A 72,089-nucleotide genomic window follows, 5' to 3' on the forward strand; every position below is an offset into this window, starting at 1 on the left:
ACAAAAACTAAAAAATTGTTTTTGAAAAAAAATGGATTTTCATAACGTTAATGTTTCGAACATAAATAAAAGTGCATCATAAGCCTCTAAAGGGTGGTTGGTATAAATATACATATTTCCAATTGTAATATATTGTATTTCATGTTCATGTAACCAGTTGAACTTTAAAATGAAAATATCTATCAATATATAACAATGTACATAAATAATAATATAATATGCTCCGATAACATTATGTTACAATAGCCAAACATCAAATGTAATGCTCTGGTGGGTTTATTTAGCAATGGTCAAAAGTGATCAAATAATATGTTCTGTAAGCTTCATGTAACATGGACCAGTATTATCAAAAGACGTTTTCTGATGGCTCTATGTAATAATGGCCAAAGAGAATCAAATGATATGGTCTGTTAGCTTTATGTAACAATGATGACTACATGCGGTATGGGCTTTGCTCATTGTTGAAGGCCGTACGGTGACCTATAATTGTTAATGTTTGTGTCATTTTGATCTTTTGTTGATAGTTGTCTCATTGGTAATCATACCACATCTTCTTTTTTATAAATATCATCAGATGATATATTCTTTTTTTTGTAAAATAATATCTTTATTGCACTTTTCTTTGCTGTTTTGACAAATTACTCGACCAACAGCAGTTGGCCGAGTATTCCTGTGAATTAGTCACTAGATAACCAGGGAATTGATTCAGTGAATTCATATCTATAGGTAGTTTGTTAGTTTTACAATTCATAGTTGTTGTGTTCATCTGTAAATGTTAAGAGAGCACCAAAAATTAAAATGGTCTACACAGAGTAGCACAATCTACCCTCAGTTCATATTTATCAGAGGGGGTAGCAAATTTTCAATCCTATGAGCAGAACCAGACAAAACTGTACACTTTCCGTAATCGTAAAACAATATATTTTTTGTAAAATGTATGTCTCAAATGATATATTCTGTTGGCTTTAAGTACACATTGACAAAATATTACCAAAAATACCATCTGCGCTACCGATGAAACAATCACCAAATCTGATCAAATTATAAAATGTTCTGTTTGCTTTAAGTACACAATGACAAAATATTACCAAACATACCATCGTCTACTGGATTTATGTAATGGTGATTAAGTGCCAGTTTGTCAAAGAATCAGGCAGTGGTGAAAACATGACCAAAAAAACCCACCCAGTTTGACATTGATCTCAGTTCATAATATGTAGTTGTGTACAAAAATAACATTCATTTCCATTTTCTGTTCTGGTAATAGAAGATACAAATTGGTTGAAATGCACTAGACATTAATGAATAAGGGGAGATAACTCTGTAATTTGCTATCATTTTTACCAATTTTCTAACCAAGTTTATTTGATATTACCAGACACACACAAACGAAAGACTAATACTTTTTAACTCATGATGATGGTTAGTATTAAATAGCATGATTAGCTTGGTGGGTTTTTTCTAAACATGTTTTAATTTTTTCCTAAATTGCCTGATTCTTATAAAGACTGGCACTTAAGTATGATCAAATGATATGTTCCATTGGCTATATGTAACAGTGACAAAATTATATGTTATGTTGGGCTTACGGATGTATAATCTGGAAGATTATTAGTTAAGCATAAAAATAACCTGAAAATATTGATAAGGTCATTTCCTTTTCGAGATATTTTATTTTTAAAATATGTCGGGAAAAGGCTGACTCAGACTTTATCCTTATATTCGCATTGGTATTATTAGGGTCTCAATTCAAAAGAATGAAAATCCAGAATTTGCTTAAATTTTGGCAAGTGACCTTTTATGAGCTATGAAATATTGTATGAAAAGATAAATGGGTGTTATGGGGCAAAATATTTTACATTGTATCATATGGAGAAAAAAATCAAGGAGTCTGAAAATCTGATACAAATTTCAAAACCCCACCTAAGTACATCATTAAGTAACAATACAAAAACAACATTTAATACATATATCGCGTAAGTCAACAAACCCGATCTTAGAAACTGTTTCTCTTCTTCTAAAAACAACTTTATTGCACTTTATGGCCCGATGATAAAAATATCTATGTCAAGAACTGAATATAGATTTTCACGTTTTTATTTCTAAGCTATGCTTTATCAGTTGGTGAAAGAAACATTTCTCTAAATTCTGTCTGGAAATAAACATACTGCGTTTCATTTAAAAACACCCACAGGAATGACTTGTATGGTATATTGGAATTGAAATTAAAACCCATCAACAGTCAGACACCGAAGCTATCGAAGTGAAATTCAAAAATTTTATTGAAATAGATATTATCAAATTAGCCATACAAAGCCTTATCGATGAATTGTAGACAGATGAAACGTAGAAGGAAGAAGTAATTAAAAACTAAATTTCGTAAATTACGTTTTTACAAGGGCATGTTTGATATTAGGCGGAAATCCTTTGTAACATGTACAATAAAGAGTAAAATCATAAAAAATACTGAACTGGGAAAAATAAAAAAAAAACGGAAAGTCCCTAATCAAATGGCAAAAACAAAAGCTCAAACACATTTAAAGGGACTATTTACATAAAGACGATGACGAGATCAGATAAAAGACTACATTGTATTTATAATAATTTGTTAACTTGTTTAACTCAGCTTTTGTTAGTTACCTTGATTTTTCTCATCCTAATCAATCTATGGGATTTGAACAGGGGTAAACTACTGCCATCTTAATTAAGCATATCTAGACGTTCAAGTTCATTAATTGAAAAAGGAATTCCTTCACGGAATCATAGAAAAGGCAGTGATATTAACAAATAACTCAAACCAAAGGTTTCTGTAAATGTCGGTATAAGAACAACAAAGCATGTTTCCATGATAAAACCCACATAGTACATCGATCTCTAGTATACCCGTCTGTCAAAACAGTTAGGAATAAATTGCATCATAGGAATAAACTCCTCTGGATAACCGATAAGAGTGCAACAGGATTGTAAACTGTGGAATGGTATGAAAGTTACAGCATTGCCTCAACCTGCGAAGACAAGGAGCGTTCTGGTCATTATGCAACTAATTGTACTTTTTCAATATTTCCAAACCAGTACAACTTGCCGACCCTTCAGTGAAATAAGAGACAGCTCATACAACACAACACTACAAGCCCCAAAAAAGACAAGAGTATACACAACCCCCCCCCCCCAAAAAAAAAAAACAGTTAACGAAAAACCAAATAAACAACAATAATTATAAGTAGTATTCATACTCTTATTTAAAATACTAGCTGATTATTAAATTTAAATTACTGTTACTAATTTTAGAGTAACCTTCTTGTTTGGTTTGATTCTAATATAAAAATAAATCAAAGTTGTGAATAAAAGCAACAGTAGTATACCATAAAACGATTGAGAGAAAACAAATCCGGGATACAACTAAAACCGAGGGAAACACATTCAAGGCTTTTTAGGAATAAATTGGAATTAAAGTCACGAACTAGAAGTTATTGTTTCCCATACTTATTTTGTATCGTGGGCGTGTACCGTGTCCTTTCTCTTTTATTAAAGTGAATTACAAAGGCTGAAACACAGCACCACGTGTATTCAAACATATCCCAAAAACCAGTTTCAATGTCGAAATATGACGATAGTAGTTTACCGATGTTCAAATCTCATTAATCGACTTCAAATCAGTAAACTTTGTACCGCTCACATTACTCTAAGAAACAACAAACTTAATTTCCTAAGTTTCTTTTACTTACAAAAATGTTTTAAAAATGTAAACAAATCTAATCACAAAACCAATTCCAGACAAATATGCACCTGCCCGATTAAAAAAACGAAACAAAAAATCCACTAACTAACAAATAATTCAGACAAAATTACCCCTGTCGATACATTTAGAACTGATGATAGAACAGTGTGAAGTATTATGATTAGAAGATTAAGAACATATTTGAATTATAATTTTATTTGCTTTTGATATGCTCTCATTTTGTGCAAATCATCATAACAAGATAATTTTCGATGTAATCATAAAATGCTGTTAAGTTGAGGGTTAATTTTGATTCTATGGACATCGAAGAAAGGGTCAACTTCGGTACTCTGTATTACTTTAAGGTGTTATGTGAGTATCACCATCTTGGGTTGTAAAATAGCAGAACATGATAAGTCTAGATGATAACTCAGAAATATATAATTTATAAAGAACTTTTTTTTTCAATTTCACATTATAGGAGGGAAACGAAATACTGTGACCTCCATTTTTTCTCTTGATAATATAAAAACATTTAATACAAGCTATCTTCTTACATTTCATGTTGGAATTGATCTATTAGATTTTTGTTTTCTTGTCTGCAGAATGGTTCTTTTTTGTATATAATCCAATACTAGTTTGTATTTTTTTTTATAAACCTGTAACCTTAAACCATGTTCGATAACCTATAGTTCTAATTATGTATTTGAACATATCACACTGGTTATATATGTAACAGTTTGGAAATTCTATTATTTTTCATTTATACAACTGAAAATGGAAATAGGGAATATGTCAAAGAGATGACAACACGACCAAAGAGCAGATAACACTCGAAGGCCACCAATATACATACTTATTAGCTAAATAACCTAGGTGATATCTCATTAAAACTATCTGATATCTTAAATTTATCTTTTAAAAAGTTAATCTGAAAACCTGTGTTTCCAGACAAGGAAGCAGTATCAATACCCAAGACAAATGTTCAAACAGAATTAATTCCAAACTAAAATACATTTTACTGTTAACGACAGTCACATGAACCTTTATAGAATAAGATATTAACCTGATTGTTTCATCTAAAAGTACAAGATATCAAAACCTGCATATAAAAATTATAAAGACTTTAATACTTTAAGCTTGTAGATTATAAAACTGTCTTTAAATAATGATTGCGTTTTAACAGTTCCTGTATTCAGCATAATTTTTTTTATGGTTGTTATTGAAAAGGGAATGAAGGACACAGTAATCTTGTCTAAAGAGAGATACGGAGTTAAAGTCAATAACAAACCAAGTGCATATAACAAGTTCACTGAAATGACCGACCACTCATCAGTTGTGGTAATGAAGACAACAATTTAGGACAATTACACACACTTATTATCAATGGAACACTACTACCGCATCATATTCAATATACCTACACAGACACCAAATTTAGAATTGTAAATTACTTACAATAAATTATCTGAACAATATTATTTCTATTTGTCAATGGACCACCACTAACACCAAAGTCTTGTTATACCACCGCTAATATATAAAATTTTAGAATATACTAGTATACAAAACAATCAGCAAAAAGAAAAATCACAAAAATTCTGAACTCCGGGAAAAATTTCAAACAAAAAGTCCTTAATCAAATACCAAAACCAAAAGCTCAAACACATCAAACGAATGAATTATCCAAAATACTAAGGATTTGCTTTATCCCAGGCATAGATTACCTTAGCCGTATTTGGCACAACTTTTGGGTATTTTGAGTCCTCAATGCACTTTAACTTTATACGTGTTTGGCTTTCTAATTTTTTTATCTGAGCGTCACTGATGAATCTTATGTAGCCGAAGCACGCGTCTGGCGTATCAAATTATCGCCTGGTACGTTTGATAACTATTTACACCACTAGGTCGATGCCGCTGCTGGTGGACGTTTCATTCATGAGGATATCATCAGCCAATTAGTTAGCACTTCGGTATCGACATGAATATCAATCATATGGTCATCTTTCCAGAAGTTAACTGTTTGCAAAAGTATTTTTTATGCCAGGTATAGATAACTTTAGCCGTACTTGACACAAGTTTCTTGAATTTTTGATCCACAATGCTTTTCAACTTTATACTTGTTTGACTTTTAACCATTTTGATCTGATCGTCACTGATGAGTCTTGTGTAGACGAAACGCGCGTCTGGCGTATTAAAGTATAAGTTTGGTACCTTTGATAACTATTCTTGACTTGGTACAGGCATTTATGTATTCTAAATTATTTTATTATTGCTCAAACTGTCAATAGACTACTCCTAACACAATTTCTAAAAGACTATTACTAACACCTAATTCCTAATATACTACTACAAACACCAAATTCCAAAATGTCCACAACTTACAACTAAAACAGGGACGAAAGATACCAAAGGGACAGTCAAACTCGTAAATCTAAAACAAACTGACAACGCCATGGCTAAAAATGAAAAAGACAAACAGAAGACAATAGTATACACATGACACAACATAGAAAACTAAAGAATAAACAACACGAACCCCACCAAAAACTAGGGGGGATCTTATTTTATCTGAGCGTCACTGATGAATCTTACGTAGCCGAAACACGCGTCTGGCGTATCAAATTATCGCCTGGTACGTTTGATAACTATTTACACCACTAGGGCGATGCCGCTGATTCATGTCAATACCGAACTAACTGTCTGAGCAACACCGAGACGTTTTGTAAATAGACCTTCACAACCAACAAATTGACTGTCATACAAGTGACAGGTTTGTCGCTATAAAACTAGGTTGGGTCCACCATGTTCTACAAACGAAAATGCCTGTATCAAGTCGGGAATATGACAGTTGTCTATTCGTTTGTTGTGTTTGTGCTTTTGATTTTGCCATTTGATTAGAAGTCAGTATTTTTGTTATTTAACTTTTTTGGTAAAGACCACTCTTACAGAATGGGTTTAAAATACAATCACAAAAATCCCGAACTTTGAGGAAAATTCAAAATGGACAGTCTTTTCCTGGTACCTTTGAATCAAATGGCAAAATTTCAACAATGAGTTAATCCATACCGCATAGTCAGCTATAGAGATCAAAAAACTACTACTCATCAGTTAAATACACAGCACACATACATCTTATGGAAAAACAGAGCTGTCATGATTTTATTGATAGAGGTTTGAATTTTACACGAGAAAGAGTGTAACAAATATACTGAATTCCAAGCCATTTTTTTAAAAACGTGAAGTTTATAAAAACGCTTATAAAAACGTCATTAAACACTTTCAAACAACGGAACATGTGAAAAACAACTGCTTTCTTCAGGCATTTTCCGAAAAAAAAATATTGGGTCATACCTGGTTTATAGCCAGGTAAACTCTCACTTGTTTGACAGTAGTTGATAGTTCTGTAATATATTCGTGTTTTGTTTTTGTCATGGTTTCGTCGGTTTTTCTCTGTTTTGTGAATTAGATTGACTTTTGGTACATGTAACTTCCGCCTCTTATTTTATTGAAATCTTTCAAATGTATATGTACCTATTCAATCGTGATTGCCGTCTTTTCTTTCAGACTTTTTTCTGGTTTTTGTTTTCTTTCACTTCGAAAACCAATTTATTTATTTTTCACATTTACTTCTTTTAAACCTATTTCATACATGCGAAATCTAGATTAGCTTTTTAACACCACTAAGTCGCAAGAAAATGTTAGCTATTGTATAAAAGCTAGATTTGTGTTAATTCTATATCAATTATAACGTTGATGTGACAGGATAAAGAATGAGTTGGACTCTTATCCTTCCTTCCTAATTGTATATTGTATAGAAGTCCATATTATTCAGATTAATATTCATGTATAGGTATTGATTGCCTTTCAACATCTACAGGACTTCAGAAGGCTTATAATGACAATCACAACAATCAGTGACAGCTTTACAAAGACCTGGTGTGTAAATCTTGATAGAAATTACTAGATCATTTCTTCTGGTGATTGAATACGGCTTTGATGTCTTGTCTAGCATAAAACTTATACCATTCATTACCTAGCTATAGCCATGGATATAATTGCTATTTTTTACAATATCAGGACGTTTTTGGACTCTTTGTTCGTTAAAACCGTAGGAAACGGAATGTCATATTCATTAAGATTGTTTTTGCAAAGTAAAATTAATGCAAGCCGTTTGATTTAAGTATGCTATCTGTCACGATTCGTTAATTTTAGCAACCTACTGCTAAGTTTTTAGACTTAATTAGATGAAAGAAAGAAAACTGTCACTATATTATAAACCATCCGTTCGTTAATGATCTTACTTTTTTATTGAAGTACGTGACATAAAATATATCTTGTCTCAACGCATCCTATCTCTACATCCATTCCAATCTTGATATAGCGTAATGAAAAAATATGTATATGTATGTATATATATATACTTTTTCCTTCATAAACTTCATAAAAAAGGGGTATATTTCGTTATTAAATTAAAATCTATAAGTAGATTGAAAATGTGAAAAACGATCTGAATCTGTATAGCAAAAAAACAGAGAAAGATAAAAAAAAATGAAGGACTTAATTTATTATTTTAGCATGTCTGAAAATTTAATTGCTGTAAAAAAGGAGTATTTTCTCAGCATTTCACCTAATTATCTTCATTGCACTGACCTTTTTTTCGCAGACATTCTCGATCAGTCGTAATAACAGATGCCTTTGTATTATTAAAGAAACATTAAAATTAAAGACGTCACCGAACTGGAATCATCACGTGCAGGAACAAAGCATATCGATGGAAACAAAGCTTGCGACGCTGTCATTTTTATGCCTGATGGGATTCAATGAAGTCTTAAACATATTTCGTCTCAATTTTCTTTTAATGCGCCAATGAACTTAAGAAGCTGGACTGAATTTGACGGAAGTATTTTGTCTAAACTACTCAAGACTTGCTAAAGTTGGCAGATCATTACTGTTATTAATTTAATTACAATGATAGTGGTTAGGAAACTGGACAAAAAATTCTAAAAAGAGTAATTTGAAGATTTAATAATCTTCAGAAGTTCGCGTTAGTACAGTTATTGCCTTCATTAAAACGTTATTGATTAGTGATAAATGAATACGGATGGTTTAACACGTCCAAAAGAACTTAGCAATACTTTAAGGTGCTTAACAATACTTTTTTTTTAAAGGAAAGTCAAATGTAAGACAAACTTTTCCAATATAATGGTTTCACAAGATGATATATTGAGCGTAATATGATCGATTTAGTATACGAATGATACCCAGAAACTTTTTTAACCTCCATAAGTATTCATTTAACATGAACATTTCAGTAATTTGATTTTTAAGAATTTTAATCTTACTAATTTTAATATCATATGAAAGAGGGGAAGGGTCGGATATAGTTTTATAGAAATTGTCATTATTTGCGATTTTTGACAAGTTTTCGACGCTTCAGACATTTACGCAGGGCAAGGTTTACGTCATTTTTTTTATATTTACAGAATCAAAATTTAGTGGAGCTATAAAAACTAAATTTGTTTAGGGAAAAAAAATGTCATAGCACGTATGCAAAGAAGTAAAATAATGAAGAGCCGAACTGCAAAGGAAATTCAATTAAAAATGTCTTATTAATTGGCAATTTCACAAGCTGAAACACATCAAACGAATGAAAAACAACTGTCATATTCCTCACTTGGTACAGGCATTTCCTTATGTAGAAAATTGTGGATTAAACCTGGTCTTAAACTAGCTTAACCTCTTTCTTGTATGACAGTCATAAGTACCGAGCCACGCCTTAATGATATAACAAAAACCAGTAAGGAGGTTAATAATTAAGAGCCCTTTGCGATCTGCGTCCAAATAAAGGCAACAGTAGTATACCGCTGTTCAAAATTCATTATTCGATTGAGAGAATACAATTCCGAGATACAAAATAAAACCGAAAGAAAAACATCCACTACAAGAGGGAAACAACGAAACAACAGAAAGACTGAAGTACAACAAAACACAAACGACAATACAACATACATACATAGAAACGATTTATTAGTTAAACATCTGCCAAATTCGTGACTTGGTACAGGACATTTTAAGAAAACATGGCCGCTAGCCAAACCTCGCGCTTTATGGCAATGTTAAAACATATAAATATCTACTTTCCATCTAATGTTTATTTTAAAACTATAGATTAAAGTAAATATACGTATATTATCGGATAATAAAACATGTATGTGCTTCAAATCTCGAACATAATAGGGTGTAAGAAGGAGTTGATATTAATGCATAAAGAGTTTTACTAAACTTGAAATAAAGTTAAACTGGTAATAATGTTTTGAGAATGCTTGATTTAACAAAAATAAAAGATAAATTGTTTGGTTGTACTAGTTTACACCTAAATTATGCTTCATTTAAATGTTAAGAGAGCTTCGTTAAAACTAACTTTAATATGTGATATATATATAATTTCAGACAAGGAATCGTCATTGCCATACATATTGTGGTATAACATTTTGGTTCATTTATATTTTCTGGAGTTTAGTGTGATGTCCATTTTTACTAAACTAGTATACAATTTTATTTATGGGCCAGCTGAGGACCACCTCAGGGTGAAAGATTTTCTCGCTGCGTTGAAGCCCAATGGTGGCCTTCGGTTGTTGTCTGCTCTTTGGTCGGGTTGTTGTCTCTTTTGCATATTCCCCATTTCCATTCCTTATTTTATTAATGGAAGCAAAATGTTGAATCGATAGTATTGAATAGAAAACATAAATAATAAAAAAAAAAATAGACAGTCGAAAAAGTAAAACAGAAGACAAGCATGTCTAAAGCATATGCAGGTCTTATTATTAATTGGTCTATTTTGTTACATTAGTGAGCTTTCAACCCCTGGGCTACGATTAACTAGCCAAAACGAAATAAACCTATAATATGAGCCGGAAAATTTCTCAACTATATTGAATCCCATCAAGAGATGTTGAAATAATTAATCCTTATACGGTGCTCTTAATATGTTTCTACATCAAGAAAGGAAAATCCCCTCCAGAAGTGGTTATGGATAGTTTATCAATTTTGACCAATTACTGTCCTCACTGACTCATATTTTGCCTAAGAGATCTAAAATAATCACCTGAATGGTTTCAATCCTTGGCTCTGTAAGGTTTCATAGTAATCGAAAATTTTAAGAGGTGTGCTTTTTAATATTAAATCTCTAAATTCTATTTGATTTAATAACCGTTAAAAGGTTTTTCTGAAAACGATGTGACAAAGACTTTGTTCTTCGGTGCAAAAACGACGCAGTAACCAAACAAGATTAACTGCAGTCTTGCTCTAAAGTAAAGCCTAAATGTTTAGATTTTACATTTTTTTTTTATAATTTTTGATTGGTGCGTCACCATGCTAATCATTGCGTATCGTTAAAAATAAAGTCCGTGAATTCTTTTATATAATATCATCAGCCCAGTAGTCACCACTTCTGTGTTGACTTGAGTTATCATTGACATGTTCATAACTATAAATTAACTGTTAACAAAATTTTTAATTTCTGAAATACTAAGGCTTTTCCACCTCAAAAATAGATTACCTTAGCTGTATTTTGCAATTTTTTTAGGAATTTTTGGTCCTTAATGCTCTTCAACTTCGTACTTATTTTGGCCTTTTATCATCTTTTGATTCGAGCGTCTTTGGAAGACGAAACGCCGTTTAGCGTAAATATAAAATTTCAATCTTGGTATCTATGATGAGTTTATGTATAATGGTTACATCGGAGTGTAACAATATAAATGTTTGAATAAATATACATTTTAACTCATAGTTAACATCCCTTTCAAAAGTTTATATCTATGAAAGGAAGTCAATTGAATTATTGTTCCATTATCGCTATTTTGTGCATTTTTCGTTTGATCTTTTTTGTGATAATTTTCATATCATGCTTCTCGCTTGAGATGGAAAAATTATCGCTAGAAACTAAGGAGGCCACGTGGCGTTGCTAACGAAATTGATATTGAAATTGACAACGTCGTCATAGGTAAAATAGCGATAAACAGATTATCATTGGTAATCTCAACTCGATTGCTTTTCTTACTTTCGCTGTACCAGCTCAAGCGAGAAAATCAATCTCGTTGAGATAATCAACGATAATCTATAATTATAGAGGTTTTAAATTACATTGCTTGCATTTTTTTCTAACTTATATCAAAAATGTTTAAGACAAAGATTGCGAAAGTACAAGGGCTTATGACAACTTGAATGCAGTAGGTTATTAAGTAAAATAACAAAATTCCAAACTCCAAGGAAAATTCAAAAAGAAAAGTCTGTAATCAAATGTCAAAATCAAAAGCTCAAACACACCAAACGAATTTATAAAAACTGTCATATTCCTGACTTGATATAGGCATTTTCTTATGTAGAAAATGGGGATTAAACCTGGTTTTATAGCTAGCTAAACCTCTCCCTTGTATGACAGTCACATTAAATTCCATTATATTTATAACGATGTGTAAACAAGACAAACAGACATATTTTTTTAAAATGTGAACAATTGAGGTACTGCATTCAACATTGTATTATATTTTGAATCACTATAAAAACAAATAAATATGTTATAAAGAAACACATAAAGGCTTATAGACAAAGCACATTGGCAAGATGACAGACAAAAATAAAAAAATACCATAGTACAATAACACAGTGACGGGATGTATTAGTACAGAGCCACGTCATGTGTTACAAAGAAACACAAAAAGACAAAGAACATTTATGATTAGCAAAAATGAAAGACAAGAATACAAAAATAAATTCCATAGCACAAAATACAATGACGTCTTATCAGGAAATTATGTTCAGCAAACTGGTATTACATTTATTTCTTTAAAGCCAATACTCTATAGTCGGCTTAATATTAAATGATATACTAGTATTAATGGCCTAAATTATAACACAACAATGTGCGAAAAATAAATATGACAGACTTCAAACAATGTCAACCAATGTTCTACAGAACCCCGACTTAGGACAGACACAAAATGTATCAGTTTTAAAAAAAAAATTGCTTTCTTTCGGATATATTTCAACCCTTGTGAGGTTTTCACTGTTAAGTCTATGGTTGTCGAATAGCAAAAGGACCAATTCAGATGAAAAGCTATCTGAGGTCGCTTTTATTACTCTTAAGATCGATTATTTTGTTGTCTACTATAACTGTTTTCCGTTAATTATTTTAATAACATAAATCAAGACGTTGATGTTCACTATTGAGTAATTTCAAATTATATCACCCCTGTGCCTCTTTTATCTAACAAAACGATATATGTGGTGCTCATTATTTGAAGGCGCCAGTGTTCAGTGGTATTTGGTGGGAATTTTTCTCAATACAAAATGCTTTTTTGGTACAGTTTCTGCCTTTTGAAGCTTCGTTTACTGAGTGAAGGTTTTTAATTTCAATCGCTATCTAATTTTCAGCATTCGGGTACTTACATTTTATTATAGATATTGTTGTCTGGTTATTTTGTTGGATAAAAAGAAACAGTTTTTAAAACAACTTATATTCTTAATCTTGTACATGTACTAAAACTCAGATTGCATTTTTCATTATTTAATTTCAAGATAGATCTATTTTGGAAACAGTTTTGCTTTTTGCATGGAATACAACATATTTGGTCGGTATATTTCGTAAGCCGAAATTGTTAAGGGTGTTTACAATGTATCTATGTTACACTAACAAGAATATTCCTCTTCAGTAGTTTATAAAAATCAGTTTTATATGTACATGTTTAAGGTAAAAAAAAATATTTTTCAACGTCGTGTTAAAGGTCACAAAGGAGTTTATATCCCTACTGTAGAATACAAACTAATTTCCATTGAAGACATTATTTGTTAATCATAAATCAATTATGAATCTATGAAAATCGACTTTTAAGATAGAATATAAAAATTCTTTGTTTCCAGTGTTTGTCATGTAGATAAAACGTATGACGTATGTGTAGCCTACTACGTAGATAAGCATGTGCTTCTTTCCCAAAATATTAAATAAATCTGAATACCATTGGTGAGATAAGTACAAGTAAGAGTTCATTTGAAAGAATAGTCTTATAGAGCAAAACAGCCATCTATAGATCAAGATTAGTATGGGGAGAAAATCCTGGAACAGCAAGCAGATAAAAGATGAGAATTACTGTAAATTTTCTTGACATTAACTTTAATACGTTGACACAAAAACACCATAAAGTCACGTGTAAATCTTCATTCACTTCTCGTTTATTCGACGAGAACAAATCAACAAGGCGACGATCTAAGCTGAAATCTCTAAAATTACTGGTTAATCATTAATTTCATGAATTTACAAATCAGGGCTCGCAATAAAATTAAGATTCAAATGCATTTCATTAATTAGTTAGCTTTTATCACCATAGAACAGGAAAGCAAGTTCATGATTAGAACGAATTATAGAAGTATTTTATACCACTGAATCGGATGCCGGATGTTTGAAGAAAATCCGAGGTATTAGTCGTCGACAACGTAAAATATAAAATGGAATTACGGAATAATTCTGGGTACAGCCATAATCGTCAAGATGTCATAGAACTCTGATTACTGTCTAATATTAGCAGTGACACAACATCTCCAGTAAATTAATTTCTGTGCTTTACCGCAATCAGATTTGAGAAATAAAAAACTAAATACCGCACGAATGTTGGACGTGCCCATCAGCGGATTGTCAGAATGTAACAAATCCCTCAATATCAAATTGACATCTTGGCTTTAGAGGGCTTGAAGAATCGATCAAACTTATTAGAGGGCCATATAGGACACTCATAAATGTTGTCAAATGTAAAGCTGGATAGTGATGGTTCTGACATGTTGACTAACATCCTTTATAGAAAAGATCAGTGAATGTAATAATTATTTGTAGGCTTTTTAAAATTTAAAAATATCATATATCGTATTTTTGGGAGTATATTTGTCCTTATGAAACCTATTTTATAAACTGGAGCTAATCTAGGATTTTAGGAAATGCTTAAATTTGCACGCGCGCGTGAAACAAATAAAAATATAAAGATTATTGAATCAATAAACAATTGGTTTAACAAAAGACCCACTTGCGTTTGACTGACAGAAGTGACATGGAACAAGGATGTGATCTGCATTACGACGTACTTCATCTGCATTTCGTTTGGTGATTTATTTTAGTCATCAGTTATTTCAATTTTGACCAAAAAAATGATTTCAGAGAATTAACTGTGAGTCATTTGGTTGAAGAGACAATATTTGTTTACTTTCAGTCTTTGTTTGGTTTTTTTTATCTTTCATCGCATGTAGTTATAAAAAAAAACCATGAACACAAATAAATTGTAAGAATTTGTTTAATTAAAGCGAAATATCAACAAATACATATACAGATTTATAAATATATAGATTCTACCACTGTCAATTACAAATAAGCAAAAGCTCAATATAAAGTGAACACTATTTAATTTGATCTTACAAATGCAAAATATTCAAATTTTTCTGCAGCTTCATTTTACAAATATGAACAATGCCGTACTGTTACCTATAGTTGTTAATGTTTGTGTCGTTTTGATCTTTTGTGGATAGTTGTCTCATTGGCATAATACCACATCTTCTTTTTTATAACGAAGGGATTTCGAGACTTGAAATGTTAATGAGACATCAACACAAATATATAAAGCACATACAAGTAATTGTCTTTTAAACATCAACATGCGGAATTCAACAGTCTAGATGAGTAATTTACCTTTAAATAGCTGTATTTGGCAAAAAAATTTAGGATTTTTTGGACCTCAATGCTCTTCATTTTCTTTGGCCTTTTATAACATTTTTTATTTGAGTGTCACTGATGAGTCTTTTTTAAACGAAACGCGCGTCAGACGTATGTATTAAATTTTATTCCTGGTATCTATGATGAGTTTATTTGATACAATATGGCATGCTTGAAATCACAACAGTCTAAGGTCTACCGTCATGCAAATATAATAAACTAAAGGACAACACAATAAGATCTATAACTCAGAACCTTTATTTTGGGATATCTAAAAGCTCACGAACATGTGAAAAACATAATTTTGAAATCACCATGTCAAATTGATCAGTGTATTAACAAAAGCATATGATAACGTACACTAATTTCTAATGTACTGATTGGTTGCCTATATATAATGTTCATAGGCATGTATATATAAAATTCATATTGAGAAAAAAAGGATTTAAAAAAGATATTGCCATAAATTGTATTTGCAACCGAGTACCCACTGGTCTCTACATTATTTGAAGATCGTGGCATTTTGTCTACAACAGGTATCGCATTGACGTCCTCATAATCTGCCGTGCCTACGTATTTATACATCCCGCATGGTAAAACATAGGCTCATCTTTAGAAAGTTATTTTTCTTTTCAATTGTAGATGTTCAGATGAATATGTTTTTTTTTATAACTAAATTAAAACCCTTATAGAAAATTTAATTCATCCGAACGACTTATATTGGCGGCATTACTTCGTCATAGATTTTAAAAAAAATATATAATTTGAAATTGCAGATACCCATTCAAAAGAGTTATATGTTCGATAAGGTCCTAAAATGGCCCCCTTTTTTAGCGTAAATTTCAAATTCGGATTTATCGACCAATATCACGATAAATTATAGCTAATACATTGACAAGCTAGGATATAAACCATTCTGTTGAAAATTTTACGTTTCTGCGTTTCATTATGACGTCACAAGTTGTACTTATATTGATTTTTCACGAAAAAATCAATGAAAATGGGTGAATTTCCATAGATTATTGGACAGGAAACATAGAGCGCATACGTCGACAACAAAGATCTTTTGAAATAATGTCTGTGAAGACATTTCACATGTCTTATTTGAATTTTAAGCTTGTCGACGCCTGCGCTCTATGTTTCCTGGTCCTTTATTTGGTGGAAATCTAGCTGATTTTGTCAAATTTCACCAAAATCCCTTATTTTGACCTTTTTTGGATGTAAAAATCAACGTGATAGAACTAAACTATGACAAAAACAGTTTTGTTTAACTTTCTAACACGTCTTTAAGGCAACTTAAAACATTTATTGTCTTGTTACTATGAACTTTATAATTGGGGCCAAATATGGCCCTTACCGAACCTACTCCTTTTACCAATACAAAAGCACTTGGTTCTGTAAGAATGTGCAACAATATACATAATTCCACAAACAGAGCAGTGAACCAGAATATCGTAAAACAGAATTTTATTAAAACGGTACGTGTTTTCTGGTTATTGTTAGTAGGAAAGCAGATAGAATGAAATTCAAAACAGTGTGGCTGTGGCTATTGATTGACAGATTAAATTCATCCATTGACTGGGACAATTTACGTGAACGTTTGTCTGTAACGACCACTGTTCACGGCGTACCTACGATAGACATTTAAACTATGTGGTCACCAAAGGTTTCTAACGCCTTTAATTATAAAATAATTCGAAAAATTAATCTGGAATAATCTTTATGTTTTGATTTTATATAATTGATATAAATCAAAACATCGTGTTATTTCTGATTAATTTTTCGAATTACTTTATTTAGGTGTTGAGAACCTTTGGTGACCCCATAGTTTAAGAGTATTTTAAAAGTGCATAGCGAGCAGTTGTCGTTACATACAAACGTTCACCTAAATTGTCCTAGTCAATGGATGAATTTAATGTGTCAATCAATGGCCACAGCCACACTGTTTTGAATTTCATTCTATTTGTAGAGAATTTCAAGAATACAAATTCTGATCAAAATGCCGAAAAAGACGACAAAGGACTTATCAAAAATGTTTTCTTAATTTCTTTCACAAGTTCCACGTAGTAATAGCGTATACATTGGTGTTGCCTAATATAGTTCATTACGATTCCCTCACACTCGCCTCCGTGCTGATCAAGAGGGCGACTTGTTCCGCAAATTGAAATTGTTTCTGCAACAGAAAAAAAAATTAGACGGTTAAAAAATAGAGTTTTGATTATCAAAATTCAGGAAGTTACAAGTCAAATCACATAATTACACGTTATTTTGAATCTAAAGTATCATCTCCCTCACTCACCCACAAGCCCGCAGGCTAAGTTGACCTTGAGGACTTTTCTTGTGTACTCTTTCGCCATATATGATACCTATATAGCTCCTAACGTGTCTTCAGATTAGGTGTGAGCGTTTCTGATGAAGGTCAATGCTGAAAAGACGTCAGACACAAGAAACGTATAAAGTTTTATCTTTAATTATTTGATTGATAAGGGTTTGATAGAATAATGAGCCTTTTGTCGTATAGACACCATCATAAAACAATGTTTATGAGTAAACATAGTCTGTTTGGTAAGTAATCCTATAATGGATAATTACAGGTTATGTACGTGATTCTATATTAAAAACATAAATCCTCATCTTCTATTTTTAGCGAATATAAGAATCTATTTCTTCTGTTAAACGTGGCATTAAAACTCTTATTTAGATATGTTCCAATTTTGGCGTCAGTCATAATTATAATGCTCACTACAATGACGTCAAACAAATCATTACGTCCTCGTGTTTCCGTTAGGCTTCACTCCCATGCAGAAGGATTTAAGAGATATTTGAGCATCTGTATTTTAGTGATACTCTTCAAATAGCTGAAGTGGATGTGGGTAAAGAAAGGGCGCAATTATCCCTTTTATAGTTTTCCCCTTCCCCGGTCGATATGATATATCAATGAAAAATTTATTTCATCAATCATAGATCTTGATATCCAATTGTGCTGTCGGATATCTGAAAATCCTTTCACCTATGTCCATAGAATGTCTTTTTAACAGAATATATATAGCATTAGTATATCATGATCTTAAACCTCATGATCTTAAACCTCTCCTGAATTTCAAATACTGGTATAATATAAAAAATAAAAAAAAAGAAGATGTGGTATGATTGCCAATGAGACAACTATCCACAAAAGAACAAAATGACATATAATACGACATAGCAAGAATTATAATACCAGTAAATTGATTAGTGGTAAGGTTTAGTCAATCTCACTTTTTATACTACACAAAAACGCCTTTTCCTTTAGTCTATATTTGTGTCTAAAACAACTGGTTTTCGGATGATAACTTGGGAGTATCCCTTGCTTGGTTAAAATGAAATGATATATTGAGAGGATGAAGCCAATGGAGTTTGATGCGAGCAAGGTCACTGATGATAACATTAACTGTATTATCACTCGGTTGGTATGAGCAAGGTAAAATAAAAAAAATACCGAAATCTAAAGGATATTCAAAACGGAAAGCCTTTTTAAAATAACAACATAAAAATCGAATCGAAAACAACTGTCATATTTCGTCTCTGTAGAAAATAATGGATTAAACCTGGTTGTACAGCTAGTTTAACCTCTTACTTGAAACTTTTACAAATGGAAGATGTATAGATTTAGATGAAAACTATTGATTTCAGGGTCAATAGGTTGAAGATCAAGGTCACTGTTCAATGTCAATGTTTCGGGGTAATTTCCTTGTGGTTATTTTAGTTTCAACTCTTTTGATGTTTTAATAGAACTTGTATAGATGGAATATACACAGAGGAGGGAGAGAATTGGTAACAGTTTGGTTTCTATATACCTGACTTTCTATATACCATGAAGCATTACTCAATCATTATAATAGTCATTTTGCTTAAATATTGACTCCTACTACGAAGTATAATACAAATGGTATCTCCTTTATAATAGACCTTCGGGCTAGAACCAATTCTAATATACAAATTTTTTTTTCAGTTTGAAGGACTGGTTCTTATTTTTCACGCTGAACGTCTTATTATTAGTAATGTCTAATGCCTGGGTAATTTCTTATCCGCAATATTATATTTCAATTTTGTCTATTTCTGTCTGACTGAGCAACATGTAATGCCAATATGTATGCTTGGTTAGATATGATTGAAGACTTTCATAATTCCTTCCAATAGATTTTTAAGGGAAAAGTATTAAGAAGTCTGAGATTGATGGCTGATATAAATATGTCTACCATGGAATAACCTCTATATACATAGGTTATTTATATTTTCAATAGATTGATTAAATTTCGATAGAGAATGAAGTCTGGTGATGGTAGGGATATGATGTAACTGAAAGTCTGACCCGTTCCATTTTTCATTTGTTGATTTAGACGGTGAAGGAAGAGACAAGAAAGTCAATTATGGTAATGCTAGTTTTCGTTTCATTTTTTGCCAAAAATGAGCTTGGTATACACACCATATTAATAAATCATATTCTCTAAACAAAACAAATATGAACCATATTACCATATTACTTTTGTATTTGTGTGTCTTCGATGAAGGAAAGTTAATGGGGTTTATTAACAAATGAAATAATGCATGTACTAGATTTATATGTAACATTTAGTTTTTATATTGATTCTACGACAGACGAAACCTTTACTATTACTTCATTAATTTCTTAAAGAAAAATTGGATGCTGGATTTAATTCAATATTTCACGAATAAAGGCGTAAAGCAGTGTAAGACTTCCCAAAGATAAGCTTTTAACAGGTTTTTATTTTATTATGTTACATATAGGAATTTATAAATATACATGTACAAGCATGTATTTTATTGCTTCGATCACACACTCTTTGCCTTTTTCATTTACCTGTACTTGCTTTCTGTATTACTGATATAAAAAAAAATAAGTGATTTCCAAATCATAATTTTAGAGTACGTTTTTCCTCTTTTTTATTCCGTTGAAAGAGGTTGGGTCATATGTCGTTGTCCGTGTTCTAGGCCAGTTGTTTTCTCGTCATGTTCTCAATACCTTTTGCCTTCTTTTTTTTTAATTTTGATGTTTGGGGCAAATAATTATACGCAACATTTCTGTTTATTTTATAATTTAAATATCTTCCCAACTAGGCGAACTATCGGCGATTTACAACCAGACATGTGATTGATTATGTTTAAAATATTAATACCAAACTTTTTAATAGAGTTTTGGTATCATTTTCACTAGTTTGGTTCGCAACGATATATATAAATTCTTTAATTTGAATTTGTCTTTAAAAAATCAATATCTTATTGAAAATCAGAGGAAAAAATCTATATTTATCAACTAATAATATTGATGTAATATCGCATTGACTTTTTTGGGGGACCGTTAGTTTTGTTATTTGAATTGTTTTACATTGTCATTTCGGGGCCTTTTATAGCTGGCTATGCGTTATTGGCTTTGCTCATTGTTTAAGGCCCTACGGTGACCTATAGTTGTTAATTTCTGTGTCATTTTGGTCTTTGGTGGACAGTTGTCTCATTAACAATCATACCACATCTTCTTTTTTATATTTGAAATAGTTTTCAGTAACTTTGAGTACTCTCAGATCTGTTATTTTCAACTATTTTGTTATCATGATTTACTAGTACACCACATTCCCATGTTATAGGATGTTTAGCGCCAGAACACATGTTTAACCTCTGCTCATTATACATGCACCTGTTCAAAGTCAGGAGCCTGTAATTTAGTAGTAGTTGTTTGTTGCTGTATACCATATTTGTTTTATCATTTTATTGTTTTGTTCATTCAGGGTATTATTTTCTCGTCTGAAACGTTTTACAATTTTCATGTTTTTTGCCTTTTATAACTTACTATGCGGTTGGGGATTTGCCCATTGTTGAAGGTAATACGGTGAACTTTATAGTAAAAATATATATTTTTTATGTCATTTGGTTTCTGGTGGATAGATATCACGTTGGCAATCATACCACATCTTCCTATTTATATATGGATTATTTCCAAAAAAAATAGATTGTTCAGTACATCTGTCGTGCAGGTAAACTCGACTCCAATCTTAATTGACTAGTATTGTCAGTGTTCCCATCGAAGGTAATTGGTTTTCTTCGGGCATTTTGTCACCCATAAATATTGACCGCCACGGGAGAGCCCAAAGGTGGCGTTAAAACACCAACAGCATATCAATCAATCAAAGATTTTTTCTAGATATTCTTGAAAGACATTGTGAAATTTGCATCCTTTTAAATGTTGTTTGATATGTACTGTTTGTTTTGATATGCTTATGCAGAGGTTGGTTTGCTTGCAAATTTTGTTCAATTTTGCAATTATAAGAGGGTGGTAAAGGGGGTGCGGGTACTTGCACGAAAAAAACGTGAAATAAGACGTAATTTCACGTTCAACGTGAAATAATTTCTGTAATGAACGTTGCACGAAAAATAAATACTTTTATGCGAACCTTTTGTGACTGAGTCACTATCTTCTTGTATATATAAACTCTTTATTTTACTTGATATTCCCGATTTAGTATATTACCAATGTTATTTCAACTGATCGGGCGGAGCTATGTTTTAATTTGCATAAGGACAGTCTATTTGAAGATGTGTGTGATAAGGATGATTGCCGTTATAGTTATTACTGATTTCTAATCACCTATCAGTGTCATCAAAGGAATTTACAAAATAGATACTGTACACTTCCTTGATGAGTTTATCCTAATATACCTATCTATAGATGGACTGGTTTATTATGAGCGAACCGGTCAAACTCCGCCCAGTCAAGTGAAATAAATCGAGTAATACACATTTATGATATAATTGGTTTACGGCTTTTAAAAAAGTATTTCTTGACGATCCCTGCCAAGTGTTTGAATTTTATTTGAAAAATACCGAGCACGCAAAATAAGACTTTGAAAATCACGATGCACGTAAAATTAAATAAGCAGAACACGTTGAACGAGGCACCCGTCTTGCACGACTGAACGACAAATAAAAAAGTAAAAACACGTTGAACGTGAAATAAAAACCGGCGATCACGTTGCACGAAAATAACCCTTCACCACTTCTTATAAAAATTCGACGTTTTTTTTGTTAGATGACCATATATTTATCAACATAAGCTTATGTAAAACGATAAACATGTTAAACACCACCACGAAGATATCATGTCTCAGTAAGGTAAAGAACATCATGAAGTTAGTCCTAAGACATTGGCATGGTCCCATGTTTCCTAGCCAAGATATACTTAGTAGTAAATCAAATTCGACGTTCTTGTATAAAGAAAGCTATTGAATCCAGGAATTACCGGTATACTATGAATAAACTGGATGAGTCCCGTTATGATTAATTTAGACTCTCCTATACGTTTCAGTTTTGTTCGCATCATAACGGGGAAGCATTGATTTATTCAATTAGTAATAAATTGATTAGTTACTGTATATATGTAATAAATGATAATTTCTGGAGTTAAGTGACATTATGGTATATATAAACGCTTTACATCTTTTGCATGCCCAAGTACTAAGACCAGCATTAGGTACATATGGCACATGCATTTTAAGAAAAAAGTCAAAATCAAGAGTTACTACATCAGTTACATAGCAAACATTGTACACTGAGGCAAGACAACATGTCTGTCAACGGTAACCAGCTGGTAAACGCGAATTATTCCAACCTCTGCACGTGCATGTCTATAATTACGTTTCAGACCTCAATGAACACAAAATCACGGATGTGTTATTGAAACAATCGGAGAAAGGGGAGAAAGGACGATATCGGTACCGATCATTAAATACAATAAAATATACTTCGACTGAATTTAGCCATCTTTTCACCAGTCTTTAATTATGTTTAATGGAAAAGTCGTTTTCTCGAACAATTGACAATGGTAGCTATAAAATATCCTTAAAAAACATTAAGAAGGGGCAATTCTGAAATGTTTTTGCTTTGTTGATAAAATTATCATCATATTTATAAATTCCTATACTTTATTTGGCTTTTTTTAACTGTTTTGGATTCGAGCGTCACTGATGAGTCTTTTGTAGACGAAACGCGCGTCTGGCGTAGACACAAACTTTAATTCTGGTATCTATGTTGAGTTTATTTACAAGTGGCCATCTGTGGTATTCGCTGCATTAACATGCTGTTTTAAATTTCATACTCATATGTGACGTATAACGCTTTAAAACATTTTTGTTACCACTTTTACTGCTTTTACCGCGTTGGTTGAATAATAAAACTAACGCGTTCATTCGTAATAGATACGGTAAAAATATCTAAGCATTAGTTTCGTAAACTACCGTTAATGTTTCCTTTTAACGGTATATTACGTTTTTGTTTTAACCAATCGAAATTGGTGACACTATCATGGTTTTATATTCAATACTTTTGGTGGCCTAGTTGTCTAAAAAATACAACTTCTGTATCGTAAGCCTTGCTGTCAAAGTGGAGGTTGTGAGTTTGAGTCCTTTACGTGGCAGGGGCGTTCGACAGATAGAGAGTATGATCAAACGCTTTGTCGTGCAATTAGCCTGGCAATTATGTACCCTTTGAACAGTATTGCAAGAAATCATAACACTCTGCCTTCATAAGACATCTAATTTGTCGTCTCTATATTTGATCGAATGTTACTTCGTATTTAAAAGCCAACACCTTATCTATGTTTAACTAATGTACGGAATACGCTCAATTTAACAAAGTGAGGTTTATTCAATTTCTTAAAAACATTTCTAAGTAAGCACATAATATCTAAACATGACTTGAATTTAAACACTTTTAATGTGTTTAAAAATGAAAGTGTTTAGAAATTAAAAACATATTTCTAAGCTAAACACAATTCTTAAAACTATGTACATAGGGTGTATTTCTTTCTTACACAAACGATGTAAACGGCTAAGCGCGCACATGTTTTGATCATTTCTTTCAAACATACGTAAAATTTTGTAAACGTTGTGTGGCGTTTGTTGCTAATTTCTAAACGCTACAATAGTAGAAACAAATACATCGCTTAATCTTTGTTTATTGGCCCTGTTTGAACTTTCAATAATGTATGCACATCTTGTTGGTAAACAGACGATTTACAAACGTAGAAATGAATACATCGTTTAATCAGGATGAATATAGAAACAAATGTAGCGTTTTTTCTAACAAACGACGAACGACAAACTAAAGATGCATTTTTAGCGTTTGCATAGCTTGACAACGTTTAGGTAAACTTTGCAAACTATGGGTGCATTTCTTTCTAACACAAACGATGCAAACGGCTAAGCGCGCACAAGCTTTGATCATTTCTTTCAAACATACGTAAAATTTTGTAAACGTTGTGTGGCGTTTGTTGCTAATTTCTAAACGCTACAAAAGTAGAAACAAATACATCGCTTAATCTTTGTTTACTGGCCCTGTTTGAACTTTCAATAATGCATGCACATGTTTTTGGTAAACAGACGATGTACAAACGTAGAAACGAATACATCGTTTAACAGGATGATTATAGAAACAAATGTAGCGTTTGTTCTAACAAACGACGAACGACAAACTAAAGACGCATTTTTAGCGTTTGCATAGTTTGACAAAGTTTAGGGAAACTTTGCAAACTGTGGGTGCATTTCTTTCTAATACAAACGATGCAAACGGCTAAGCGCGCACATATTTTGATCATTTCTTTTTAACATACGTTTGCAAAGTTTACATAAACTTTGACAACCTATGCAAACTGCAGTGTGTCGTTTGTTAGTACACACACTAAATTTGTTTTTTTACTTCAACCTGATTAAACGAAGTATTTGTTTCTACGTTTGTAAAAAGTCTGTTTACATACAACATGTGCATGCTTTATTGAAAGTTCAAACAGGTTCATTAAAGACTTATTAATGCCTGCGTCACACTGTCCCGATTTTTACGCCGATGGTAACACGATTATGGAAATTTTCAAAATCGGGACTGATCGTATCCAGATCGGTCTATTCGTAGTGCCATCTTTAACCATCGTAGAACCATCGGCCACTTTTTCTAGCCTTCGGGGACAACTTCGGGAAGGGTTCTAAATGTGTTAACATGTTAAAAAATCCCCGAAGGTGCGTCCGATGTTGAAGGTTCGTATTGAGTTCGTATCACCATCCTCACCATCGTAATGTCACCGGGAATGCATCTTTGAACATCGTATTGCAATCGTGTTTCCATCGTTTCCATCGGGCAGTTTTGACATTACGATGTTTACACGAATGAATCACGAAGCGACCCGAAGGTCGTACGATGGCAACACGACTTCGTGAAGACCTCGTAATCCCGTCGTGTTGCCATCGAATTAAAGGAAGGCGACAAGACGGAACTACGACGGCAATAAATCTAGCTAAAATGTAAGATAATTTTCGCGCTAAAATCCATTTAAAGTGCCATGCGCGATATACACTGGTCAGTCTAATGCGACAGTTAAGAAAGACGTTCACAAAACATGGAGCTCATATCATATGATTCTATGAGAACAAGAAAGGCGACAAGCGTGGTTTTTATTAATTCAAATGGAACAAGAAGAGCAGCTATTACAGGCTCAGGATTTACTTTTACGAGTAAAATATTATTTTTTGTCAATTTTTCATACCAAGTAACATAATGAAAATCATAAACGCACCTCGTACACCAACCCTGCAGGTACACGTATTTAGGGAAACCAACCTTTTCTTCATTATTCTGATTTTTTATGTATCGTCTGCATTGTTGTCACACGAATGTTTACTCCATAACCATTTTGTTTTCTATTTGTCATATTTTGCCGTATTTGTTGCTTTCCCCACATCCTTCCTTTTTAAATAAAAGGGATCAACGAATATTACCTTACAATAACCTTACCTTTAAGATAGATCAGTAAACATGGGCATAATTATGGGTGATTATTCAGACTAGTGCGCACATTTTACAGTTCAAACAAGGCAATGCCGAGTGTGGCATACCCTCGTATGTAAAATATTTGGGACAAATATGGACACTATATTTGTATATGACACATGCGTGATGCCTTCGGCATATAATTATATAATTTAAATGCATCGTAAGCTGTACACGACGTTTTTTAGACATCGTATGGCCATCGCGCCATAATCGTAATCCATAGTGTAGCCTTCTTGATCCATCGTGTAGGCTTCGGCTGAGATATGAAGCTTAAATACCCGTCTTCGGTTAACCTTCGTATGTCAATCTTTTGTTATCGTTTATAATTTCAGCACCATCGTATAGACTTCGTTATTCATCGTACTTGCTTCGGTCACTTTTTTGGTATTTTAACGAGACCGGGACCAACTTCATACGAACTTACAATTTTCGCATTCGATGCCCATCGTCTCTAAAAATCGGGACAGTGTGACGCGGGCATAAACGATGTATTTGTTTCTACTTTTGTAGCGTTTAGAAACCAACAGCAAACGCGACACAACGTTTACAAAATTTTGGTTAGAAAGAAATGCGGCCATAGTTAGACACAAATTATCAAAACATGTGCGGGCTTAGACGTTGGCATCTTTGTGTTAGAAAGAAATGCAGCCATAAACTTTGACAAACTATGCAAACGCTAAAATGCGTCTGCAGTTTGTCGTTTGTAAGTGCATTTATTTCTTACTTCAACCTGATTAAACGAAGTATTTGTTTCTACGTTTGTAAAAAAAGTCTGTTTACCAATAACATATGTATGCTTTATTGAAAGTTCAAACAGGGTAATTAAAATTAAACGATGTAGTTGTTTCTACTTGTGTAGCGTTTAGAAAACAGCAACTAACGCAACACAAAGTTTACAAAATTTTGGTTAGAAAGAAATGCGGCCTGAGACACGTTTAGACCTAAACATGTACAATAAAAGTGCAAAAAGATATGCTTAGAAATGTGTTTAGGATCTAACCACCATTTTACAGTGTCTTATTATAGTATAATAATATTCTCGTACTCTTACAGTTGAATTATGTATCTTTTGTTAAATCATATCATTCAAAGGGACTTTACAAACAAAAATAATTGTAATTTGTTTTTGTTGTCGAATGATTGGACTGCTTAATTTTTGTCGTTTTGCTTTTTAAGAATTTTACTTAGGAATAAAACTGATACTCTATTGAATTCGTTGGTATTTCGTATACAGATAATGTGGGTAAACAATATTGGAATTTTAGTTTTGTTATGTTTTGATTGATTGTGTTTTCTCTGTATTTATTTCTTTCTTATCTGAATCTTGATATGTCTTCCAGAATTGAGTTGTGGACGATATTTGTGATAGGAAAGATAACTCTAACTCCTTAGTGCTAAAATCTATGATTTTGTCAGTGACATATGAGATGATATGACACAGTTCAGGAGGTGATACCACGGTATCATAGAAGCATGATTAAAGTGGGCTTTTTTTGGCAAACCTAGTAACCGTATGTGCTGAATTTAAGATGAAGTATATAATAATGATTGTGTTTTGTTTCCTTCCGAAACCTGATATATGCCATACTTATTATGCTTCTATTGTCTTCTTAATACATTGTCCTTGGGATACTAGCATCTTTTCTTTCCTTCTTTCGCAACTTTGCGTTAAAATGCGAGGATTATCGATCTTTAAAATATTGAAAAGTTAACCATCGAGAGTGAAGACATGTCGTATTGCATAAAATTTGTGGAATTTGTTATTCTAAGGATTTTATACAATATGTAGACAAAAATTATCCTTTGTGTTTTCATTAAATAAAGGAACAAAAAATAGAGATTGATTGAGTGACAGGTGCAAGTTTGTAACTTCGTTTAAAGGAAGATTGATGAAAGACGTGTCAAACAAAAGATCAATTTCTTATATCAATGAAAGACCAATTTAGCCGATGGACTGCAAAGATTTATATGGGACTTGATCTTGACAAATCAGTCATGGATTGACAGAAAGATCTGTAAAAAGGTGTCAGTCTGTAAAGTATGTGACTTTATCAGAAATAGAGACATCAAATATTCTGGTTGAAAACTGATTCGTTTCGACTTGCTTCTGATACTACAAAGAGGTACTTCGAAATTATTACAAAAAAGGACCTTAAAAGGGAGGAAATAGCCATCCTAGATACGCTACAAAATATTAGATTTGGTTTGACCATCTTTACAAGAATTGAAGGAATAATAAAAAGAATGACTGGTTTTCCTGCCTCGATAAATGTTCATATTACATATTTTGTATTTTTAAAAAAGGGGATTATACATAACTGGTACCAGTCGATTAAGATTGTGTTTCTGAATACAACTGAAAATGGTTTCATGACATTTGATAGAGTTCATTAAATAATTTTATAATCTGCAAGTATTTGTTCAATTTAAATCATTTTATTTAAACTTTAAGCACATTGTGTAGCCGGTTGTCTTATGGTTTGAATCATTTGATTTATGTTCCATTGACAAATACCCTAGATTATCTCTTACGAATTACAAAGTTACAAAACAACATGGGAGATAATCACAAGGCACAGCAGGACAGACTGCTCCATTACTTAATGAAATGAAACAAAAAGTCCACAACATAAAACACATATCATTTAAAATGTGTACTGTTGTTAGTTTGAAACGGTTAACTGTATATATTTTTTTCGTTTGCAGATTTCTTTCTTGTAAACGAATGCACTCGGCAAAATTTGCGTTAATATTATAATACCGGAAATTAAACAAGAATAATTCCATAGTATACGGATGCCCCACTCGCACTATCATTTTCTATGTTTATGTTCAGTGGACCGTGAAATTGGGTTCAAACCTGTAGTTTGGCTTTGAAATTATCTAAAGATCATATCATAGGGAACATGTGTGCTAAGTTTCAAGTTGATCAACTTCTCCAAAACTACCTTGAGCAAAATTTTAGCCTGAAACGGGACGGACAAATGGACCCACAGACCAGAAAACATAATGCCCTTCTACAATCGTAGGTGGGGCATACAAACGGTATAAGAGATTGCTTTTAAAGGTTTATTAAAACTATCGTAAAATATTTACGTTAGTTTCTTCTTTTTTTGTTTTTCAACATAAGATTTGTAATAAAAATTTGCAAATAACAATATCAGCGTTAATGAATATATTAAGACTGCTATATTGAATCCCTGAGGAAAATTGCAACCGCTGAGCAAGTTATATCCTGAATGTATAATGAACGACACAAACTGTATCTGAAAAAAAATAAGATTTTTAACAATGATAAATACAAAACTGCGGATATCTGAATGCTCATAAATATGCGAGTCGATCCAATCTTTTAGTTCCAACCTTTAGTGCAAAAGATCTACAATTTATATTTTATTAACAGATTTCCTACACAGTAAAACACAGACACTAGACCTATGAAATCCTTAATATAACACTAGGTATAAAGGATTGTTTTTTTTTTAATACATTAAATAATGAAAAAGAAACAGTTAAATACTTTTTTTATTAGTTTGGATTATTTCACATTTTGTCATGTCGGAGCCTAAATTATCATCTATACGGCATGGGTTTTGCCCATTGACGAAGGCCACATACAAAAATATACTTACTTAAATCCCCGTTATTTGACCTCTGTTGGATAGTTGTCTAATTGGCAATCATATTAAAACATCTTATTGATTTCATACTATCTAATATTAGATCCAGTTTCAATCTTTATTGTGCATTTTTTTTAAGTGACCGCCGCAAAAGTTGGCTCATTGTTGTCAGTACTAGTATTATAGAAGGATTTATTAATCAACCTTTTTCAAATACATTAATTTAAAGACAGCACGAGTTACATGAAAATGGCTCTAATAAAGTCTGCAAAGCATATAAATTGTCATGTGTGTAGGCATAAATATTTCATATGTGGTTGTTGTATTCTATTTTTACACAGTCCGTTATTACAAAAAACTAGTTTCTCGTTTTGTTTATATAGATTAGACCGTTGGTTTTCCCGTTTGAATGGTTTTACACTAGTAATTTTGGGGCCCTTTATAGCTTGTTGTTCGGTGTGAGCCAAGGCTCCGTGTTGAAGTCCGTACTTTAACCTATAATGGTTTACTTTTTAAATTGTTACTTGGATGGAGAGTGGTCTCATTGGCACTCACACCACATCTTCCTATGTCTAGTACTGACCCAGAAAAACAACCAACGTTTACCGTTGTGCATTTTTCTTTATGCTGGTAGCAATGATTTCACCATACACTTGTTTCATGTTCGTGAATTATTGTTTCCTGCTGCATGGAATGATAACAATGGTGTAGGCGCACACATAAAAGTGACAAGTTAAAACAAAAACTTTCCTGAAGTCTTATAGTCTAGAATGAATTCAGTGTCCACTCTCGTATTATTTTTTTTTTATCTTCTATGTTTGTGTGTTAGAATTAACATACTATTACGATGACCTATAGTTGTTAATTTCTGTATCATTTGGTCTCTTGCTAAGAGTTGTCTCTTTGGTAATCATACCACATCTTCTTTTTATATTGATAACGTGGAAGCGAGTGATTGTGGTTTAAACATTAAACAGAACAATCAATTAAATGTTATTGTTTTTCGGTGCTAGATATCATTGTTCTGATTACACTGAGAATGAACTAGATTAACTTAAAACTCAAAGAATGAAAACAAAAGTGTTTTTTTTATACTTACAAGTTGTAATTTAGTCAAATACTTTTTCCACCAGAGGTATTTTTGCATATGAGGTCCCAAAACAGCAAGACCATAGTATGTATACATGATGATATGCACAAAGGTGTTTAACATTGGAACGAAGAATGCTGAAATACAGAATTATGGAATAAACAACATAACACTTTTAGTCTGAACAGATACTGAGGTACTGACACTTGTTTTTTTTTCGTTATCGTTCCCTTGTTTTTATGTGATTTTCATTGCTTTCACTTCTATTTTGATTAGTTTGTGTGACTTATTCCTTTTTGATATTTATAATGATTTGTTTTGTAAACATTTTTGTTTATATTCTTATAAGAATTTTCTTTGAATTATGGCCACTAAATGATAGATTTGCATATCGAAATAAAGATATATACCCCAGAAACTTTACAATATTTTTCGACTACTTGATTTTTTGTTGTCGCTTTTAATTTCGCAATGACCAAATTTGAAATAAAATGTTAGCCTCCCTTATCGTTTGATTGAATAAAACTAAAAAAAAAAGATGACATGCACCTTAGTGACTAGTCTTGATGAAATATCTAAAAACAGGAATACTCGCGCTATTGTGCTAAGCTTTTTCCACTAGTATGGGAAAACTGACAGATCCGAAAGGAAAGCACCAATACGCTACATCGCATTACAAGAAGAAGTGTCCGACAAATACATACAGCGCTCACACATTACAACCCACTATTGTCAAGCTACTGCCCAAGTACACAAACAAATGTATCAGAAATAAGAGTCAGACGAACGGACCGAAAGGTTAATGCAATTTAGCCAAACCTTTCCCTTGGCCTTTGGGTATGATATTTCTAGAAAAGCTTCCACCCCCCTAATGCCTGTGCATTTGTTGGTTTTTCTTTGACATCACAGCTCTTGCTATTTATACATACCTTGGCCTCCTGCCACAAATTTGACTCCCATCCAATATGTAAGGATCATGGTACAGTGATGATATGCATGCAAAAATGACACTTGGTTCTTTCTCAGCATCAGGAATAACTATAAGAAAATATCCTATTTATTATGTTTAATTAAACTTAAAAGTATTTGTTTAACTTTTTAATAGGAAAATGCAGTCGATATTTCTCGTTTCTCGTTTTGTTTATATAGATTAGACCGTTGGTTTTCCCGTTTGAATGGTTTTACACTAGTTATTTTGGGGCCCTTTATAGCTTGTTGTTCGGTGTGAGCCAAGGCTCCGTGTTGAAGGCCGTACTTTAACCTATAATGGTTTAATTTTTGAATTGTTGTTTGGATGGAGAGTTGTCTCATTGGCACTCACACCACATCTTCCTATATCTATAGTACTTTTAGAATAAAGATTCATGCAATGGCGAGTTGTCTCATTGGTACTCTTACCACACCTTTCTATATCTAATGACAGGATATCAGACTATATACTAAACCCGGGGATGTCTGTTGAACAAATATTCTGACGAAAAGAGGCGCTCGCTGCTTGTCTGTTTTCGGACAAATATTAAAGATGTTTACAGAAAAAAAAAATTACGACTTTTTGTTTCTGCTTTGCTGAAAAAAATCATTTTGTTTGGTTTTACGTAACCTTCTTGTGTCAAAATTTAAAAAAAGAAGAGTACGGTATAACTGCTATATAAATCAGCAGTTTATACGCCAAGTTCAATACCATAATGCGTACAGACCTCAAATGTCAAAAGGTCATTTATGGTTGCAGTAATGTTTTGAGCAGTACAGAAATTCTAATCTGTGTAGATGGTACTTACCGTATCGATAAGTTCTATAACTTTAGAGAAAAAGAACCACCATAAAACTTTTGCCATCTGTAAAAGAAAAATATGGTGGTGAATATCTGTGTGTGCCATTTGGTATTCTATAGTCATCTGTTAGGTAGTATGGTATTTCTTTAGACTCTACTTTGTCTTTGTTATATGTAATATATGTTGTTTTCTTTTCTTTTTGAATGGAAATATATATTGCTTTGCATACGATTTTAGTCTCGTCATTAGGTCTACCAACTAACTTGATAAAATAAAATCTCTCAGCGGAACATAACTTATTTTTACAGTCTAAGGTGATTATCGCATAAAATAAAACTCCGGATGTCGAAAAAAAAGAAACGAAACCACTTGTTGACATCATGTAAGATGTAAACAAGAGCTGAAATTCGATACTATAAGAAAAAAACACATAACCAATTACTCAATATGCCTCTTAAAAATTTGGACCACTAATGAAAAGTGATACACTATATACAAGACATCAATAGCATGTGTATTCAAAGTCTATATCAAATATAGAAGCTATTGTTAGATACCATTAAATTCTGTAAATTTAAAGAAACATATTGATTGATTGATTGTTTGTTGCTTAACATCCAGTGGCAAACATGTCAATCATGTTCACAATAAATACCATAGGTAGGTCTTGTAATAATAGAGGCCATCTGGGATGATAGTCGGGGACATTTAGACTGGCACTGGAAAATGAGGGTATATATTGGATAGTAACAGTAATTTTGCCTAGCAAAAGGCCACCTAAACGTTGTTTCAATGGTTATTAACGTGCGGCATCGGATTTAACGTCCCCATTCTGATTAAACGTGACTGCAAACTTGATACATCCTGAACAGCTAAAGGGACACAACACTTAGAGAAGTGTTACAATGCCCAAGTGACCATACTTCGCTTCCCTAGTCAGCCTTGGGGGTTCCAATAAATATAGAGATTTGGACTACGCAATTTATCCAAAACATTGTTGCCTCTAAAACGAAATACATAAATAGTCCAAAACATTAGCTCCCTTGCAAGAATCATATAAAATAATTTCTTCCGAAAAGTTACTTCAAAGCTTTAGTATACATTAATTGCGTGTGTGCTATTTATTTTACTTTATTTTACAAATCTTTAATTGTCTAGCTATGGTATTTATACACTTCCAAAAAACGAAACAAATTTATTTCTTAGTGCATGTATGTATTATCGAAACTTACCCTAACTGCTAAATAGTCCTCTGAATAATCTACTGGTTGGCATTGATAACTATAGTTGGCTAATAGGGATACAGTAATAAACTGAAAGACAAAGATATTAAATATGGAAGAGGAATAAGCTATGTATTACTGAAAATCTTAGGAAAAGACTCCAGGATTTGTTTTTTGTTAACCTCTGTAAATTATTGTTTTCAATCAGATAAGGACACGAAACGTTTTTTCTCAACTTTTGATAGAAACCTGTAAAAATGGTCAGGACTAACTTATCCAAACTTCAAAAAAAATTTCATTATGACATTTCGGTGCCAAATAAAATCCATTAATAAACTTTTTTCGTGTATCAATAACAGCAGTAATATGGGTAAGGTGTTATTTCTTTACAAATCTATACGAGTTTTTTTTTAGGTCTAGTATTTAGAGTCCACGTTGTAACCGGTGTCACTACAGTAGCAGAAACTACTTAATGTTCCTAATCACCTTACTCCATCCTCCGTTCGATTCGTGTTGATTCTGTATTTTTTTGTATATACTTTTGTGTTTATGTTCGCAGTGTGTGTTTTTTCATGCTATTGGTTATCTCCTAGTAATGCTTTTAATTGTCTTCTTGTTATCATCATCCCTATTTTTGAAAGCTTATTAATAGTTTAACCAATTGTACTAACCTCTACAAACATATAAACCGACAGTGCTACCAAAACGAAGTTATAAGGCACAAGTATTAATTTTAAATTCATTGGAGGTAATTTCTTCACAAATTTTGGACATAAAAACACCATAGAAACATACACACAGAATACAATAATTATTGGCACTGGTGATTGCATAAAGGGCCAGTTCTCCACTCTTGGATCTACAAGAAGAAAATTTCATTTATTTCAGTAGAAATATAAAAGCAGTTTTCAATTTCACGGAATTTTGAGAACATCGCTTCTTTTGGAATAAAAAGTGTTTGCTACTACTTTTAAAAGATCTTTTTTAATGTTGCGTAAAACCTTTTTCCGAATGCCAAAAAAAAAGACTTGACCTGCAAGACTATTAAAACTTTACTTTTTTGAAGCAAAGTGTTCTCTGAAATGATAAATCATTTTTAAAATAGTGAATATCATTTCAAAGGATTCTCCGTGTTAGTGAACAATATATATATAAAAAAAATCTAACACTACTGCCAATCCAGTCATGCAGAGTGACAAGGGGCCAACGTTAATCCTATTACAAAAATGAAGTATATTTAAGTCAACTTAGAGATGATTTTCCGGTTTAAAAAAATTAAATGATTTATGTAATATTTACATTCAATCATATAAGTGTGTTTAAAATTAGGTAGTATTAGGATATACAATAACTATTATCAACAGGATTAGTAATAGACTTTTGGCTTAATAAGAAGATCAGTTAAAAGCCTTTGATTTTTATTTTATCCAGTTTTTGTGAAACTGGAGAAAAATTAAATTAAAAATAAATATTTAAAACGTACAGTAGATGTGAATATTTGGGATTAAATTCTTAATTATCAATGCTTTTCTACTTAACTATAAATTCTCAGTCAAAATAAATTGGAAAAATGTAAATAGAAAATGAAATGCAACAAATTTGTAAAATTATGTGGTCAACTAGTGGAAAACTACCTTTTGTAGAGACTAATGCATTCTTTAAAATCATACAGTCTCATTATACAAACCTGCTTTTTTTAATCCGTCAATGTACATCTTCCTGATATCGTCAAAAAGTGCCATCTCTGCCGGCTTGAGTCTTGTATCGAACTCCTGTAATTGCACATCCGTTTACAACAGGAGCAAGCGTTAATATTTATGATCAAACAAATCAAGGATGTTATAATCTCTGGTGTAAAGCTATGCAAAGCATGCGCACGTAAACCGTTGTGTTGCTTCTTTATCTATATAAAAAATAGCTATTGATTTCCAGACTTGAAAAAACAACGCATTCAACTTTCAATATTGTAGTCATGAACCATCTTTCAATGTTTAAGGATGTACTAGGTGAGGTTTTGAAATTTGTGTCAGATATTCGGACTCCTTGTTTTTTTCTCGTTTTCTCCTACGATACAATATAAAATATTTTGCCATACCCATTCATTTGTTGATCTAAGACTTAATAGCTCATAAAATGTCATTTACCAAAATTTTAGCATAACTTATTCTTGATTTGCTTTCTTTAAATTTGAAAACCAAATAATACCAATGCAAATATTAGGTAAAAGCCCGAGTCGCTTTTTCCCGCTATATTTTAAAAAAACAAATATTTCGAAAAGGAGCTCCAATACCTATAAATATTTTTAGCTTATTTTTATAATAAACTAATGCACTTCCTGTTCATAGTATTTATTTTTAATTCTTAATTTATTTTATTTCACCTAAGAACATCCTTAAGCATTTTAATGCTCTTAAATATAGAAAATTCATTTTGAATAATGTAGGTTATAATATATGTCTGTTATTTCAAAAAATACCTATAAGCGAATCCACAATAAATTCATTTTTTTCCCGTTGATTTTGATACTTTGATAAATAGAAGCTAGCAGGAAATTAATTTTGAAGCTGCTAATTGCTCACATTTACTGAAAGTGAGTTAAAGACCAACTTCGACAATAAAATAACCAAATTTCCCCCAAAAAATTATCAATCAATACCCATCGGACGGATTTAATGGAAAGTCTCATAACCTGGGAAAAATCATGACCTTGCGCATTACCAAAGTACATGTATCACCTGTACGTGGAACATTGAGTGTTTGTAACTGTATAACAATAAATATTCCGGTTTTTTTTAAATTTATTTAAAACAAGTCAATGTTGATGCCGATAAAAGACAATATTCAAAGATCTGATATCGGAAATAGCATATATAAAACTTGTGTTATGTTTCCCCACGATTCTATGGTCTTGTGTTTAAATTGTTGAAATAATGAAAATACAACTTACTTATATCTTTCTTGAAGGTGCACAGTTTATATTTCATTTATGTTTTATTTTTGTATTGTATCACCTGGTCTCAGTGCATACTAGATCAGAAGGTTCTTCGGTAAATTCTATAAAAAGAGAAATGCAATTCTTTTTACAAGCTTAAAATGGTCCGCAATTTTTTTTAGTGGAATTGTATTTATGAAATTCGACTAGATTTACCTAAAAGAATAGAAGTCAATTACCGAAGTGTTGTTTCTTTTTTTTTTCCCTCAAAGTTTTCGCTACATGACAAATTTAACCGAAATATGATGTGACTGGAGGAATACACTCCGTAATATAGTTACTTATCAAAATGCACAAATGCAAACGGTTAAGTGATTATAATTAGGTTCGTCGAAAAATTTCTGGTTTTCTCCAAAATAAACTTCCGCCGTTGGTAAAGGGACACACAATTTTTCAACGTGTAACATTGGTCTATTTTTTGTTAGTAAAAGTATTTTGGAGTTTACTGGTTTCTTTTTCTGGTAAAATCCATTGTATATATTATTATACTTGTTGGGAAAATATAGTAAAAGTTAGATTCCTTATGATAACGAAATGAAATAATGTTATAACTATTCTGGAAATGAAATAGTCAACCTAAAATGATAGCATCCCCACACCGAGCTTCTCTTTTCGTAAAGTAGGCGGTATTCTCTGATTTAGCTGATTGAATGGACGTTGCACACGGTGTTGGTGCAAAAATCAATTTCGACACGGATTAATAATGAAAGCAATACAATAACTGGTCGCATTGATAAAACATGACAATATTGCATTGATTTGAATGTAATATGCTTGCAAGCAGTAAAATATTTAAATAAAAATTAAAATATTCAAGTAATAACTATATTCCCACGTTTTGAGGAAGAAACCAGAGAACAGTTTCACACAAAAAAACTAATCTGAAGACTAAAGTTCATCGTCAATAATGGCAACAGTAGTATCCCGCTGTTCAATAGCAAAAATTCGATTGAATAAAACCAAATCCTAGTAACAACCTAAAACCGAGGCCCGGAAATGCTTTAAAAAAAATGGTGAGTTGAACCTGGTTTCATGGCTAGCCGAACTTCTATTAAGCTAAATTAAAATTGTATCTATAAAAAAAACCTCACATATTATATCTAAAACAGTAGAAGATTACATTTCCTAATAAAACGTGTCTTAGATCCCTATAAACCTATGCGGAGTTTAAAAACCTTAGACCTTGCTGACATACATGTGTACAATAGACTTACAGTCTATTTTAATTGTCGGACAACTTTACAATTGGCTTAGTTTAAGTATATAATCCTATAGATAATTAAGGTTGAATTCAACATTGTCTTCAGTCGAGTTAGCGCAATTAAAAAAACCAAGCTAATGAATTCAAACTAGTTTAAGTTACTTACTTTATAAGATCAGGAATTCTTTGTAACTTATTTCCACTGTTTCTTGATTTAAATATTTTGCCCTATTGACAAGTTCTGTTCGACTAACAATAAACGACATTGTAATCACATTATAGAGTGTTGTCTTTAAATCAATTAAACATTTACAAGACGGATTACATATTTAAAACCACAGGTTAATGATTATATTATTGATTGGTTACTCGTGTAAATTGTCAATACCTGTTCCAAGAGTTCCAAGAGAATATTGGAACTAGTTATTTTTCGTTGAAACAGAAGATTATTGTAATGATTTCCAAGACGTCAAATGTTTGCAAATTATGACAGGTTTGTCAATATCCTTTTTCTTTTCATAGATTGCATACTTTTGTCAAATTTTCGCCTGAAGACGGACAGTGTGCTTATACAGATATTTGTGTTTTCTGATTTTAACAGTAACATCTTTTTAAATTAAAAAATCTGACTTTTCAAAACTAACTTAGCATTTTAAGTAAATAGTTTGAGCACACCATATTTTAAATTTGATTTCAAATTTAAAAGTACATATTAAATTTAAAGGCTTTCATTTCAGTGTCCACCAACTCGCCACAGCGACCTCGATAAAAAAGAAAGCTAACAAAGATGAAATATAAAACGTTTTGAAGCCTACAAACCTAAAGGGTCTATATATAGCTAGATAAAGCGATTGATGTAACCTTTGCCCTGAAAGATTTGCAGCCTTAATTATTGTTAGAGAACATAATTCATAACTTGTTATTTATAAAATAAGATAAAATCAGAACTACGAGGAAAATTCAAAACAAAATGCTCCTAATCAAATTGAAAAATCAATAGCGCAAACACAACAAACGAATGGAAAACTGTCTTATTCATGACTTGGTAAAGCATTTCTCTTTATGTTGGATTAAACTTGGTTTAATAGCTAGCAAAACCTCTCACTTGTACGACAGTCGCATAGACATACCATTTGTTTTTCTCAACAATATGTGAGCAAAGCCTCACATAAATGGTAAACATTAAAAATTGGGGTTCGTTCGTCATCATTGTGTTGTATTCATCATCACTTTGGACACAACAACTATTTCAACAAAGAAAAACAAAATGGCATATATCAGCAGAAACGAATGACAAGAATACAAAAACATGACAATAGCACAATAACACAACGTTTGGATGTATAAATTACGAGCCAAGCCAAAATGATATTTACCAAAACTAGACTGAACTAAAAAGGTTCAATATACATGTATACAAATGCAAATTAAAATACCTAAGATGATAAACAACATCAGTTCCTATCATATATACTTCAAAACCGTCATCTATTATTTGTGAAGTTGATACAGATCAACAAGGCCTTGATATCTTCCGACGAATTAATTTAAAAAAAACCAGACACTTTGGTTCATCAATCTTCTCCTCAGACACTGGTGACGTTTTATAAAGGCTGAGTAGTTGTTGCAAGCTCTTGAATGAGTTGAAAAATGTATATCCAATAAGTAGGTGAAGTTGGTATATTGCTGCCATGGAAGGGAAATTGCAATGTCAACGTTAAAATCGTCAAGTTTGTCATATAGTTTGGTACATACATGTAGATGAAAGCTTAATATGTCAAAATTACATACATACATTTTGATAGATACTTACTTTTTGTTTCCCTGTTTTTTATGCCCCTGCATCTGAAATTTGGGGAGAGGTGTTGTTTTACCCCTGTCCGTCTTTTCGTCCGTCTGTCCGTGATCAGGGTTTTGATATTATTTAATATAACTTTGTATTTTTTTTATAGATAGATCTATAAGTGATTAAATGTTGTAGTTATTATAAAACAACAATTTTCATCTGTTAGAGCATCAATTATGTCTCTCAGACATAATAATATATTACAGAAAGTCCTACATTGACTTTGTTAATAATAAAGTGACTTAAGAGTGGAGTGCGGTGGCATCACTTTTGTCTAATTTTGTTTCTGCAATATTTTGAAAGAATACAATGTGTTTGTGACAATTTCATTAGATACTACTGAGATCAGTGTCACAAAAAAAGTTGAAGACATAAGTTGACTAGTAAAAAAAAGACAACAGTAGTATACCGATGTTCAATAGTCATAGTAAGAATAATATTGAAAGGATACACAATTTTCGTGACAATTTAATCAGATAATACTGAACAGAACTACTTCATATGTTGTTGTCAGTTTGACAGTTATGAGTTGTAACGTTTGTCTTCCTTTCCGTTTCAGATGCTTTGAACTACGAGATGAGTATGGTTAGCACGACAACGACAACGAATGCATTCTAGTTTGCATCTGCCTTGTACCTTTCCTTATTTCGTATATGATGTAGTGATTTTAAGACACTAAGTCTAATATAATTTGAACGAAAGTCGGGAAATGATTTTGTTTTCTGTCTATGTTATGTTTCTCAGCGACTGTCAATGTCCAATTCTGTTACAAAATGTATCAAGGATGTATCAAAACAATCAAACACTGTCAGTATACATGTATATGACTTATTTTACTGTCTCTAAAATAACAAAATTTGAAGTTTCTTGAGCGGTGCTGAATTTAAAAATTGTCGTTATTGTGGTTAGAATATTTCACAAAACCTAGATGCTCTTTGGAAAAAGAATTTAAAAAAGCCTTGTTGAAACTTAATAGAGATAAATAAACTAGATATTGATAGATTATAAATCCATTCCTACGGAGTTTGTAATTAATGTAGGTTTGTGTGATTGGCAAGACAGATAACATACTAATTAAAACAACGTTGAAAATTTAAGCGTACACGATTATCAGAAAAGCGAAACACATACTCCCTTCTCTGTGAAAGTTTACTATATTCAGGACGGCAATTATACACTACAAGTCCAACAAAATGAGACAATACCATGACTTAAATAAACTCATCATATAGTGAAGTGACAAAGTCGATGAATTTTCAACTTTAATGGACCACCCTACCTGCAGGCTAAATTATACATTTTTGGATAGAGAAATGATTGAAGTTTAATGTTTGCCTGGTCGTAGAATCGAAATATGGTGCATTTTTTTAAAATTTGGGTTAAAGTGCAGTGGTCGATTTTTTCACCGAAGTACATTTATTTCACACGGGGTTATGAACAATCAAAAAAATAATATCACATTTGCTTTAATAAACAAAATTTATTACTTAAATGAAGCAATAAACTGTAACAATTCACTATCCAAAAAAATAAATAAAAAAAATAAATAAGATGGCGATTTTAAAGGAAAATTCAGATCAGCAACAATATTTACATACAAGATAAACATGTTTATGTCCTTTAATTGGTATTTTTTTCTTCATATATACATTTTACGATGTATTTCTGATTCATACGTTTATTCAAATTAAAAGAGAGTAAATTATGCTTCTGGTATGGTATATGCCATTTGTCAGTGGCAAATATTTCACTAAAGGTATGTGAATGAGATCGAAACAATTAATTCCAATGCGTCATTGTTATGTGTTCTCCAATAAAAATACATAGTGCACGGATAGAAAAACAAACTTTCCCTTATTGCATGACAGCTATGCATACATGAAACCCATAAAACAAATAAAAAGTGGTCAGTCATAAAAGGGAGTTGCAAATGCAAAACAAAACATACACAAAAACAAAGAACCAAACAAATACACAGGTTCAAATAATTGCCTAGTCGAAGTGATATTAACCACAAAGAAACCAACTGTAATCATTTTGTTAAAAATATTGTCATGAATATATACAGCTTTACATGATTCACTCAGACGCCATTTTCATCGTTATCTTCTTCACTAGTTGAATGTGAGTAAGATAGTTTCTACAACTCTCAGAACCTTCACACGAACAAATAGTTGTACAACCTAGATTTTGCTGGTTGCAGACACAATTTTTATCGCAAGCCTGTTTTACCCTTGCATGTGCAAATAAGGTCTTGAAGGAAATCTGCTGACATAGGTCCTTCAAACAAAATCTAAAGTAAACCATTTTCACCCTCTTGCCAACCAGAGTTTTTGGGCTGTCTGGTTGCTAGTTTTGCAATGTGTGAATGCATCCAAACTTGCGTCTGTAACATTGCACGGATGATGTGTTGTAAAAAAGACGCCTCACATGGGTGTAATCTAACAAGATTCATATCTTTTGTTGTGGCAAATTTCACCCTTAACTTGTTCAGGTCTTCATGTAAATCACTGAATTTCCTCTTCGGATCGTATAAAAAAAGCAACAAATTTGCGTCAATCATGAATGGCTGATTCCTGATCTCCCGTTGAAAAACCTATCTGAAGGGATTGGAAATTGTCTGCACTTTTCTGCAAAAGTTTGTACATAGACTTCTTTCCGAGACCAAAAAAGAAGAAGTCGTATCGCATCCTGTGAGGGCATGTGTGGCTGGCAGTAAATTACAGATTGAGGGTTCAAGTGAGCGACATATTTCGTGAACAGGTAGAAACTGCCTTCCATCTTTTAAATTTGATACTGACCCAGTTTGGAACCACATCTCCTCTGTATTTTCAAGTTTAGGAAAATAGTGGACACAGAGCACTAACACATCAGTGTCAGATGACTTTATAATAATACGACCTTTTCTATCATTCGAAAAAATATTGGCATCTGCATACACCGAATGAAGAATCATTCGTGTACCTGCTTCTTCTTGTGTGCTGTATAAGTCAGTACAATTTGACAGGCCATCACAAGAAAATCTCTTGACAACTTCTGGGTTTTCAAAAACACCCGCGAGAAACAATTCGGTACCTCCCTCTAAAGGAGACTGTCCAAAATACCATTCGCAATACTCACCTAGTAATCTGATTATTTTCTGAATTGCAAAGGAACTTTTTCCAGTCCGGAATTGCTCTTCCTTCAATAACCTGATAAACCTTTTGAGCTCCAAATGACAAGGTTCGACCCAATCTTTCCGCTGCTTTGATTGACTGTTTTACATCGTAGCGATCAAAAACATCGACCACTGTTCAAGCATTTAAAAAACACGTCAGAAGCATTGTTACATAGTTTCGTAGCAGATCACCAAATGTGTTGCATTTTTTGACGTCCATACATTGAATAATTCCCATACCATCACGTATCAAAACTGTATTTGCTGTGTCATAACTTGGAAGGTTGAAGGAAGAGCAGATTTCCTCTTCAAGTAGGTGAACTTTATCTGATTTGCAACACTTACGCATGGTACCATCATCGTGGAAAAGTGCTGAAGGTATTGAAACAATAGGATATGCCAAGATCTTGTCTTCTGTAACATCTTCTGGAACATAAGCCAGGGCTAAAGCGCGACGAAATATCATATCTGGGTTTATATGGGCTTTCACAAAGTCACCTGTTTTACATTTGAGTTTTGAAGTCTTAGTCATATCCTCAAATGTCTTTAGTGGAGACCTCGAAATAGGACTGTAGAAAACACGGTTTTCACCTTCATTAAAGCAACCTTCGACAAAAGACTTGACTGTTTGGTTGCCACGTTCAAGAGATTTTATAAGTGAATCTTGAACGTCTTTTGAGGCTTGCATCCCTGTAGAAATATTGATCAAGTATTTTGGATGATCGGTGATGTTAAATGGATCAGTCATGTTTGGATGCACATAACTAACCAAATCAGACACATTTTGTTCGTCGCGATTCACTGCTGATGGTTTGTTTTTCTTCGTGCTCACCTTCTGTATCGGTCGATAATCCAGATCTTGCTCTCATTTCAGCACTGAAATGCGCAAGAATATGCCTTGTAAGCGTCCATCGAAGTAATGCTGGTTTTTTTCTTGTCAATCCTACAATGCCGCCACAACCTTTGGAATCTTTAATGATAGTTTTTTCTGTGGCCATGTCACTTAAGATGTCATTAAAGGTTCCAGGCTTTTGTCTGACTTCAAACTCACCTGACAAAAAGGAGGACCGTTTCTGGTAAATTTAACATATCCAAATCGTAGGCTGGAATCCACCTAGCATAGTTTGTCCGGTTAGTTATGAAGAATTATGGCAACATTGTAGACACTGATTTCAAATGTAAAAGCCACAAACCATCCCGTTCAGCTCTTATATTCTGTAACAATATTTCAACTGCACGAAGAAACATATCACCAAAAGCAAAGGTTGCTGATATACTACAATAATGTGTTCTGAATTCTTCAAACAAAGGTAAAATATGTTCTTTAAAAACAATGAAGAACTCCTCAATATCTTCAGTGCTTTGTGGTGTGCTGGGGACAGCTAATAAGCTATGACAGTCAAGGAACACCTTCCACACATTTGGTTGAATCGTTTTCGTACGGTTTTCATCTCTACACCAATTAAAGAATGCCTTAAACAAAAGAACCATTAGAGCCTCATAGGCCAATGTTAATCCTCGAAAACCACAATTAAACTGTTTACTAACTAGCATTTGATTAACTGTATTTGAAGAATAAATTCCAGAGTCTACAAGTAATTCAGAGAGCCCATAACTTACCAACTATTGTTTTAAAACAGGAAAGCCCGTGAAACCCACCGAGTCTTATTATATGGGAGTGAAAAACATCCGGCAAAGACCATTTCACCTGTTTGGCGACAGCATATAATTGCTGATCAAAAGTTTGTACAGCGTATTGTTGACCAGCACGATTTGACATATCTAAACATTGTTTCATGGTGGTATATACTGTTCCCATGTCGCTAGGTTTGGCGTCAATGACCGGAGCATAGGCTACAAACGTAAATACATATTTTGATTCAGATAATCTTTTGTAGAAACCGGTCCAAAATGGGACAATTTGTTCATTACTTTCTAGGGAAATAGGAATAGGATCAATGCTGCGTCTCGACAGTATTCGAATGAATACCCAAGATATGTCAGCAACATCTAGTCTTGAATCAATAAAGCTCGACACAATTTTGTCATAAGCATCTGCATATCGTTGGGGCCATAACGTTCTTTTTGGCTTGTCGTAAGGTAAGCATGCCATTAGTTTGGTATTAGAATCATCCAACGTCAGAGATCTTTCTGGTCCACGTTTAACCTTAAGGGCATACGATACAGTTTTGATCCTGTATTTACAAGTTCATGAAAATTTGCATATAGGCTATTTTTTACCTGATTAAATCAAATATGTAATAAAAAATATACCTTCATGTGCTACTTTTTGCGTAAAATGAGGTCGAAATTTTGTATATTTGGTCGAAATTCAGATTTGTGGCCGTAATTTCTTTTTCGAAAGAAAGACATAACTTTTTTGTTATAAAAGATAAAAACAAATGTTTTTTTGTTAGATAATCGGTAATTCCTGTATTTTATAAATATCTTTAAAAAATATGCATTTTTTTATTCAGAAATGACTCATATTTATCAAATGTTCATGAATTGAGGAAAAAACGTAATTTTTTACTGCATGTTTATCACAATTAAAAAAAATCCTCTATTTACAGTTTTATAAAATTTGGGTCACATAATCTCCCTAAAAAATGAAACCAAATGCCGTTTGGAAAAATAGGGGTCCATGAACTCGTTTTCAAATAAAATCAGTTTGAATGATAAAAATCAGTCGAAAAATGCATCTTTTCCCGATATGTCACAGTTTGACGTCGCGAAAATAACAAATTACGTTAGCAACGCCATTACCTTTCCTGTAACTGTATCTAGACATTGAGTGAAAGGTATTTTTACCATCTATAGTGTCGTATCGGTAAGGAATTAAAAATCCGGAAATTCAATGAATTTCATAGCAATGTTTATAAATTGCTAAAAATATAGATGTACTCATCCGAATGAGCTGAAGTTGGTCTCATAAGTTTAGAAAATGAAGTTTTATTACTTTTCACATAAAAAAAACTTTGTAATATATCGATAAATTATGAATAACAAGTTTTGTAACCTCTCCGTTCAAATAAAAAAAGAGTATGCATTTTTCAAAGGAGATTAAAAAGTTTAAAAAAAGGTTCAATAGAACAAATTTTCATTTTATAATATACATGTGTATTTACTCTCTTAATAAAATCCAAAATTAAGAGTTTGTGGATTATAAAAATGAAATCATGTTAAAAAATGTTTTTGGAATGATTTCAAGTTAAAATCGAAAATTCATTTTCTTTTCACTTTCAAAAAAAATTGCACCGTACGAAATGTCTACGACCGGGCAAAAAAGTTAGATTAATGTATTGGCTTTGCAAAAATATAATTTTCAGCCTGCAGGTATGCCGGTCCATTAAACTCGTAAAATAAGCACCTTTTTCGTGATTTGTCACTCCACTAATAGATACCAAGACTAATTTTTGTATATACGTCAGACACATTTCATTTTCTATTTATATTTTTCAAAATTATTTGACTGAGAATTTATTAGTAAAAAATCATTGACAATTAAGAATTTAATCCTAAATATTCACATCTACGCTTTAAATATTTATTTTTTATTTGACTTTTTCACTTTCACAAAAACCGAATAAAATAATAACCAAAGGCTTTAAGCTAATCTTCTTATAAAGCCAAAAGTCTATTGATAATCTTGTTGATTGTATATCCTCATACTACTTAATTTTAAACAGACTTATATGATTGAATGTAAATATAACATAAATCGTTTGAAATTTTAAAATAAACTCATCATAGATACCAGGACTAAATTTTGTATATACGCCAGACGCGCGTTTCGTCTACAAAAGACTCATCAGTGACGCTCGATCCTATAAAGTTAAAAAGGCCAAATTCAGTACGAAGTTGAGGAGCATTGAGGACCAAAATTCCTTAAAGTTTTGCCAAATCCAGCTAAGGTAATCTATGCCTGAGGTAGAAAAGCCTTAGAATTTCAAAAATTCAAAATTGTGAAAACAGTTAATTTAAAAATATAACCATATCAATGATAATTCATGTCAGCACAAAAAGTGCTGATAACTGGGCTGGTGATACCTTCGGGGAAATAAATCTCCACCAGCAGTGACATCGACCCAGTGGTTATAAATAAACTCATCATAGATACCAGGACTAAATTATGTATATACGCCAGACGCGCGTTTCGTCTATAAAAGACTCATCAGTGACGCTCGATTCTAAAAAGTATTAAAAAGGCCAAATTCAGTACGAAATTGAAGAGCATTGAAAAGAGTGTGAAAAGAAAAACGATCCAACAATGCTAAATATGTATGTAGGACTCAAATCTATGGCGGGTTCCAAATCTATGGCAGATTCCTAATCTATGGCAAACGTGACGATACAAAAGTCAAACAAATCAAATCTAAGGCAGATTTTTGTTTTTCCCCAAATCATTGGCAGATTTAAAACATAAATTCACAATTGAATAACGCCATATTACATCGTCGCCGCCGCTAACGATGGCTAAACCCCTAGATTTTGGCACCATTCCAGATGAAGATATGTCCCTCGACAACAATTTGAGGAAGCTTTACAGGAAGATGTGACCTATTATCCGGAAGAGGGACAAAATGTGCTGTACCGTCCGAACCCCGCGATCAACAATGGCACCTTTTTTCAGTACATGATAAATTTAGAAAAGAAGATAATAGTTTAACAGTGTACGGCTGGCAAAGTTTTTAAAGTGAAAGAAAAAATTACCGGATACCAATTTGATTAAAATCGTCTCCGAATAAAAAAAAAAGATGTTTCAACAATGAAATAAAAATTATTTATTTAAAAACTTAAACTGTTCACTTTTATTTATCATTTTTGTTTAAAAAAAAAACTTCCGTTTTGTTTGTCAAGGGACTTAATAGTTGGATTAATGTTTATTTTTACCGGAAACACCATTTCAATCTCCAAGTCTGTATTAAAGTAAAAGTAAATGAATTCATCATTTACGAATTGTTCACGATTTGACGATGGAATGTTTATTTTACAAAGGTTTATAGACATGCTTCCGTTGTCGTACATATCAACTTCATTAGTCGTATATGTACTGCATTGTTTTCCATTTGCACAAAATCTGCCATAGATTTGGAAACAGCAAATATCCACAAAAGACTAGGAAACTACAAAACTTAGCAAAGTTTACGATTGTAAAAAAAATACAATTGGCAGATTTGGGATGGCATGACGTCACATTTACCATAGATTAGGGATTTGCCGCAGATTTGGAACCCGCCATAGATTTGAGTCCTTCATGTATAAAAACTGAAAAAACAAAAAAGAATGAACATGCAAGAATTGTAATCTCTGATCTCCTTGGTGTCATTTGGACAATGGTCACTCAAAGAAGACAAAATTTGAAACAACTAAAGGAAGCAGAACGAAAGTGACGCATTTTTATAGCAAAGATCTCGTTACTCTCGGTCAAAAGATATAAGGGTGGTATTGAGCACTAGCATACATATTGAATCCGCAACATTCTTTGAGTGCCACTCCCAAGTTATGAGCTTATAATTCAGTTGTCGTCGTAACTAGATTTCTGACGATTGTCTTTTCCTATATTCCTAGTTTTCTCTTTTGGATCATTATTCAATTTTAAAAAAATCGAGGTCTTATGTATTTAAGACTCTTTCATCTTACGATAGTATTTGATAACATATGACTTTTCTACACTTTACACATATGATTCCCATTTCAAAACTAAAGACAAACTGAAAGAAAAAGTCCTGCTTCGTTTGATAAAAAAAAAAAAATGGTCTACGCAGAGAAAAGTATCTTGTCGTAGGGAGAAAAACATAATATTAGTAAAAAATCACTGATTCAAACATAAATTATCTGAAGCTGATATTACAAGATGCTTGATTTCTTGATTGACAACATATGTGTAACGTTAGGAGGACATGTTTTTTTTAACAAACAGCATTCTCATAAGACCCTTTCAGTGGCCAATTTTAACCGATTTGATCCTTTCTTTATTTGAGGCTGAATTCTTGGAAAGAAGGGAAAAAAACGGTCAGAAGTATCTTTGGATTTTACTTTCTGCTATAGAGATGATATTCTGTCATTAAATAATTCAAAATTTGATGACTATGTTGAAAACACCTTTCTTATCGAACTTGAGATAAAGAATACTACAGATACAGTTAAGAGTGTCTCATATCTTGACTTGCATCTAGAAATTAACAATGATCATTAGGGTTCTATGAAAACAAAAGTTTACCACAAAAGAGACTATTTCAGCTTCCTAAATGTGAAATTTCTATTTTTATGTAGTAACATTCCATTAGCGCCTGCATACGGAGTATATACATCGCCCAGTTGATACGATATTTCCTATCATGATTTCCTTGATAGAGGTTGCTACTCCCAATGAAGCTATTAAACCAGGACTACCAATTTGTGAGTATAAATCATCCCTTCTTAAGTTTTATGAGTTGGTTGACTGTTATGGAATATTCGTTTAATTGATGCTAACGGAATCGTTCCCTTTGTCGTAACTACAATCCTGTCCCTTTTCCGACTGTGAAATACGCTACCTTAAAAGAGGGACGAAAGATACCAAAGGGACAGTCAAACTCATAAATCTAAAACAAACTAACAATGTCATGGCTAAAAATGAAAAAAAGACAAACAGACAAACAATAGTACACATGACACAACATAGAAAACTAAAGAATAAACAACACGAACCCCACCAAAAACTAGGGGTGATCTCAGATGCTCCGGAAGGACACAAAGAGACAACAACTCAACTAAAGAGCAAAGAAATTTACTTATTTTCATATTAAAAGGATAAATAAAATATATGATGACATAATGACAAAGACCACACAGTCTTGAGGGTCAAGAAGTTTAAGGGGGTAACTAGAATATATAATTTTAAAAGAACACGAAAACCATAGAAAAAAGAAATCTCATATGTATATAAAACTTCGAGATGACCAATGTATTGATATATATTTTCACATGTTTTTGTTATAAAAGTATCTGTTAACTAACAGTTAAGTGAAGTAATGAATAACGATTCAACAACTCGGGTACTTTATTTTTATTTTTCATTGTTTTATAATATTTCATAAAATAACCTAATAAAATTTCTTCTTTTCTCGTTGTTTTTCTAAGTAGGAATGGTAGTAAAAGTTTCCAAATAGTAAAATGAGTGTTATTGCATAAATGAACACGGCAACATTAAAGCCTTGAGGAAAGTCACAGTCAGTTATTAAATTATATCCAGTATGTATAACAAACGCCAAAAACTGTGTCTGAAATAAGAAAATAAATTACACCAATTTCAGTACATCAAACTACTTATATGCCCAAATTTTGAATTTATACGAACCTTGATGATGTTATATGTAAACTTTTTATTTTATTATATCATTAGAAAATAATCACATATATATACTTTTCAGGTCATCATTTTATGTTTACTTGTATACCAACTAACACAGTATTTTTTTTTAATATTGTTGTATAATTTTATATAAGAACATTAATTGTTCAATAGCTTTAACTTCAAACTTAATGTTCATATTGTTAATACTTTCACATAAACTATGACATTTTCGTGTATTTTATAAGGATCTGACAAGACTGTATCACTTTTTCTTATTTCCTTTTAATTATCCCATCAGCCAATAAAATTTCAGTCTGAACATCGAAGATTTGACTTTCAGAATGAATGTCTTTAAAACAGAAAGTTGAATGGTGCGCTTTCAGTTTCATGTTTCTAAGCAAAGCTTGAGCACATACTCTATTAGTAACATATATTCTTCATAATATATTATTCCCCCCTTTAAACAATAGACTTATCGTCAAAACAATGCAAAGGATAGAAAAAATTATATCATCAAGATATTGCAGCAATTACTTACCAATTGAAGTTTTGTAAGGTACTTCTTCCACCAAAGATACTTTTGCATATGTGGTCCAAATACAGCAAGTCCATAGTAGGTATACATAAATATATGTACAAAGGAATTTAGCATCCCAGTAAAAAAAGCTATGAAAAGTAAAAAAAATAAAATACCGTACTGAAAGGACTATGAACAAATGGCAAAATCAAAAGCTCAGAGATATATATATAGTTGTCTGAATTGAAATATTATTGACGTAGATGGTCTACATTTTAATAAACAGACATATAAAAAAAATCAGTGTAATAATTTATCGATATTTCATAGAATCATGTGTCCATTGAAAATGTCGAATGTTAAACAAATCTGTGGACATAAATGAGAAATTAATTATGAAATTTATAGGGAAAACTGCTTTCTAAAAACGCTTTTAAGATTAAACTGTTATTGTATTGTGAAATGAACACTAAAATAAAAGCTATAGATTTAAACTGGTAAGGATTGCGAGTATCTTTTAGAAAAACATATCCCGTCGCCTTTATACAATCATAAAAGTTTCGAAAAAGTTTCTTAAATAACACTATTCCACCATCATTTATGATTATGATAAAAATTGGGCTGCTCTTTTCCATAATGAAATATATTTTTTCAAAGTCGACTAAAGTTCACCACTTCTACAGACATGTGGCACATAACGTCTACTTTTAATAATTGTAAAATATCAGGGTATATATTTAGACAAAAACAAATGTTGTAACGGTATGTTCCTGTATAACAAGCTTTACTGCACGATCCATATCTACATTTTGTCCTTTCATATGAGCTAAACAAAAATGATTTGTTTAAGTAACTAGTTGAGTTGGTTTTTTTTCGTGAATAAAACTGTAGCAACAAATTAAAATACTCACACTGTCCTCCTGCGACATATTTGACACCCATCCACCAATTTAATATCATTGTACAATGATGATACACGTGTAAAAATGAGACCTGATTAAACTTTTTACGTAATATGAAAAATACCTGTAGACAAAGACATAAATTCTTAGAAAAATATAGGTTTGAAACAGAACAACAAATTCTGGTCATGCGAAATCGTTTACTAGTAGCTTATTTTTCATAAATGCTGTTTTATTCTGTCTTGGTGCTTTCAATTTTTTTTTATGAGTTTCGATATACACGAAATGCATTAGAAAAGGCCATTCCAAAGTATGTTAGCAACGACTTATTCACGGATACAAATATATGTTCACGAATTGTACTAAATCTAAAAATGACGTTAAATGGTTGCTGGTTGTTCTCGGTAGGCCCATTTAGGTTTAAATACTCCTATTAATTGTACGTTTTAATGTTACAGACTTTTATTCTTTAGCGTACTTTTTCAAAATTATTCCAAAACACAAATTGAAATGTGTATCATTCAAAATAAGAAAGAGACAATGTATGATTGCCTTTGACAAAACTGTAAATAACGTTGTCATAAACAACTATAAATAGATCTAACATTGTTAAAAAATAGTTTAAAATATCGAAAGAAGCAGTATACGAGAACAGCATACATCTCCAACTCGACAAAAACACATAAGAAGCGAAAATCCTTGTTTCCTTAAAAACACACATCATTTTTTTTTTAAAATGGACCTTTAACTTTGAGAAAATTGACATTTACAAAAAAAGAAAATATGACCTGCATAACTTTGAGCACAATTTCAAATGAAAACAATAATTGTTGTCGGCTAATTTTACATTAATGTGATCTGAAAGAAAAACAACACTCTTATAAATTTGGATCATACTTGTGTGAGTGAGCAAGCATTAGAAGATGATGGTAATCTGTACATGATAAACGTTGATTAAAACCTCCCGAGTCTTTATGTAGCTCGTGAATATGTATTTTCACGGTCATAATACATTACCTTATATCATCAATGTCACGTACCTATTGCCCTATGTCATTGATAGCAAAAAGTAAAATCACATAAATACTGAACTCCAAACAAAATTATTACGCCAGGATTTTCGATATCACAAGCTTGTCAAAACATTTACTAAATTTTATGATCGGCACAAGGACACCATTCGTAAATAAAATTCAATATGTAGACATCTTATACGTTTAGGTATTTCACATCCAATATTTTAGGTAATATTCTTTACAGAGCACAACAATTTCGGCATTCACCTCAAAAACTAACCAACCCTTCATTCACTTCGTGTAACGATACTGTTGTCATGTCATTAAGGAGAGCATATTTTGGTATTAATATCGATTCTCTCATAGGGTCTTTGCATCGAAAATGAAACACATTTATTATAAAACGATTTGGTTGTATGATACATGAACTATGTCCTTCACATATTTCTCATCATGGTATGATACTAAATCCCTAATGTGAGGGATTGTACTTGATTTTTGTATAATGAAACATAATCTTTTCATCTGTTGAGTTGAGGGTTAGAGCTTGCATGTTAGTAACTGCTAGGACTCGGGTTCTTTTAGACTGAGTTTTACTATGCTTATTGCTACGTGGTTCTTTATTCTACATTTGCACTGGTGTAGGGGATGAATAAGATTTCACAAAATATGTTTAACCCCGCCGCAGTTTTGCACCTGTCCCAAAACAGGAGCATCTGGCCTTTGTTAGTCTGGTATTTTTTTTTAATTTAATTCATTTATATGTTTTTGGAGTTTCGTGTGACGTCCATTTTCACTGAACTAGTACACAACTTTATTTAGAGTCCGGCTGAGGACCACCTCCGTAGCGGGATTTTCTCGCTGCGTTGAAGACCCATTGGTTGCCTTCGCTTGTTGTCTCTTTGACATATTCCACATTTCTATTCTCAAGTTTATAACTAATATACTTAGTCACTTCGCACAGAGGTTCAATGCGGAACCAATAATCAGTCAGTAAATCATAACCGTCGGTAATCTGGCACAACGGCGTAATTAGACATTTCACAAGTTTAATTTGCTTTCTTGGTTATTTAGATTCTGTAGATGGTCGACCGGGGAGCAGAACGAAAATTTGCGACCACCACTAGACAGAGGAAAATTTAATGACTGTCTTGCGATAACAAACTTTATTACTTGTAAAGTTGTTTTAAATGCAGAGAGCGTGACACACTCCTTGCCATGCATCGGATTTAACTGTTAACATTTAGAGCCAACGTGGCCTTGTATCTATACAACTTACAAACTAGACAAACGGACTCCTATTTCGCTAGCCTAACTTGCAGAACGGAAAAGTCCAAGATTTAAGTACATGTAGGATAAATTCGGACTTGCTTTATGTGATTTTTTTTAAAAATCAATCACTTTTTGTAGCACTAGATCTTGCAACCAACTATAGTAGGTAAAAATAGTAATAACTTACAATGTTAAGCGGGTTGTAATCTGACTTACCGTATCTAAAAGTTCTATAACCTTCGAGAAAAAGAACCACCAACAAACCTTCGCCATCTGCAGGGGGAAAAATAACAATTATTATACTGTGATTGTAGAAATTAAAATAAAACGTATAAATGCATTAACGTAGTTGAATAATTGTTAGTGTAAAACAGTTAATAATAACAGAATAATTTGAATTTAACAGATATACATATATACATAAAACTCCTTCTTGAGGTCCGTTAAACTAAATGAAAACGACATACATTAAGAAGTCGTCTAGATTTGTCTTCCTTTTAGGGTTAACAGCTGGTGTTTCCACTTATTGTTTTTGATCCAAATTCAATTTGTTCGAAAAATGAAGTAGTATCCCAGGTTCGTCATGAATATCAATAACTAAATCTGAGGTAGCAATACGCAGTTTGATCTCGCATTTTGGCCACGATGGATTTTTTCAAATATGAAATTAATTGTGTTATACAAATTTTTTTAGACAGCTGAGTACTATTTAGCCTTCAAAGATGGTTTATATGAACATCAAGATTATTTTAAACATGTTTTATGGGCTATTTTCTGTTAGAGTCACCGTATTTTCATAGCTAGACCGGCCATCGGTCCAGAAGTTAATGTAATGTTTTCAAACATTTTTTTCTAAACAAAGTTTTGTGACGCAGTTTTACAAAAAATGAGACAAAAGACATATGATTTTCATTGAATTTACTGAAATATATATGTAAACCGTTTCTGAAAAAGGTATTACTTCAAGCGATAGAAAAACTTGGGCAAATATGTGACATCTTTTCCCCCTTTTTGCAATATTCTATAGCAGATAAATGCAGATTGTTGCCATGAATACACACCCAAAAGAATTATATTTTACCATTTTATATACTAGATATAAAATCTATAGAAGATTCTGGTTACCTTCATATGAACATATTTGACAGAAATAGTAAGCTTAATATTGCGAGAAAGCAATGAAAAGGGGATGGTAAAATTTATGAGGGCAAATTTTGAAATTTTTTCCTTACTGTTTATTGCTAGCTAATGCCACAACATATGCATTTTTCACATGCTATATATTCTTGATTAATTTACGAAATTATTTACTTAAGTTCATCTCCAACTTTAAAAACTAATCAACGGCGAAATCTAACTTTAGATAATGAAAAATTGTGTGTTATGCAACGCTGTATATAGAAAGGAGTTTCCATAAACCTCTATGCACTAAAATCGGATTTGACAATGCAGTTGTTTAATGTGTATAATAAATTGACTGCTTTTCTTTAATCACGATGGACAATATTGTATAACTGTACTTTATAAGGATTGGCAGGTCTCGATTTTATTATGAAACATTTATTTATCTAAACACTAAAGACGTATATTAGTATATTTAATATCATAGCACTTACTCTCATAGCCAAGTGACTTTCTGAATAATCCACTGGCTGACATAGGTAACTATAATTTGACAGTAATGAAACAGTAAGAAACTGAAATTAAAAAAAATAGTATGCAACTAATATTTTGCTTTTATTCAAAACCATAATAGAAAGTAACACTGAAAGTAATTTTGAATACGGAAATGAAAATATTTTTTTCCTTCCCTTCATCACTCCTCCAAAAAAATAAAACTACAGAAAGAGAGAGGAAGAGTTCAATACAAGAGTTTTATAACCAATCTAAATAATTTCAAAATAATGAACATACACTAAGTGTTGTTGTTTCAAGATGATATATTGTTACTGTCATAGAATTTAGTCTGAATTATTACGTCATTATTTAAGAAATACTTTATGCCAGCTAAACTTTATTGTAGTTTTAACATGGGTATATTCGTGATTATATTTGCTCGAGCGATAGTGAGGGCTATAAATCGCTTTACCTCATACACATCGGACATAGAAATTACCTTGAATGTCCTAATCAGAATCGAAATAATTGATGCCAGCTAAACTTTATTGTAGTTTTAACATGAGTAGGCATTATAATCATGATTATTTGAGCCCGAGCGATAGGTCAAATATGTCAATTTCATTACAGTCATGATAAATGAATTCTTAACAACATGTGCATCATATAAGAGTTTGGAAGTGTTTTGAGTTAATGAAATATTTAAAATGCATGCTCATTTGATAACATTAATTAATCTACCAACATACGCATGTGCAAAAAAAAATGTTGGATTGAGAGCATGGGTTTATTCATAAAGCGAAAGAATCAAGTCATATTAGAATTTGATGTTGTGTGTCGTTATTTGTCGACAAGGAATATTGTTATTTCAACATATTTTTTCTTAATAGTAGAAATAAAGATATCTAAATATTTTAATATATGTATACCAATTATCATCTTTTACAAGATATGGTGTCGACTTCTTTTTTTTCAAATAAAAAAGAATTGCGATTTTTTTAATAAAGCATAACCGTTTGCATGAAGTACACGAACGAAACAAAATGCTGATAAATAGACTTCTCTGCATGGGTTGTTTTCATACAAAATCAATTGGGAATCAAATGATTCGATTTAAGCCAATGAAAGGATCATCATTCATAACTTTGATTTTGACATTTGTTAAGAAACTTTTCGTTTTGAATTTTTTTTCGAAATCGGTATTTTTGTTATTTTACTTATATGAAATGAAAAATGAAAACCTACTAAATGTATTTTATATTGAAAAAGAACAAGTTGAAAGTATAAAAACGCGAATAGGTGTAAATACAAAGAATTAAACGAAATAGCATGTACCTCTAAAAACATGTAAATGGATAATCCAACTAAAATAAAGTTGTATGGGATAAGAACTGCTTTCAGATTTAATGGTTGTACATTTTTCATAACTCTAGGACTGACAAGCACAACGAAAACGTACGAAACAAATAATATCATTATTGGAACGGGGCTCTGCATAAGGAACCATTCCTCTACTCTAGGATCTGAAATTTAAAAAGTTTCAAAAGTGATTTAAAGTGTTAAACAATCTGTCAATATTTCTTGATAAAATAAAATAAAAAATAATGTTTTACATTGTCATATCGGGGCCTTTTTTAGCTGACTATGCGGTATGGGCTTTGCTCATTGTTGAAGGCCACACGGTGACCTATAGTTATTAATGTCTCTGTCATTTTGGTCTGTTGTGGACATTTGTCTCATTGGCAGTCATACATTTTTTTTTATATGTATGCATTATGCAACAGACATATGGTTAATACACCGAGGGAAAAAGTCCTGTACATATTATGATTTCAACAAGTACAAAATGTATTTACAATTAGTTTTACATCATCTGTAGCAAAAGCTTTAATTCCAATCATGCTCTGTAAATCAGATGCCCTAAATACATGTAACAAACTCATTACATCCTCAGTTAATCTCATTAATATAATCGTAGATTATCATAGACATATTATACTACAATGTGATACTGCTTACATGAGTATGAGCATCTAACTGTGTTCTTGTTTTCATGTAAATACCTTTGTGTCTTATGAAAAAGGCAGTTGCTATTTCTCCGGCTAATATTTTCATAATATCTTTTTCAAAAGATAAAAAATTGTGTACGTTAAATTTCTATTATTAAAGCTACATTTACCTCCTCTCTTAAGAAAGTCTGTATAAAATGTCTTGGCATCTTCAAAGAATGACATCTTATATCTAAAAGGAATGCTTCCGTTTAATGTTTTAGAATTGTAATTGTTTGACTTAATATTTTGAAATGAGTATCACTGATGAGTCTTATGCAGACGAAACGGGCGTCTGGCGTACTAAATTATAATACCTTTGATAACTATAAGAACATCTTTATCGTGAAACAGACCTTTTCGCGAAAGAATAAATAGAGTATACATGCATTATATCCCTTTTCAATCAAATGAGGTTTTATTAACCTCTTAGATACATATATTAAAATCGGTAGAAACATGTTTTATATATAGTAATATCAAGGAATTATCCTTCTCAGAAATAAAATATTTTAGAAATATTAAACGCAGGTCCGAAACATAACATAAAAAAAGAAGATCTGGTATGGTAGCAATGTTTGAAACCAAATGAAGTAAGCTACTTTAGTATGATTTACAATAAATCAACCAAATATACATGGGACACTGATGGTACTTTTCCTAAGACATAAGACAATTTGCCTAGGTTAAAAACTTCAAGGATAAATGCCATAAAATATTAAATATTATTACCGTGAATATGTTCTGAATTCTATAAATTGCACGGTTCATCTTACCACAAGTATATATATTATATATAGCCTACATCTGCATTAATCAATTTTTCTTTTCAAATTTCCAATAAATATGCCACTTACCGAAGGGTTTCCTTATTGAATGGCATCAACCTAAATTTTTTTTATATCAAAACACGTGTTAGTATCATATAAAGTTGTGAATTATTTTGTACATACTCACGTCAAATTATCGTGGCTGATACTGTTCTGTTGTTTACTATCAGGATGCTGGTCGTAGGCTGTATGCAATGCGCTTGGAATATGTTAACTTCAATATATCATACTTACTTCCGTTAATTTTATTGATATAATAATCTACATTTTGTACTTTTGAATTCCGGTTGTTGTGTACTAGGTTGTGTACAAAGTCGAAAGAAATGAAACATTGATATCGTATAAAAGTAAACAAACATAAAATGGGAGATAACTCCAGGTAGAAATAGTTACATAGGTATAAACGTTAGGTTATGGTCAAATAATGAAGTAAATACATTTATCTTTATCTTTGTGTAGTGTATATGTACTCAAGTTCAGACTACTTTGAATACACTTGAACTGTTTTTGGTTTCCTTTTTGACTGAAGTTAATATGCAACAGATAAGAAGATAGACTAAGAAATCAATATATATAATTGTTTTTTAAACAGATATATTAATTTGTATTTTTATTAAATTACGTATCAAGTAAAATTTTTTCGATTTCGACCTCACCAAAAGCATATGCAGTAGGGACGCAAACAGTACAAATTTAAAGAAATTGCATATTTGTTCTTGTATTTCAGATGATGTTATTGACCTAATTCATTGTCTGGAATGAGTATAAAATGATTGTTTAGAATTGGAAGTATATATATTTTTATTCGAAGGGAATGGGTAAAAACTCAAATTTACCACTTCCCAAATTTGTTTTGCTGCATGTGAATATCATTTCATTTAAATTTCCGAGATAAAATTATAAAAAAATAAAAAATATTGCTCTTATATTGAGAAGGAAGTCTATACCTTTCGATAATGTAAACTGTTAAGAACATAACGATTGTTCAACCAGAATTATTAAAGTTAAGAAAATGATCTAATGACATAAAAACAAGAGAAAACAATAAGTTCTTAAAAAGACATCATTAACGATGAATTCGTATTAAAATTTTCAGAAAGACGATCTGTTTTAATCTGCATCTCTGACTTACGGCAAATAAATTTGTAGAAAGGGATACAAATATGTTACATAGAAAGAAGAAAACAAAAACACAAACTTTATATCAAAAAGTGAAATAACAAAAATACCAAACTCCGAAGATAGAAGTCCCTAGGCAAATGTCAAAATCAAAACCTCCAAAATCAAACGATTGGATAACAAATGTCATATTCTTGTTATGCTTTTAACAGCCAATTTATCATAATCTTCCCGTTGCAGTTCAAATTGCCCCGTCCTTCATCCGGGACCAAGTATATTTTACAAGTTTTTTTTTAATTTGTTCTCATCCTTAACTTGCATGCAATAGTGGCGGTAGTCAAACATCAATCAACCGTAAATTAAAGTGTATAAGGAAACAGTTTAAGCGTATAAAAAACCTGATTGGTTGGAGGCAATATCTCAAAATACAGACTTTTTACCTAGTAAATTAAAATCAACGAAGATTTATTTGTATGTCCCATTTATGGGCACTTTTTTTTCTGGTCTGTGCGCCCGTCCGTTCGTCCGTCTGTTCCGCTTCAGGTTTAAGCGTTTGGTCAAGGTAGTTTATGACGAAGTTTAATTTCAATCAACTTGAAACTTAGTATACATGTTCCCTATGCTATGATTTTTCTAATTTTAATGCCACATTTTCATTGTCCACTGAACATAGAAAATGACAGTGAGGATGGGGAATCCGTGTACTGGGGACACAGTCTTGTTTATTCTTAATTTGACTTGGTTTTATTCATAACTTTGTTTTGTAACATTTATTTGAGAAAGGATTATGTTATTTTGACCATTCAACTCGATTTGAGATGATCATCGCCGAATATCCTAACACGACTTTGTATACTATTTCTAATTATTACCACCAAATTACACTGTTATTGGTAATGGAGGAAGAAAAATAAGATGCATAAATCTACTTTGTTATTGATTCCGACTTCATCTGTAATGCGAGTACAACTGATGAGGCTTGTGTAGACGAAATACCTTTGACATAACGAATTATAAGCCTTAAACAACTGATGAATCACAATATATAACGTGTTGAGGTTCTTTGCATTATAGTATTCTGGTAAAAGTTTGAATATTAAAATGTGTGTGCATATACTTATGAGTCTTATGTAGACGAAGCGCGCGTCTGGCGTATTAACAAAAATGTATAATCCTGGAACCTTTGATAACTCTTTTTAACTCGGAATTGTAAAAGACATTTGTTCATTTATTTGTAAAATTGCCGTGAAAATAATTTAGCGTTACAGCGATTTTTTTAAAATTATTGAATAACACTCATCTTATCTACCAATATTGAAATGAGGAAATTAATACCGAAGGTTTTGAACAACTGTTGTATGGTTGATGAGTCAGTGATGCCATAAAATTTCATCTTCTGTATCACTAGCCTGGCAACACTAATGTTGTCAGATTGAAACTAGCATGGGGTTGGTGTGTACGACTCAAAAAATAAATAACTATGGTTGTCATTTTTCCTTGCCAAAATTTGGTGGCAGTCTGCGGGCACTCCGTTACCAATATAAATTGACCACCACGACATAGACAATAATGCAATAAGAGGCGTTACACACCAACAAATTCTAAGAAATGTCAGATTAAATCACAACAAATAACTTTAATAAATAAATAGTTATTTACACCACATACTCGAAATCAACATTAGAAATATGTACATAATGATATTAATAAATTATTTTCTACATTTCTCAATTATCATGTACTATGCTCTTTCTTCTCGTATGCAGATTTGTAAAAGTTTGCGAACAGAAAGACCAATGAAAAGGCATATACAAATACTGCTACATTGTATCCATTTGGAAAGTCACACTCGGTTACTATATTCAAACTGGTATGGATGATGACTAGGAAAAACTGAGCCTGTAATAAAAGAAAATCTTAATATAAAAGGAGTGCTTCGAACAGAAAACATTAAATCAAAATGTTCATACTTGCCATCACTTAGTCTCTGGTGGAGAATTGTATTACTGGCAATCATACCACATCTTTTTATTTACATATAAATTGCATTTCTTACTTTTTCTACCAAGTATTTCACGGTGACCGTTTAACTGCTTGGAGTTTCCCTGATAAGTGTTCTTAAAGATGAAAATTTTAAACGGTGTGAACAGAAAAAAAACATAACAAAGAAGAAAACAGACAGACAAAACTTATCTACCTAACTTAATGTACCTTAACTATTTACGTAAAATAATATATTCGTAAATTTTATGGACTCCATCACGAGTTGGTTGACTGTTTTTGAATAACCGTTTCACAGACGATATCGGATATGTAAATACAATCCCCTTCCCTTTTCATGAATGTGACCTACCGTATTAGACTATTTACCCTGTTTGAAAAACATGAGCAACAAGTTGGGTGCCACATGTGGAGCAGAATATGATTACCTTTCCGGAGCACTTGAGATCACCCCAAGTTTTTGATGGAGTTCGAGTTGCTCAGTCTTCAGTTTTCTTGGTGTTGCTTTAGTTTTCTATGTTGTTTCTTGTGTACTATAAGTTGTCTGTTTGTCTTTTTCATTTTTAGCCATGAGGTTGTCACTTTATTTTCGATTAATAAGTTTGAATGTTCCTCTGGTATCTTTCGCCCCTCTTTTAAGATCGTAAATAATTCATATCATTAAGTGGCAAATACGGGATAGTTTAATATCCGTTAACGAAATCACTGAACAACATGCAAGGTTTTAATATATATTATCAAGGTAAAAGATAAATTAAAAAAAATAACATTCTATTTCAAACCTCTCATGGAATGTAGTATTCTACATTTGGTGTATTATCATGTATCTGCATGTTATATTTACGTAGTGACTCTAAATAAAGCTATGATTTGACCTGCGATGAATGAAAACACAGTATAATTAATAGTCGTTCATTGATTTCAAACAAACACAAGTTCTAATTTTACTTACAAGTTGAAGTTTTGTTATGTACTTTTTCCACCACAAATATTTCTGAACATGTGGACCAAGTGCTGACAATCCGTAGTAACCATACATTAGTACATGGACAAATGTATTTAATAAAGCTAAGAAAAATGCTGAAAAATAATCAATTTTTGTAGTTCGGATACTTACTTTAAATATTACCTTCTCTTAAATCATTTTTATACATAAACTAAAATTAGAGAGAATATATAATAATCAAGATCACAATAAATTTTACGACCTTGAATGAAAAGAAATGATTTGAAATTTCAAACTGCGATAAATTAATCATGGCCGTATTCTGGTTTACTCCGTATTTTGATTGGGTTCAAGTTACTCAATTTTCATTTTATTGTGTGTCACGGAATAGAATGTCCTTCATAACATAACTTCCAAACGGAAAGAATATTCTGGAATATTATTATCACAGGAACAAATATTACAGTATATGTTCCTAACGGAATAAATCATCTCATGTCAAGGCATTCTTAATTATTATGTAAGCAACTGAGGGATCACCATATGTTTGCTTCTAGAAAAGTTGAAGACTTAATATCAAATGAGAATTCAAGGATTCAAAATGTTATCAGGGAATATAAGAGAATCAGTTGCACTTTGACATCAAACTGAATGACCAAAAATTGAATCACCTGTTGTTTAAAGTCTGATTTAACCCACCATTTGTTTTGTAAAATGCATATGCTTAGCAAGGCAAATGACAGTAGTTTTCGGTCGTACCGTTTGTTGCTATATCTAACGTTGATTTTGTCAATTTTTAAGGACATACCCTTTTTGAATTTACCTTGGATTTCGGTTTTTTATGTTATTCCTTTTTTAACTGTATTGTTTAACAAAACAAATGTTTACTTACATTGCCCTCCAGCGATATATTTAACACCTAACCACCAATTTAACAGCATGGTACTGTGATGATACACGTGTAAAAATGTAATCTGTTGATCCTTTTTCCGCAGAATGAAAAATATCTGTAAAAAAAAAATGATAAATTTCACTACAGAAATAACAAGCATATTCAATGAATATCAATAAATAAATGTTCTTATATCAATTCATAAAAGGTGTCAATTTTTTTTTATTGAATAGTCAATGGTTTTAAAAACTTATTATAAAGGAAATACCAACAATCTTGGAGAATGTATTTATGTAATTTATGTTCTGCAGAAAAATTAGAAGATAATGACAATGTTATCAACCAGAGTGTTTGATAAGAATCTTTCTTTTAACAAGAAAATTAGCATTCGTGTTTTAATTTACTGTAAGTCACTATTTGAACATTGTTGATGTGGTTCATAAGTGTTTCTCTGGATTTTTTTTTACCGAATAGACCCTTGGTTTTCCACGTTTGTATGGTTCGACATTAGTCATTGTTAGCCCTTTATAGCTTGCTGTTTGGTGTGAGCCAAGGCTCCATGTTGAAGACCGTACTTTGACCTATAATGGTTTACTTTTACAACTTATGAATTTGGGAGGAGAGTTGTCTGATTGGCAATCATACCACAACTTCTTATATCTATCTTTGTAGTTTAAAAGTTTGTTTTCATCTTGATATAGCGGCTATATGCAGCGTTTTCTTAATTTCATTTGCATCTCATTTCATGTTTTGTGTTCTTGTATGAAAGACTGATATTTTTTGTTATCGTTGCATAATCTCTACAGATTTTATATCAATTGATCAATATTGTAATGATGTTAAGATGTTATATAAAGATAACTTTAGGCATCATATTAAAAGTATTTACCATCTACAGGATTAATAAGTTACCTAATTATATTTGTTACTTACTGTATCTAAAATTTCTATTATTTTTGAAAAGAAGTATAACCAGCATACTTTAGCCATCTGTAACAAAACATATACAAATATATATGAACGTAAATTACTGTTGATAAATCATCGACAATACACAAAAAAATAAAACTCTACCACGTTCTTCTACCTTCTACATCTTTTTTTAATTTGGTTTTAGGTGCCTCACAGGTTTTGGAACGCATGTTTATCTAAGGAAAATAATATTACAATGTTTTAAAACAATTATGTGTTGCACATCGTTTGCGATAGGCTTAAGCATAATATGAACATTCATGTTTCATCAAAGTTGCCTAATTATAAAATTCTAAAGCTTTGGTCCTAATTCGTTCATTTTTGTACTTATATGAAGCAGATGGACCATATATGTAGTTTACAAATATGATGTGTTACAGTATTTATATATGTTTTTAAAACTTTTTTGTTTTAGTGTGTTGTATATTTCTGTAGGAGGTCGTATTGAACATCCACTTTCTTATAAAGTTCATACGTGTATTTGTATGTTGTGTCGACTATTTTAATGTTTGTTTGTGCATATCTCTGTGATAAGTGTTCTTGCGTGTGTTTGTCTTTTATTTCTGTCACGTAGTGTTGTCATTTTAGCGATAGTTTTAACATTGCCATAAAACTAGGTTTAACTCATATTTTTATCTTAAAATATCCTTTACTAAGTCAGACAGATGGCAGTTGTTATCAAATAGTTCGTTTAAAGGTCTGTTTGCGTTTGAGTGTGTAACACTTCAGTGTTCCTGTGTTCATTTGTTTTCCTCTTATAATTGAGGTTTCCATCGGTTTTAGTTTGTATCCCAGATTTGTTTTTAAGGAATCGAGTTATGACTTCTGAACATCGGTATACTACTGTTGCCTTCATTTAAACGAGGTTGACCGTGTTTTTTTCCATATAAGACAATCGGTACAATTTAAGAGAAACATAAACTATTTTATGCTTTCACGACATAATCATCGAAAAACTGTGGATCCCTCCCCTCCCCTCCTCCTTCAAAAAAAAAATTGCACCAATTGTTAGCTTGACTTGAAATCTTTCATTTGCTTTTTTTCCTACTACAGAGTATAGAAAACCTTTAAAAAAAACTTATACTCCGGAAATAAAAGTCGGTAATATGAAAAAGTTATCTTCGCTGGGTCGTAACCCTTGCCAAGCGAACATGGAAAAAAGTCTAAAGATTCATGGTGAACTTTAGTTAAGATGATAGGAACGAACATTTCGAACTCTTTCTGTAGATCGTCCACAAGTTTTAATGAAAAGTAATATTATAATAAGAGGTCTTTTAATTTTACCTAGGCATTTTCCAGCTGTATATTCCAAGATATGGTTAAACAAAAACTTTTTTCATTTAAGGATTTAATGCTTATTTGGGATTTGAAGTTAAGAGCTGTTTTTGTCGAGCCTTCGACTTTTGTCGAAAAAGCGAGTCTAAGCGATCCTACATTCCGTCGTCGTCGGCGTCGTCGTCGGCGGCGTCCACAAATATTCACGCTGTGGTTAAAGTTTTTGAAATTTTGATAACTTTCTTAAACTATACTGTATTTCTACCAAACTTGGACAGAAGCTTCTTTATGATCATTAGATAGTATCCAGAAGTCAATTTTGTAAAAATAAAATTTCATTTTTTCCGTATTTTACTTATAAATGGACTTAGTTTTTCTGCAGGGAAACATAACATTCACTCTGTGGTTAAAGTTTTTGAAATTTTAATAACTTTCTCAAACTATCCTGGGTGTGTACCAAACTTTGACAGAAGTTAGTTTATGATCATAAGATAGTATCCAGAAGTAAATTTTGTAAAAAAATAAATGCATTTTTCCGTATTTTACTTATAAATGGACTTAGTTTTTTCTACGGGGAAACATAACATTCACTCTGTGGTTAAAGTTTTTAGAATTTTAATAACTTCCTTAAACTATCCTGGGTTTGTACCAAACTTTGACAGAAGCTTGTTTATGATCATAAGATAGTATCCAGAAGTAAATTTTGTAAAAAAATAAATGCATTTTTCCGTATTTTACTTATAAATGGACTTAGTTTTTCTACTGGGTAACATTACATTCACTCTGTGGTTAAAGTTTTTAAAATTTTAATAACTTTCTTAAACTATCCTGGGTAATTGTACCAATCTTTGACAGAAGCTTATTTATGATCATTAGATAGTATCCAGAAGTAAATTTTGTAAAAACAAAACTCCATTTTTTCTGTATTTTTCTTTTAAATGGACTTTAATTTTCTTCCAGTTTACATTACATACAGTCTGCAGTTAAAGTTTTCAAAACATTTATTATATTCAATAAACTATCATAGATTTTTACCAAAATTGGACAGATAAGCTTCTCACAATCATAAGATAGTATCAAGAGGATTATTTTTATTGATTTTTTTCCTCAGTTTTGTTGAGTCTGCGATTTACAGCAAAAGTAGGCGAGACACTGGGTTCCCCCTGAGACTACTATAACACATTATAGTAGTCTCAGGTTCCCCGGAACCCTTACGAATTTTTTATTTAATCTGGCTGCCTAAATCTCCTAGCGTATGTAAATTAAATGTTTAATGTTTTTTAGTAAACCTGAAACAACATTGCATCACATTTTGTTCAGCGTCTTTAGAAAGTGTATCCTTTTAGATAGGTGTAATAGTTCATATGATATGAAATGACGACATACAGAGAAAGGGTCGATATTATGTATTTCAAATTATGAGAAACTAGAGTGTTTTTGTTTAAATGGGGAAACAACAGGTAACCTACAAAATCCCTATTGTTACCAGCAACCCGGAAATACCTTACTTATGTTGAATCATTTGATAATACCGTTGTCCACTTACCCGAATTGCTATTGGATTATTGGAATAGTCTACTGGTTGGCATCTTATACTATAGCCTGCAAGGACTGCTGACATAAGGAACTAAAGTAAATTGATAAACAACAAATAAAAATTTAAATGCAAATAATGAAATAGCAAGGGTACTAATAACTCTAGTTCTATGTTGTAAGTCATTCAATAACAAGTAAGTATACCAAAACTAAACTAATATTTATTTTATACTTTACACTTATAGTCACAGTTGTCAAATCTTTAAACAAGACATGGTTTAAATGTCGATTAAATTGGTCGGATTATAAACTTTAGACTCGTTCTGAACCCTCCAGTCATTTACATTCATTTGGAAGATTCAATTCATCATTTGTACTTACATCATTAGAAAAACAGATGCATTTATTTTACCCCATTAACTACGATATTTATCTTTTCCGATAGTTAAATTTAAAAATGCCCGGAGAACCTTTCATTTCGAGACCATCTCGAGTTGATCAATAAATAGATTTGAAAAAATAATATCTCCTTGTATATACATGTACGTCTAATGTATTCTTACCTCATAGAACATGTATGCTGATAAAAGTACCATAAACAGATTGTAAGCGATCAGAACATTGTGAAGCTGTAAAGGTTTCCGATGCTCCATCAGCCTGGGTCCAAACTTGACCATGAGTAAGTATGATGCAAAAATTATCACGACAGGAATAGGTGATTCCATCAGCAGCCAGTCATTAACCCTAGGGTCTGGAAAATGAAATTGTAATGGAAAATGAACAACGCTAATATATAATAAAACGCCTTCTTATGGAGTGTTTATTTGTCAGTTGGAACGATATGTGCGTGTTTGCAATGGCTTTTCAGATTTCCTCAGCGATTGCTTTGAATATCTTACTACTATAATATGGGAACACGTATGTTGTGACTTTTTGAAGAAGTATGATTTAAAGTAATGTAAATGCTATCTTTGACGTCTTTATATGGTGATATTAATGATTTGCATGTTGCAAAGACACTCGTCCATGGTTGAATACCGTTTTATTATGTCATTGACGTTTTTGAGTGCTTTGTTTGCTGAACACGGCTGGCGTATTCCAATGTCTTGTGATCAGCATGTAACATTAAGCATTACAGTTAATTCCCTAGTTCAACGCATCATGTTTTATTACATAAAAACAAGAGTAATATCTAATGTTTTAGCTTGCATTTTGAAAAAGTTGACAATAAAACGACGAAAATGATAATGTTGACCTTTGTGTGCCGAAAGTTATATGTTTGTTTTGTTCGGTTGTCTATTTGGCGTTTATCTACTAGCTCTTTTCCTCATTGCACCAAACATAAAGAAGTAGGACCAACTTACACAAAGACTAATACTCTTTTGATGTTTTGAACCTACCTCCTTTTGACATGGCCAAGTGGTAAAAGTGTCGTACATTGTAAACCACCTCCATTCTCTACCTGCAATTTAAATAAAAATTATTACATAGGAACTTGCATGTAAAATCGTAGTTATGCAATGAAATAATCAAACACGATAAAATGTTTGAGTCAATAAATCAAACATTTAATATAAAGGAACTACGTGTATCCACACAGTTTTATCATAATTAATTACAAAAGTTTAGAACAATAAGATTTTGCTTTCTTATTATGCACCCCCTTTACGTTACACCTTTTTAATCATGTAGTAATTAAATTTATTTAACATATATTGAGATCCGTATATTTATTAAAAACGATTCCCTGTTTGTGTCAATATATTTTTGAACGAATTATTGGTCTTATCAAAGATTTAATACCCATTACATCTATGGTCTTGTGTAACACACCGTGAATCATTTTAATATCGCAAGTTGTATTGCCACCGTAAGCACGCTATGCATGTACTATTTGCCATTGCACGTAAAGTACATGTACATTTTATGTGCAGTATTGCTGTAATTTGTGAATGTACAAAATCAGGTGTCAGAGATTTTATATAAAAAATTGTTTCACAAAAGAAGTTTTCTTCGCACAGACAGAACATTATAGAAAAAACTTCAAAACTTGTGGATAAACTTCCGTGTAAAATGATGGTTGTCTCTTTTTTCGAGTTTTCCTTTTTTCACAAAATGAACTACATAGATAGGTTTCAATAGTTCTTATGCTGCAATAAAAATTTCGAGATAAACCCGACATTATAATGGACGAATAAATACGGGTAAAGAATTTGTTCAATTTGGCCATGCATGGATAATTTTTGTTTAGATAATACTATGTACATTAATGTCAGCGTGACTGATATGAAGTGGTCAAACTGACAGTTGATATAATAGATAAATTTACAAGGTATAAATATATTCAAAATTAATCATAAACTTGGATTCGGTGCAAAAACTTGGATTTTATTTTGTTCATTAGACGTTCTTAACGCTGATTGCATCCATGTATTTTTAGAACTAATTGTAATTCACAGAAATGTATGTTTGGCATATTAAAAACATAAGAGGTCAATGAAATTCTCTGATATTTAAATTTTTCTCTTGTAAAGAGAAATTACCTACAATTTGTAATTCCTATAAGCATTTTTTTTATAGCAATACATACATTGATATCAATAAGTTATTATATTTCTGTTGTCTTTTAGTATAAAAAAAAACATAAAACAAGTTTAATCATGTTGATAAAATTAAGCATATAATATAATATTTATAACACAGTAAGTTGTGGGATGGTGACACCAGTTCCACGCCCACTAGTCGGACATTTTATTTTTACATTCTAAAGGTTACAAAAGATACTTTTTCTTAAGATAAATAAGTTGAACAACTTACCCCTTGTTTATAAATAATGTCAGTTACGTAAACTCAGAACATGTGCTTTTACTGTTTGTTAAGATCGACCTTTAATTCCGAATTTAAATCCTCACGTGGGTTTATATTGTTAAGGTGTTCATATAGGTGAAATCAATTATATTAGCCTTGATCAGCAATTGAAATACGTTACATTTTTTTTCCATATGCTAACATGTAATTATTTCTGAAGATGTCGCCATGGAATCCAAAATAATTAAGAAATACCTTCGTATATTTTCTTCTTTCTGAATGGAGTATAATTAGATAGACAGATTTACTTTGATACTAATAAGCTGTTGTGTTTAAACAGGAATTTCATATATTCTATAGCATATCATTATTTAAGAAGAATCGATACGACACAGCAACATAGACATTTTCATTGGAGTTTGAATTGAACACTGTTTCAAAACAGAACAAATTTGAGGACATATATACTTGTAAGAAAGTAAAACTTCTTAAAATTTTATAAAATTTTGGATTAACACTCAATGAAAGTTAAGGTTGCCACATTTCAAAGGGTTGTTTTTGATTCGCAGTATCGTGCTTGCAGGGGCTGTGATTTGTAAACCTAACTGGGTTTACCACATGTTTAAAATTGATATTTGCTACACCTCCATTTACCGCATTCTGCTCTCGCCTTTATATTCTATCAATCAAGTACTAAATAATTATTTCCGTCAATAGCGTTCTTCTGTATTTGTTTAATTGTGGATTGAAATATTCTCATGTTGCCCCTTGTTGGCTTATTAATTTTGAACAAAGAATATTCTTGTATATACTTTAGGAACAGATAGTACCACAATGAGATATAATGTCTAACGGCCTGATTTGAAAAAAAAATACTTTACAGTTTTACTTATAAGACACTGTTAAAAATAAAATATCACGAGATCTACATCAAACGTTAATATGTTCTACTGATTTCGTAGCATAGAAATTCGATGATGTGGTATGAGTGTCAATGAGACAACTCTCGTCACAATGAGTAAAAAGTAAACCATTATTGGTCAAAATGCAGTATTTAAGTTTAATTTTAAATATTATAACACGACAATACAATGTTTCGTCATTTTAGATACAGAATGTATAATTTGAGGGGCCACGAATGAGGCTAGATTGTTGTTGGATTTTTTTTTTGCTTTTTGGGGTGGATGGGTGTGTGGTGGGCATAAGTCAAGTGGTAAATGGTGAAAATTAATAACAAAATACAATATTCCTATTTAAAAGGTAGTTTCTGCAAAGTGTTCAGAAAATTTGAACTCACAATGATTAAAAGGGCATATCCTTCATATGGCCGGAATTTGGCCTTTCACTTTTTTCGAGCCCGATCAAATACGTGCAGACAGTGTGACATTAGAACGCTGCGTCTTTATCCCACATAACCAAACGAACGCTATGGTCTAGTTGACTAAATTCCAATAATCCAGTCAAGTGCCTCTAAAGACTTTGCTATAGGATTTCGGTATCACAGTAAACGATATTTCGGAGAGAAAAAATAAGCTATTGAAGGTAATTAAATATTGTAGATTGGCAGTTTTTATTACTATAGTTACCCTCTTGAGTTTTTGTTTAAGCTGTTAGAATATGCATGGTAAAGGTACAAATAGTTTTTTCAAACGAAAAACAATATCATGACGAAGAAGGTTTGCAGGACTATTAGATCTACAGGTTCAAATATAAACCTGTTGAGATATTAGCAAGAGTTACTTTTCTTTGACTTAATGCA

At 31.9% G+C, this 72,089-nt stretch overlaps 3 protein-coding genes across 8 annotated transcripts in view; all 3 read right to left on the bottom strand.

Moving 5' to 3' along the window:
- Positions 1 to 17,261: 17,261 nt before the first annotated feature.
- Positions 17,262 to 38,617, bottom strand: LOC134710477 (very long chain fatty acid elongase 4-like). 2 transcript variants are annotated; one of them, XM_063570852.1, is made up of 8 exons: positions 38,404 to 38,617; positions 35,732 to 35,816; positions 34,716 to 34,903; positions 34,054 to 34,134; positions 32,828 to 32,884; positions 31,979 to 32,087; positions 31,059 to 31,186; positions 17,262 to 17,643 (listed from the first exon to the last, which is right to left on the bottom strand). In XM_063570852.1, exons 2-8 carry the CDS (start codon positions 35,784 to 35,786, stop codon positions 17,575 to 17,577), a joined length of 687 nt encoding a protein of 228 aa, XP_063426922.1. In that variant the 5' UTR covers positions 35,787 to 35,816; positions 38,404 to 38,617; the 3' UTR covers positions 17,262 to 17,574. The 2 variants fall into 2 exon arrangements, with proteins under 2 accessions (XP_063426922.1, XP_063426914.1); XM_063570844.1 differs by lacking the exon at positions 17,262 to 17,643 and adding an exon at positions 29,395 to 29,605.
- An 11,662-nt stretch (positions 38,618 to 50,279) lies between these two features.
- Positions 50,280 to 59,170, bottom strand: LOC134687052 (very long chain fatty acid elongase 4-like). Of its 4 annotated transcripts, none has more exons than XM_063547040.1 (8): positions 59,016 to 59,170; positions 58,083 to 58,144; positions 57,239 to 57,426; positions 55,903 to 55,983; positions 54,503 to 54,559; positions 52,008 to 52,122; positions 51,118 to 51,245; positions 50,280 to 50,505 (listed from the first exon to the last, which is right to left on the bottom strand). In XM_063547040.1, the coding sequence occupies exons 2-8, from the start codon at positions 58,135 to 58,137 to the stop codon at positions 50,329 to 50,331; spliced, it is 801 nt and encodes a 266-aa protein (XP_063403110.1). In that variant the 5' UTR covers positions 58,138 to 58,144; positions 59,016 to 59,170; the 3' UTR covers positions 50,280 to 50,328. The 4 variants fall into 4 exon arrangements, with proteins under 4 accessions (XP_063403110.1, XP_063403101.1, XP_063403085.1 ...); XM_063547031.1 differs by having other exon boundaries at positions 58,905 to 59,022; XM_063547015.1 differs by lacking the exon at positions 59,016 to 59,170 and adding an exon at positions 58,909 to 59,013.
- Positions 59,171 to 61,516: 2,346 nt separating this feature from the next.
- LOC134687077 (very long chain fatty acid elongase 7-like) overlaps positions 61,517 to 72,089 on the bottom strand; it is an 11,280-nt gene continuing 707 nt past the window's right edge. The window contains exons 1-8 of one of the 2 annotated variants that reach the window (XM_063547061.1): positions 70,340 to 70,506; positions 68,923 to 68,984; positions 68,086 to 68,273; positions 67,533 to 67,613; positions 64,673 to 64,729; positions 63,740 to 63,854; positions 62,854 to 62,981; positions 61,517 to 61,799 (exon numbers count right to left, since the gene is read on the bottom strand). In XM_063547061.1, the coding sequence (XP_063403131.1) occupies positions 61,635 to 61,799; positions 62,854 to 62,981; positions 63,740 to 63,854; positions 64,673 to 64,729; positions 67,533 to 67,613; positions 68,086 to 68,273; positions 68,923 to 68,977 (789 nt within the window). In that variant the 5' untranslated portion in view covers positions 68,978 to 68,984; positions 70,340 to 70,506 and the 3' untranslated portion in view covers positions 61,517 to 61,634. Of the gene's footprint in view, positions 61,800 to 62,853; positions 62,982 to 63,739; positions 63,855 to 64,672; positions 64,730 to 67,532; positions 67,614 to 68,085; positions 68,274 to 68,922; positions 68,985 to 70,339; positions 70,507 to 72,089 lie in introns of those variants that run through there. The other variant, XM_063547052.1, reaches the window with a different exon arrangement.

The sequence above is a fragment of the Mytilus trossulus genome, chromosome 1 (assembly GCF_036588685.1).
Source record: "Mytilus trossulus isolate FHL-02 chromosome 1, PNRI_Mtr1.1.1.hap1, whole genome shotgun sequence".
Taxonomy (NCBI): Eukaryota; Metazoa; Mollusca; class Bivalvia; order Mytilida; family Mytilidae; genus Mytilus; species Mytilus trossulus.

What these genes read in the sequence shown, in the direction of transcription:
- LOC134687052 (XM_063547040.1), bottom strand. Translation starts at nt 58,137, where the DNA reads ATGTCATTCTTTGAAGATGCCAAGACATTTTATACAGACTTTCTTAAG. An exon ending in CCATTTACATGTTTTTAGAG is followed by an intron (nt 55,984 to 57,238) that starts GTACATGCTATT and finishes TTTTAATTTCAG; the next exon opens with TTTCTTACTGTTTCATTACT. An exon ending in ATATGTCGCAGGAGGACAGT is followed by an intron (nt 51,246 to 52,007) that starts GTGAGTATTTTA and finishes TACTTTTCATAG; the next exon opens with CTTTTTTTACTGGGATGCTA.
- LOC134710477 (XM_063570844.1), bottom strand. Translation starts at nt 35,786, where the DNA reads ATGGCACTTTTTGACGATATCAGGAAGATGTACATTGACGGATTAAAA. An exon ending in AGGACTATTTAGCAGTTAGG is followed by an intron (nt 32,885 to 34,053) that starts GTAAGTTTCGAT and finishes TTTCTTTTACAG; the next exon opens with ATGGCAAAAGTTTTATGGTG. An exon ending in ATTTGACTAAATTACAACTT is followed by an intron (nt 29,606 to 31,058) that starts GTAAGTATAAAA and finishes ATTTTTTTTCAG; the next exon opens with ATACAGTTTGTGTCGTTCAT.